General features: G+C 45.7%; 3 protein-coding genes across 22 annotated transcripts in view; 2 read left to right on the forward strand and 1 right to left on the reverse strand.

Moving 5' to 3' along the window:
• Nucleotides 1-16772: 16772 nt before the first annotated feature.
• CDCA4 (cell division cycle associated 4) lies at nucleotides 16773-32652 on the forward strand. Of its 7 annotated transcripts, XM_053284204.1 has the most exons (5): nucleotides 16773-16904; nucleotides 18247-18373; nucleotides 23657-23741; nucleotides 24173-24348; nucleotides 29622-32652. In XM_053284204.1, exons 4-5 carry the CDS (start codon nucleotides 24334-24336, stop codon nucleotides 30369-30371), a joined length of 765 nt encoding a protein of 254 aa, XP_053140179.1. In that variant the 5' UTR covers nucleotides 16773-16904; nucleotides 18247-18373; nucleotides 23657-23741; nucleotides 24173-24333; the 3' UTR covers nucleotides 30372-32652. The 7 variants fall into 7 exon arrangements, with proteins under 7 accessions (XP_053140179.1, XP_053140175.1, XP_053140177.1 ...); XM_053284200.1 differs by lacking the exon at nucleotides 24173-24348; XM_053284202.1 differs by lacking the exon at nucleotides 24173-24348 and having other exon boundaries at nucleotides 23661-23741.
• Nucleotides 32653-45921: 13269 nt separating this feature from the next.
• On the forward strand, nucleotides 45922-66433 carry LOC128340296 (SERTA domain-containing protein 2-like). Of its 9 annotated transcripts, XM_053285266.1 has the most exons (4): nucleotides 48125-49492; nucleotides 56917-57023; nucleotides 60190-60272; nucleotides 63176-66433. In XM_053285266.1, the coding sequence occupies exon 4, from the start codon at nucleotides 63180-63182 to the stop codon at nucleotides 64032-64034; it is 855 nt and encodes a 284-aa protein (XP_053141241.1). In that variant the 5' UTR covers nucleotides 48125-49492; nucleotides 56917-57023; nucleotides 60190-60272; nucleotides 63176-63179; the 3' UTR covers nucleotides 64035-66433. The 9 variants fall into 9 exon arrangements, with proteins under 9 accessions (XP_053141240.1, XP_053141244.1, XP_053141243.1 ...); XM_053285263.1 differs by lacking the exons at nucleotides 48125-49492; nucleotides 60190-60272 and adding an exon at nucleotides 46986-47300; XM_053285262.1 differs by lacking the exon at nucleotides 60190-60272.
• Nucleotides 66434-68577: 2144 nt separating this feature from the next.
• CLBA1 (clathrin binding box of aftiphilin containing 1) overlaps nucleotides 68578-70840 on the reverse strand; it is a 44461-nt gene continuing 42198 nt past the window's right edge. For all 6 annotated transcript variants that reach the window (XM_053282849.1, XM_053282846.1, XM_053282843.1 and 3 more), the window contains one exon: nucleotides 68578-70840. This exon is cut by the window's right edge and continues 590 nt beyond it. The gene's annotated coding sequence lies outside the window, so the exon portion shown is untranslated.

Here is a 70840-nt window from a genome sequence, read left to right on the forward strand (position 1 = left end):
CCTCCCTGGCTTCTCCAAGATAGGGCTGAAAGAGATTCCTGCCTGCAACCTTGGAGAAGTCGCTGCCAGTCTGTGAAGACAATACTGGGCTAGATGGACCAAGGGTCTGACTCCGTATATGGCAGCTTCCTGTATTTCTGTGTTCCTATGCTTTGCATGACAAAGTTACCAGGTTCAATCCCAACATCTCCAGGTAGGACTGGGAAAGACTCCTACCTGAAACCCTGGAGAACCACTGCAAGTCAACATCCATCAGCAGTTTCCAACAGAGGGTACTAATACCCCTAGGGGTACTTGAAGGGCACCCAGGGGGTTCTCAAAGCCCTCCAGACTCACCACGCTGTGGCTGCACTATTTGTTCCCCATCCAAGAACTCCTTGCTTGAAGCCGGCACATCCTCAGTGATGTGTCCTCTGCAGAAGGGGAGATGAAGATCCTTTTCCTCTACTCCCGATTGGCTAGCTATGTGCTGAAGCTCAGTGATCATTCAGTAACCCTTTTCAAGGTCAGTCACTGCCAGCTCAAACTCCACCAGTCTATATGTGAAGTTTGGATTTCTCGCCCCAATGTCCATCCCTTTACACTTAATACACTGAACTGCATCTCCATTTTAAAGCCCATTCACTTAAGTAGGAGAGATCCTTTTGGAGCTCTTTGCAATCTTTTTGTTTTGTTTTGTCCGCACCCTGAATAATTTGGTGTCATCAGGAAACTTGGCCACCTCACTGCTCATACCTAACTCCAGATCAGTTATGAACAAGCTTAAGAGGACTGGTCCCAATGCAGATCCTTGGGGTACCCCACTTTGCACATCCCTCCACTAAGAAAATTTTCCATTTATTCCTTCTAGGGATGTGCGAACAGGTTCGACATCGAAACTGTTTGGTTCGAAGGTTCAGGGTCAAACCGAATCATCCCCTGTTCAGTCCAACCCCGGCCTGAACATCCCCCGACTGTTCAGGGGTTCACAGACATTTTTTGTTTTATTTTTGTGTTTTAGAAGGAAAAAAATTTTTTTACCTTATCCCCCTCGGGCAAGTGCTTGGAGGTGGCAGCGGGGAGGGGGTCCACGGAGGTTCCCCCCTCCCCCCGCTGGCTCTCTTTATGCCCCCCTCCAGCCGGTTCGGCTGCTCTTTGGCTGGTTTTCTGCCTTCTCCCCTCAGCGCAGTGGCTGTTTTGGAGTCTGTGCACCTGCTCAATTGTCCTCTGCATGGCCCAGGCCATGCAGAGGCCAATTGCGCAGGCACGCAGCCTGGAAAATGGCCACCGTGCCAAGGGGAGAAAGCGGAAAACCAGCTGAAGAGCTGGCCAAACCAGCCGGGAGAGGGGCATAAAGAGATCCGGTGGGGGGAGGGGGATCTTCTCTGAGGGGGATAAGGTAAAAAAAAAAATTTCCCTTAAAAAAAAGGGTTTGCAACCTCCCACCCCAGACCGGACTGAGCCGGGGCGGGTTTGAGGGGGTGCCAGACCGAACTGGCCCGGTCGGGTTCGGGTCCAATTTGGACTCTAACCAAACCAGCCGGTTCCATGCACATCCCTAATTCCTACTCTCTGCATCCTGTTCTTTAACCATTTCCAATTAATAAGAAGATCTGTCCTCTTATTGCTGTTAATGTCTGTAAAGTTTGCTCAGAAGCCTTTGGTGAGGGACTTTGTCAAAAGCTTTTTGAAAGTTCCAGTACACAACAAAGGTATTTACATGCGCAGCCTAACCCAGGCCAGGACAGTGCAGTCCTGTGGTTCACTTAACCTCCGCCGGCAATCATCTGGGCAATCACCTATGGGTTAAACGGCTCTCCCCTGGCCAGCTGCCATTTCTGGGGGTGGGGAGTGGCCACACCAAGTGCAATGTCTGGTCTAACAAGAGCAGCTACCGCTAGGGTGTCCAACTGTCCCTCACTACACAGGACGCCCCTCATTTCAGGGATGAAATGTCGGTCCCTATAGGGACAGCATTTGTCCCTCATTTTGGTGGCGGGCCCAGCAGCTTCTCATTTTGAGAAGTTTTTGGGTGGAAAGTGGAATAATTTGAAAATGTTCTAAATAATAACAATGCTGATATTATTCAATAGCATAGAATTCAATGACATAGACGTCAATGATACTCAGGCTCTTGATTACCACTGCATACACCTCCCCCCCCACAGCCAGCCCCCCTCTAGCCAGCGCCCCCAAACTTGTGTCCCTCATTCTGGCAATGAAATGTTGGCAACCCTAGCTACCACACTCATGCGCTGGGGGACCCTGGGATGCAGGAGGGGGGGAGTCCTCCCAGTGTCCCCCTTTGCTGCACAGCCGGTCATGTGAGCACACAATGCAGCAAGGGAAGGACAGTGGCTGCTCATCTGTCGGGAAAGGCACTCAAGCTCCTGCATCCTCTGCAGCCCACCTACCCTCCCTCGCGAGGTCATGTGCGCTGACTCAGTAACAATCGCATCACCGCTAGCTGTATGCTTGTTGACATACAGGACATGCCTTCCATGCATTTATCAACTGGATGACCTGCCAGCAGATTGCGCAAGTACCTCTGAATAGAATAAGGAACTAGGAAGGGGGTTCGTTTCAACCTTGTGGAGAAGTCCCCAAGAGAGTCATCATGGACTTCTAGTGAAGCCTGAATCAGGAACTAAGAACTGGGAGACCTTCATGGGGAAATCCATACTGGAGAGACTTAGCAGTGTGCAAGACCAGATGATGTCAGCTTACAGACAGTGCCAGATCTATAAAAACACTTATAATACTAACAATTCCAGGAGTTGAAAGATTTGGGGGTGGGTATGGGTGGGTGGGTGTGCGCGCGCACACACACACGCGCACACACGCATGCGTATGTGCACATGCGTATTCCTGCAGCTCTCCATGAGGCTGAAACTCACCTTATTTTGAGGGCCTGGTGTTGTGAACCAAGCCTGATTTGTATACTAGATATGCTCAGGAGCTAGCATATGAAATTAGGCTGGCTTCACCAGTGTCACAAAATGACCATTTCTTTTATACGGTGACCATTTATAGTCTGGTTGCAAAGTTAGAAAGAAGATCAAAAACACTCCCAAATTATTCAATTACTCAATTCAATTACTCAATTTATTGAGTATAATTCAATTACACAATTTATTGAGTATAAAAGAATAACAGCATCAATCTGAGCAGAAAACAGACTACTAACAATATTTCAATCATAGCTAGCAACAATATTCACCCAGTGTTCCTAACGATCATATGTGTATGTATTAAATCTTCCTAAAGCCTAACATAATTCAGATATAGATGGAAGAGGAGGGGGAAGGTAAGGAAGGTACAGGAGTGGTGTGGCTGGCATCAAGGGTTAGTAGGGGGGAGAGGGAGGGAGAGTAGGAAAGAGGGAGCCAAGGCTTGTGGAAGCAGCATATTACCAGGGTCAGAGGCTTGAGAGTGGTGAGGCTTCAGCTGAAGAAGAGGCTCTGGAGCTGGAGAGCAGGAACTGGAGCGATGCAGACTTCAGATGGAGGAGAAACGTGGGTGCTGGAGAACAGGAGCCTGGGGTGCAAGCTTCAAGCAGGCTGGTGGTAGTTTGCTCAGAGCGAGGCAGAGAGTGAGAGCACCATGGCTGGGGGAGTCTTTGTTGGAAGTGAAGGACTATGCGCTGTCTCTTGTCTCAATGACATAGGAGGACAGAATAGTGAGTCAGAGGGCTAGAGGGTCAAGACATTGGTCATCCCTTCTCTACTGCTCTGACACTATCCCTTTGATATGTAGATTGCTAATCTTGGGGACTTCCTGCCTGCCTGCTTGCCACTTCCTCTTCCCTTCTTCTTCCCTTCCTTCTGCCTTGCAACATGCAAGCTCCTCTCCCCTGCACCATGTGTGCAGAGATACAGAATCCATCCGCATCCAGCTAGATAGAGAGATTCGAGATTCTATCTCCTCACTTTCCTATCTAGAATGGAGTTCTCTAATAAATACTCCTTATATTGATTTGAAACTATGAACTGGCTCCAAGTTACTTTACTCTCAGCATACACGCATGCCTAACTAAATTCTACTGTGTTGTGCCTCTGTGCACTCTGCTATAATGAAAAAGGGTTTCTCTTACCAGAGAGAATTCCCAACAGTCTTGACCTCTCACTACGCCCTGGTGGCGCAGTGGTAAAACTGCCACCCTGTAACCAGTAGGTTACAAGTTCGATCCTGACCAGGGGCTCAAGGTTGACTCAGCCTTCCATCCTTCCGAGGTCGGTAAAATGAGTACCCAGAATGTTGGGGGCAATATGCTAAAAATCATTGTAAACCGCTTAGAGAGCTCCGGCTATAGAGCGGTATATAAATGTAAGTGCTATTGCTATTGCTATTGCTATTGCTACGCAGCACAGGTCACCAACAGTTCCTGTCCATGGACAGAGTTCCTGCTTTTAGCCCCGTGGCTTTAGCAGCAAACTCTGGGATGGCTCTTGAGCAAAGATCTGGTTGTTAGGCAAAGCTTGCTAGGAATGCCATGGCTGGGGAGTCTTGACTTCTCACTGCACAGCAGAAGTCACACACAGTCCCGTCTCCCTGGAAAGAGTTCCTGCCTTAGCTCCGCGGCTTTGAGCAGCAAACTCTGGGATCGCTCATGAGCAAGTATTGCTTGTAGGCAAAGATTGCTAATTTGCCATGTCCAGAGACTCCTTCTTACAATGGTTTCATCCTTTGATGTCCATTGAGTCTCCTGGATCACAAAAAGGTGTCCATTCCTGTTATCCTCTGGATATTGTCTTTTAATTATCGATATTAGTTCAGGGGATTAGCTCAGTCCAGGATCTGAGTTAGCAGAGTATTCTTCTATTGTTATTTCCAAAGTAAATTTGCCTCTCTTGGTCCCAAAATGTTAAAAGTCAGAGGAGTTAGTGAAAGAATCAGATCTATATGTGTGAGACAGCAATTACATTACTTCTGGTGAACATCTATCTAGTGTGTAATTATAACAAAAGAATGTTTAAAGTAACATCAAAAAGGGGTGCATGGTTTGAGGCAAGTTAATCAATACATTTGACTAAGGCAGAAGCATCCTGTCAGCAAGGTAAGGGGATTACCTGAGAGCAAGTTAATTTTAGCAGTGTGAGACTGGTAATCAAGCAAGACCCACTGTGTCTCTTGTGAGTTTCACAAGCACTGAGACACAATGTTAGATTACCCCTGCCTTCACAAATCATTTACCAAGCAGTCGTGAAGTCTGGGTGTCATGCCCTGGTCAGTTCATCTGAATTCAGGCGTTAATTGATTCCTTAATAAAATGGAATTCAGACACAGGCCTGAATTCTTCACAATTCTGGGTATATTTATTTATTTTCTTTATTTTTTACATTTTATATCCCGCTCTTCCTCCAAGGAGCCCAGAGCGGTGCACTACATACTTAAGTTTCTCCTCACAACAACCCTGTGAAGTAGGTTAGGCTGAGAGAGAAGTGACTGGCCCAGAGTCACCCTGCAAGTATCATGGCTGAATGGGATTTGAACTTGGGTCTTCCCAGTCCTAGTCCAGCACTCTAACCACCACACCATGCTGGGTGGGTAATTCTGGGTTTAATGTTGGGGTCAGGGGGGGCCCAACACTGGATGGACATACCTAGCTTACCAACCCAGCGTGGTGTGGTGGTTAGAGTGCTGGACTAGGACCAGGAAGACCCGAGTTCAAATCCCCGTTCAGCCATGATACTTGCAGGGTGACTCTGACCCTGAGCCTTTTGGAAGGGCGGTATAAAAGTTTTAATAAATTAATAATGATGATGATGATGATGATGATGATGATGATAATAATTCAGAGGTTCTCAGCCTTGGGTCCCCAGATGAGGTTGGAATACAACTCCCATCATCCCCAGCCACAATGGCCTTTAACCATTGTGGCACAGGGGATGGGATCTGTACTCCAACCGCATCAAGGGACCCCAAGGTCAAGAACCCTCGCCTAAAATGGAAGCTGAACAACTTCGGCCCTCCAATTGGTTTTGGACCACAACTCCCATAATTCCCTGCTCCGGTGGCCAATTGTCAGGGATTATGGGAGTTACAGGCCAACATCTGCAGGAGGGAGAAGCTATGCAGTCCTGCTGCCCTAAATTATAAATCATTTGTATCCTTTTTTTTTAATCACATGTGAAGGAAGGATCACTCTTAGCTCAGGGAATGGAGCACCTGGAGAACAATGCTGGAATGAATTGCTCTGGAACTTCTTGGAGTTCCTGGGTGAGATGTTTTGAGACTCTGGCTACTGAGAGTGCAGGCTGAGGTCCCCATGACTTGGGCTACCCAGGTTCCTGCCCAGTGCCCAGAGGTGTATCTAGGGAAAATAGCGTCCCCTATCCAAACATCTGACACCCATCTTTCAGATAACTTTACCATATCAGCTGAAAAATACAAGTCAAGATCATTAATCATTTAATATTTCAAAAACTATTGAGCAGTGGACGTAGCCAGACCAAAATATGCTGGAAAACTACAAATTTCAGTATGCCGGGGCTCATGAAATACCCAAATACTATGTGGAGGTGTACTTGGAAAACTAATCAGAAGTGCCTGTCTAGTTCTCTATTATGCATTGTAGCATCACTATTACATAAGTTTTAAAAATAAATGGAGAATTTGACTTTCCCCAGATACTCTGAAAATAATTAAAGGATATGCAGACTTAACTGTGTCACTGCTTGGAAAATAGTCTAGTATTTCAGAAAGACAGTTAAAATGAGAGAAAGAGAGCAAGAAACTCCCAGTGGCCTTAATACCTAAGGATTTCACACTGATTCAAAGACAAACTCACCATTAATAGCCATATTATTAAGATATCACATTTAACTCACTTATCACAAAGCAAAGTAAGAGCAAATGAATGCAATCCTAGCTCATAAGCTTCAACTCAGTATTCACAAGCCCTGATTCTCTGTACATAGTGCCAATCTGAATATGTGTACAGTGACTTATATTATATTAAATTTAAAAAAATTACCTGTAGCCCTTTCGGGGGGCTTTCTAAAGGCCGGGGGGGTTACAAAGGTTCCCCCTCCCCCCGCTGGCCTCTAGGGCCTCGCAGGGACCATTTGAGCATGTGCGGTGGCCATTTTAAAAAATAATTTTTTAAAAAAAAATGGCCGCTGAAAACAAAATGGCCACTAAGCATGCTCAAATGGCCTCTGTGAGGCCTGGCATGGCTTAGGGCCTCACAGAGGCCATTTGAGCATGTGTGGTGGCCATTTTATTTTTGGCGGCCATTTTTAATTTTAAAAAATGGCGCCTCATTCAAGTGGCACCCAGGGTACGTGTCCTGCCTGCCTCACCCTAGATACGCTTCTGCTAGTGCCGGCAGACCTACATGCTAATGAATTGGAGCAGAGAGCTGGTCTTGTGGTAGCAAGCATGGTCTACGCTAAGCAGGGTCCACCCTGGTTGCATATGAATGGGAGACTAGAAGTGTGAGCACTGTAAGATATTCCCCTCAGGGGATGCAGCCGCTGTGGGAAGAGCAGAAGGTTTCAAGTTCCCTCCCTGGCAGCATCTCTAAGATAGGGCTGAGAGAGATTTCTGCCTGCAACCTTGGAGAAGTCGCTGCCAGTCTGTGAAGACAATACTAAGCTAGTATTGTCTAGATAGGCCAATGGTCTGACTCAGTACTATATGGCAGCTTCCTTCCTATGTTCCTAATTCATCGAGGGAAATCCAGACAAGATTCTAGTCTCCCATTCAAATGCAAACCAGGGCAGACCCTGCTTAGCAAAGGGGACCATTCATACTTGCTACCACAAGACCAGCTTGCCTCACTTAGAGGAAAAACACTTTGGGGGAACAGAAAATACGTTTTGGGCGGTGATGTAGTTGCAAATTCAGAAGTACAGAAGGCACTCTCCATGACCATGCCCACCCCAACAGCCAGAGAAGCCAAGAAGTACCTGTGCGTCTCCCCTCCACTACACCCCTGGTTGGGGGGACTGAAGATATGGAATTCGGGGGGGGGGTAAAGAGGGGGAACTCCATACATAGTTACAGGGGGATCTGCACCCCTGAACAGAACTAAGTCTAAAATTTGTCAGAGTAACTGATCCGTTCTCTTGGGACCAGGGGCAATGGCAGGTACTTAAATGATCCAGGCCCCAGGCACACAACTCTCTTTTTGATAATTAGAATCAGCCATGCCCTCCCCACAGAATAATAATGTCTGATTCCTCCGCAGTGGGCAACTGGATGAAGCAAGTGCTGCACTGGGGTCTAAAGGGTCTGTTCTGTCCCCAGCACAGCAACTCCACAGGAGGAGACAGAGATGAGAAGTAATCATTGCTGCTGGAGCAGAAACAGCAGAGGCAACCCCACCCCCACCCAGCAATCGAGAAAGAGGCGACTGATGAGATTCGGTGCTCTGAGCCATTCATTGGGGTCCTGAGCCCCATGGGACACCCCTGAATGTCACCCCTGCTTAGGAATGTGGATGAATTTTGTGGATCAGTTGATCCAAGGGTCCAGTCCTCACTCTGCACTTGTTGGGCCCTGTCTTCTGAGCATTGCTGTTTGTTTCTAGCTTTTGTTCAAAGCTAAGAACATATAAGAACAGTCGGGCTGGGGGCGGGGGCTATCTAGTCCAGCATCCCATTTCCCACAGTGGCCCATCAGATGCCTCTGAGAAGCCCACAGGCAAGAGGTGAGGGCATGCCCGCTCTCTTGCTGTTGTTCCCCTGCAATGGTCTTTTAACGCATCTTGCTTCCAAGGATGGAGGTGGCTTATAGCCACTAGACAAGTAGCCAAATTGATAGACCTGTCCTCCATGCATTTGTCTGAGCCCGCCTTCAAGCCATCCGAGCTAGCGGCCATCACCCTATCCCGTGGCAGAGAATTCCATAGGTCAATTGAGTGCTGTGTGAAAAAGGACTTCCTTTTGTGGGCCCTGGATTTTCCCAGCCTTCAGTTCCGTGGGATGACCCCTGGTTCTAGTGTTGTGAGAGAGGGAGAAAAATGCCTCCCTATCCATTCAAAGCTGACACAGGGTAGTCAACCAATTAACACATCACCCAGTAATGTATGTTTTCCCTGCACTCATTATCCCCTCTTTCTCCTAATAATGAGCACCTTTATCCCTGGGTCTCATCCCCCACAGCTCAGGAATCCCTGGCTGTTTCTTTGGCTCCCTCTCTGATCCCCGCCTTGACTTCTCCTACCTCCCCCCTACCCGCCCCGGGGCTTCCCTCCCTCAAGATCTTCAAGCCGCTTCCTCCCTACTGCTGCCTTTCACTCCTCTGCCTTGTCGCCTGGAGCAAACCTGCCTCCTCCCCCCTCCCCCTCCCCCCCCCAGGCCAGCCAGCCAGCCAGCCCCACCATCACCACCACGCAGCACCCAAAGCTTTTCGCAGAGCTCAGCACAAGGAGCAGCTGGGGAATTGGCCGTGGTGCAAGAACAGGCTCGGCAAGCTGGAAAGGAGACAAAACAAACAGTTACGGCAGCAGGAATATCTGGATAATGTTTGCCAGAAGCGTCTCACTCCAAAGAATGGCTCTTTGCAAAACAGCCCTATGGAACATTCATGGGCTTTCAGCACAGAGAAGTCCCAGGGAGACAGGAACGGTGCCTTAAACTGAGAGAGACCGTTGGCCAATCTAGCTTAGGGCTGTCCATCCATCCTCATTTCCTCCTGGCATGTCCTCACTGCCGTGAAAGAGAGGAATGTCCTTGAGAAAAGGCAATATGTCCTGTATGGGGGGTGTGCACAAACCGAGGTGCGTGCACTGGTTTGGTGTTGAACCGGTTTGGACAAGGGAGGGGAGCGGTGAGCGGGATCTTTTAAAAAGAGGAGACCAGGTCCTTACCTGCTCTCCGCTACCCCAATCAGCTTCCTGCTGTGACGGCGCTGTCCCCAAGAAGCCAAGCACGGCACTGACACGCACATGGATGTTGTCTGCGCATGCAAGGAGCATGTAAGGACCTGCTCTCCTCTTTTTTTCAAGATCCCGCTTGCTGCTCCCCTCCCCAGGGCATCGAACCAATGCACAAACCGGCCTCGGTTCGTGCACATCCTCCCTATCTGCCCACCCCCAAAGGTGAGTCCTTTTGAGGCAGTGTGGCCGGTCTACCAGCTCCCAGAGCAGGGGCTTTGCTAGGTACTGGGGCTCAGACCCACAGCCCTCCTTTTCATAATTAAGCTCAATCATACTCCTCTCCCCAAGAAGAATTACGGGTGGTTTTTTTTAAAAGTCTCTAATATTATAATACAGCACCTATGAGATGGAGGTGGAGGCCCTGCAGAGGGCTAGGTAAGGCCAGCAGCTCCCTCCCAGGCTCCGTGCAGGTAGGGCTGAGAGAGATCCCTGCCTGCAACTTTGGAGAAGCCGCTGCCAGTCTGCGTAGACCAGGATTACTGGTCTACCCCAATAACCCAGTGGGCCAGAACCACCCAGGACTTAGTCTGTGAGGGCCAAGGACAATGTTCAGCACATTAAGGATTATATTAACATTAAGAATTAATGGTTCTTATGGTTTAATTAATGGTTTAAGGATATAAAGGAAAGCACTGAAAATACTAATGAACGGAATTATTGGTTACCCACAGCATGAGAGAAGAGGAGACTGCTAGCAACCCTCCTTCCTTCCTTCCTTCCTTCCTTCCCTTCCTTCCTTCCAGCCTTCCGTGTACTTTCAAAGTTTGCAAAGGTTAATTTGGAAGGGGGGTCACCCCCACCAGGGCCACGAGGCAAGGTAGCATTTTGCACCTCACCTCGGTCACCACAAAATTTGGGGCCACCCCTGGGGCCAGAAAAAAAGTCCCCGCGGGCCAGATCTGGGCTCCGGGCCTTACGTTTTGCAGTCCTGGTGTAGACAATACTGAGCTAGATGGACCAAGGTTCTGACTCAGTATATGGCAGCTTCCTATGTTCCTATGGTTTCCACTGCTGCACCCTTTCCGGAAGAGGTCATGGAGGAAGGTGGTGGCTGATGAGACTGGGGGCTCTGAGCCATTCATTGGGGCCCTGGGGCCCCATGGGACACCCCCTAATGAGGCCCCTGCCCAGAGGCCAGAGCTACTCCTCCAAGAACTTAAGCCAACAATTAGACCGAGCTGCCTGTGCTCCCAGGAGGCCAGGGCTGCCACCTCACATGCAGGGGCCCCTGCATAGACCTGGCCTTTATCGCTCCAGCTGCCAGGTACACTGGGCAGGGTGGGTAGCACCTCTCTGCCCAAAGTGAAGGTGTGGATCTGGCCACCCAGTGTCCTTGAGGCCAGGTCTACAGCCACCACTGGCCCACTCAAGTTGGTTGATAGATCTGGCCTTTGTTCCACCAGTGGGTGGGGACAACAGCCCCATTCAAGTCAATTGGTAGGCTTTGTCCCTTACTTTTTATTTTATTTTTTTAATTTAAAGATGGTGGAAGAGTATTTAAGAGAACATCTTCTTCATTATGAGCCCCACCGCCCATTGAGGTCGTCTGGAGAGGTCCGTCTCCAGGTGCCGCCAGCTCAGCTGATGGTCACACAGGGACACGGGCCTTCTCAGTTGGCGCCCCAAGATTGTGGAATGCGCTCCCTACTGAAATGCGATCCTCTCCATCTCTGACCATTTTTAAAAAGCATTTGAAAACCCACCTCTTCACCCAAGCTTTTCCCGCTTTTTAAAATTTGAGGTTTTAATCTGTTTTTGACTTTTAAATTGTTTACATTGTTTTAAGTTTTGTGTATGTTTTTAATTTGTTTTATGTTATTGTTAACTGCCCAGAGACTAAAGTTTGGGGCAGAGTACACATCCGATAGATAGATAGATAGATAGATAGATAGATAGATAGATAGATAGATAGATAGATAGGAGTGTCCTCATTTTTCAAGCTGAAAATATGGTAGCCCTAACCTAGCTCAGTATTATTTGCACTGACTGGCATCCGTAAACTGAAGGAAGGCATGCTGTCCTCCGCTGGGTATCCATCATGGTGAAAGTGCACATGTAATATTGCCAAACACAATTATCTACATGCAGGTTTTGCAGTTCTGCTCTCTCTTGCTTCTCTTTCTTCCTCTGTAACAGACCTGAACAACATAAGGTTGGAGAGCTGGATCCGGCCCATGGGGACATATTTTTGCGGGCCCACATGCAAAAATATCCTGTAGCAACCACAGGAACCAGGAAGAGTTCTTGACCTGTCCTACTGACAAGCAAGAAAGGTTCAGGGCAGTTAGTCGCTTGAGACTGGATGCCCCCTGCTTGCCTTGCTGACCCCAACTCTAGGCCAGAGCCCTCTGACACCATCCCTCATCCTGGAAACTGAGCTTTACCCTCGTACATCAATACATGGTTGGTTCCAGTCCACCATGGCATCTGAGTTGTACACCTCTGCTTTATTCATGTACACATACGCATGCATGCTGCCTTTCCTCTGGAAAAAAAAAAAAGGAAGCCAAAAGGGAACCCAAGATCTGAGCCCTCTGCAGACATTATTAGCAGAGATGCTGTCTGTACTTGAATACAGGAATCCCAGCCACCTGTCAATCAATCCCACCAACTCACCTGTCAATCGATCCATCACTCATGATTACAGCAGTGTTTGTCCACAGAGGTGCACGCTGGAAGCAAGAAGGCTGCGGGTCCTGCAATCAGCCGTCTCAGGTGCCAATCGCAAAAACGGCAGCCATCACACAGTTACAGCGTGCCCTCTGCAGACAAGCACCGCTGTAACCATGAGTGGATTGCTGCCAGGATGGATTGACAGGTGGGTGGGATTGATTGACAGTGTTATGTGGGGTTGGGGTTTTCCACGCCACTAGAGATTTAGAGGGAGGAAGATACTGGAGACCAATAATCTTGATATTAATGTATAGAACTGTATAATGTATAGAACTGTATAAATAGAATAATATTAAGGCAAGGGTTGCACAAAGGTAAACATATTCAGCACTGGCAGCAGTGACAAATAATAATGATGATGGCAAAAATCATAGTAGCCGCAACAAAGACAATCCACAGTTCAATAACAGGACTTAATGATGTATCTCAACAAAGGAAACTGCTTTCTGTCTAGCTGCCATCTAGCTCAGTATTGTCTACACAGATTGGCAGCGGCTTCTCCAAGGTTGCAGGCAGGAGTCTCTCTCAGCCGTGTCTGGAGGGGTCAGGGAGGGAACTTGGAACCTTCTGCATGCAAGCACATAGATGCTGTTTCCCAAAGTGGCCCCATCTCCTAAGGGGAATATCTTACAGAGCTCATATATACTGTTTTTAGATTGTTAAACTGTTTTAACCTTTTATATTTGGTTTAATTGTTTTTATGTCATTGTTAACTGCTCAGAGATGAAAGTTTGGGCGGTATATAAGTTAAATAAATAAATAAATGTAGTCTCCCATTCAAATGCAAACCAAGGTGGACCCTGCTTAGCAATGGGGCAATTCGTGCTTGCTGCTAAAAGACCGGCTTTCCTCGTTCATGCAAACATTCATACTTATTCTAAATAACTTAGGAGCTGGACTCCAAGAATTAGTTGGTGCTTGGGCTTGGTCAGGACAGAGAAGCATGGTGTGTGTACGTTCTGGTTCCAGATGGAGGCTTCTCCACTTTTGCTCTCCCAAAGGCATCTTCCTGGCATATTTTTCTCCAGATCACCCCACCCCTGGAGATTGGGGGCAAAAAGACCTGCTTACTCAACATGATGGAAAGTCCTCAAGGTTTCATTTAGGTTGGGTTGGTCCCATGAGGCCAGACTTTGCCTACCTGCCATCTCAGGAGTCTCTTAGGACATGTATTTTTCCTTCCCTTGCTTCTTTGGGGTGCAGATCTGTGGTGTTCTATCTTCAGCCAGTAACCTGCTTGTATCGGATTACCATCCTTTGTCTCAGAGCAAACCCACGTGGGAGGAAGAAAAATGCTGAATCATCCCCTCCATCCAAAGGTTTATTCCCAAACCTTCCTGTAATGTTGGTAGTTTTAAGGCTGCCACCACCACCCACTTATCGGCAGAGCTTAAATCTCATCCCCTCCCCCCCGCACATTGGGCTTGGGTGGAATCCCAGGGAAACTCTCCTTCTTCTGCTGGGGAGAAAACTAACAGCTGCCGAGCACCTGAGGCGTGTGTGTGCACCAGAGTGAGACCCCCTTCCAGCCCACTTTCTTGTGAGTCAAAAATCCACTCAGAGAGGCTTTTAAAATGCAAAGAACAAAAAGAAGGGAAAAAAGCTTTATACAGACAGCTTCCGTTTGTGGCTCCCTCAGCTTTTAGCTACAGGTAAACAAAAGCAATACTCAGTGGTTGCCAGAATACTTCAAAAAGCACCCCAGATCATATTGGGGTAGCACACTTTAAAAATCATGGTTACCCAGTTACATGGATGTAAAAAAAATATAAAAAAACTTTAAAAGCTTGCAGAGTCTGTTGCAATGCCCTGGATGGATGGGCAAAGTCTAGTGTTTCTTGCTGAGCTAACATAAGAACATAAGAATATAAGAACAGCCCTGCTGGATCAGGCCCAAGGCCCATCTAGTCCAGCATCCTGTTCCATACAGTGGCCCACCAGATGCTGCTGGAAGCCTACAGGCAGGAGTTGAGGGCATGTCCTCTCTCCTGCTGTTACTCTCCTGCAACTGGTACTCAGAGGCATCCTGCCTTTGAGGCTGGAGGTGGCCCACAGCCCTCCAAAAGGTAACAGGTAAACAATCCTAGAACTGTTTCAGAGATGTACAAAACACATGAAAGAAACTGAAGTCTAATGCAAAGTCTGACTAAACAAACTTTCCCTAGAACATTCTCCCCTGGCTTCCTTTATCTTGAACTCACCAAATCCTGGATAAGAATTCCAGTTTCCTGCCCTCCTGTCTTTTAAGGAGCTGCAGAGGTCCTTCCATGAGAGAAATCTCAAGGCCAGCATTGGACCAAGAGGAAGCAAAACTCCATTGCTCCCCACTAAGCCTTTCTGCCCATGCTTCCCTCACCTCCAGCCTAGCTGCTTCTAACAAAGGAACCTTCTCTTCCTCCTCGAGGCTCTCTAGGTCTCACCCACCTGGTGTGCTGGTTGGCTGAACCCTGCAGTTCACCAGCCTGTCAGTCAGGGCAGGGTTCACTTCTGGTCAACTCCTTAGGGGAGAATTGCTGGTCAGTGGCTGATCACTATACTATTTTCCTGACTATGTCATCTTTACTCTTTACACACACACACACACACACACACACTATGGATCATAAGCCAAAGTAAACATTCAACTACTATGATCTAAGTTGAACTGTATCATACTTGAGCAAACAGTTGATTTCAGCAAAACTCATACCTCTGATTTTTGAAGCCTAAAGCAAATCATTTCCATGACTATTATTGCAGTACAGATTTTCTAACTGCACTCTATTCATAACAACAGGTGGCTGGAACTTTTGGACCCGTTTTGAGATACTGTACTAAGTACAGCATCTCTGGTAATAATGTCTGAAGAAGGCTCTGATCTTGCACTAATTCACTCAGAAACTGAGCCCTATTCAGATATTATGTTGTATGTGCATACTAGTGTCTGTTAACACATATTATTGTGTGAATGGCTGTACATGTATCAGTTTTAAAAGTGAACCTGGGTACAGATCCCCTCAAATTTATATTACTGTTGCTGTTATTAATTATTATTATTATTTATTCGATTTCAATACCACCTTTCCAAAAATAGGTCAGGGCGGTTTACACAGAGAAACAACAAATACCACTGTACATCTGTTGAGTTGAGCTTAATGTGTGAATGGCTTGTGTTCAAGTCTGTACATTTTTACATTGTACACAGATTGTATATCTGTGGTATTTAATGGGTGACTAGGACTTCAGTCCAGGGGTGTCACTCTGATTGAACAAGGCGGGGCAAATGTCCCTGGGCCCCTGAGGGAAATGAGGCCTGCCAGCTGAGTGACAGCTTGCACTTCACTCTTCCGCTCTTGCTTGTCCAAAGAAGACAGAGACGGGGGGCGGGTGTCAGGGACACATCTTCATTTTTTTGTCCCAGGGCCCACTCCTGGAGAGCTGGTCATGTGGTAGCAAGCATGAATTACCCCTTTGCTAAGCAGGGTCCTCCCTAGTTTGCATTTGAATGGGAGACTACAAGGGTGAGCACTGTAAGATATTCCCCTTAGGTGACAGGGCCGGTCTGGGAAGAGCACCCACATGCTTGCACGAAGGAAGTTCCCAATTCCCTCCCTGGCATCTCTAAGATAGGGCTGACTGAGAGAGATTCCTGCCTGCAACTCTGGAGAAGCTGCTGCCAGTCTGTGTAGACAATGCTGAGCTAGGATACCAAAGGTCCGACTCCATATATGGCAGCTTCGTATGTTCCACTCCAACCTCGCTACTCCTCCCTTGCTTCAGTCCCATGAGGTGTATCCACTTGGTACTACCCTGGCTTGCAGCCGGTTCTCAGCATCTTTGCTCAGAAGTCAACCCCGCTGAGTTCCATTAGGTTCACTCCTACGTCGCCCTGCGCAGCACTGCACAGAATCTGGGCCAGGCTTCGGCAAGCGTTTGAAACTTGGCTTGTCTCCTGGTCAGCCATTCACAACTGAGGGGCGGGGCTCAGCTCCAAGGTTGGCTCCCTACACCAATAGCAGCCCTGGTATGAAAGGAACACTCCGAGGAGCCGGCGGGATGGGCGGGACTGAGCTCCATAGCAACCCTCCAGCTAATGGAACATTTGATCTCCGAGAAAAATGCCTCCTTCTCCTGCCTACCAATGGGAAGCGAAGGTTGTAGAGGGCGGGGCCAGAGCCGCTCAGATGTCCCCTCTGCCCCAATAGCCAGTGGGGAAGGGAGGGGGCGTGGCACTAGTTTCTTTGTGGGAGTTTGACAATAAGCTAGCAGGGGGTGGGGGAAAGGGGAGGAGCCTCCCGAGCCGTTGGCCCCGCCTCCTTTCTCTCAGGCGCGGAGAGCGCTGAGGCGGGAGCGGGGTTGTTCCGGGCCAGGCGGCGCTGGCCAGCTGGTAAGCAGGGCCGTAGGGACCCGGCGGGTGGGGAGTCCCCAGGCTGGAAGCCCAAGCGGGACACAGAGAGCGAGGGGAAGCGGGGCTGCGCCGAGGAAGAGGACGAGGCGGGCGGAGAGGAGCCGCGGGGCCAGCGAGCCGCGGCTCCAAAATGGCGGCCGCGGAGGAGGAGGAGGCGACCTTCTCCCTCAGCCCGCGCCTGGCGCCCCACAGCAACCCCCTAAGAAGGAGGGCTAGCCGTTCCCCGTTCCGCGCCTCCTGCCGCGACGAGCCTCCTGTCCTACCCACACGCTGCCCCCTCTCCTTATCTGCCCCCCACCCCGTTTCTTCCCCACCGCTTTAACGGTGCCCCCCACGCCACGTCCTCTCTAGTCCCCCTTCTCGCCCCCCCCGACAAATCAGACTCCCACCCCGCGCTTGGTCTCCATTTTGCTCTCCTGCTCGCTTCCACGTTGCTTTTTCCTCCCTGCCCCTATCCCCAATTCTTAAATAATGCCCCCCTCTACCACCCCCACACACGTGTTTTGCACAAGTGGCTGCTCAGGCCTCGGATGGTGTAAACGGGGTCTAGAAGGGGGTCAGTGGCTTTGCTTCTAGTGCTGGGCTCCCCCACCACCACAGCTTTTAGAAAGCTCCGTGATTTCACTAAAACTGGAGTTCAGGCTTGCCAGGGTCTCCCCCCCCCCAATAATTTCAACACTGCTGAGTCTTTTCTCTCCCTTTTTGGCCTCTTACCTCTTCTTAAAGACTTTTTATCTATTTATCATGTTTATATGTCGCCTGATGTGTGTGACTGTAGGCAGTGCACAACAACTTAGAACAACAAATATAAAACAGTGAGAAACAAAACAATTTCACAGAATAAAAGTTTTAAAAGTTTCCCCCTCTTCTTTGGCCTCCTTGACTTGCATTGCAGCTGTTCTTTGTTTCCCTCCTGCTCCAACCCCCCAAATCTGGCACATCCTTTCCCCTATCTTGGCCAAATTATAATATCATTACTTATCCCAATGTACCACCTAATGGCGCAGCAGGGAAATGACTTGATTAGCAAGCCAGAGGTTGCTGGTTCGAATCTCCACTGGTATGTTTCCCAGACTATGGGAAACACCAATATCGGGCAGCAGCGATATAGGAAGATGCTGAAAGGCATCATCTCCTACTGCGTGGGAGGAGGCAGTGGTAACTCCCTCCTGTATTCTAACAAAGACAACCACAGGGCTCTATGGTCGCCAGGAGTCGACATCGACTTGACAGCACACTTATCCCAATAGTTTCAGTTTCTCTTAGTTTCCCTTTACAAACGGGCAAAACTGCTAACATGGTGCATTTATTCTCTTCTCAGACTCCCTCCCTCCTTTGATAATGTGACCGCTTCAGAGAGTAACCTAGTAAGGTGCAGGGAGTGTTGGGGGCCGGGCGGTGTTTGTCCCCTGTGCATTGGGCTTTTCAAATCTGTAGAGAACACAAAGGTGAGTGGTGTGAAAGTTTGTGTCAGTGGCTTCCTCTACTGTAGGGCTGCACAACTTTGGCCCTCTACCTCTTGGTGGACTACAGGTCCCAGCCACAGTGACCAATAATCAGGGATGGTGGAAGTTATAGTCCAACAATAGCTGGAGGGCTGAAGTTGTGCAGTAGCCCTGTGAAGTAGGTTAGGCTGAGAGAGAAGTGACTGGCCCAGAGTCACCCAGCAAGTTTCATGGCTGAATGGGGATTTGAACTTGGGTCTCCCTGGTCCTAGTCCAGCACTCTAACCACTACACCATGCTGGCTCTCTAGTGTTTCCTACAACTGCCTGGTCATCCCTGTGTGTTGCACCTCTAGATCCTTCTCATCTGTACCTCTTCCCTCCTTTCTGATTAGTCTGTCACTCATAAGTTCTCCACATTAAACTCATTCCTTGTGTCTGTCCCTTGGTAAAGGTAAAGTGTGACATTGAGTTGGTGTCTACTCCTGACGACCACAGAGCCCTGTGGTTGTCTTTGGTAGAATACAGGAGGGGTTTACCATTGCCATCTCCTGCGCAGTATGAGATGATGCCTTTCAGCATCTTCCTATATTGCTGCTGCCCGATATTAGTGTTTTCCATAGTCTGGGAAACATAACAGTGGAGATTTGAAACAGCAACCTCTGGCTTGCTAGTCAAGTCGTTTCCCCACTGCACTATTAGGTGGCTCTGTCCCTTTGTACCATATATTTAAACTTTTTCACTGCCTGACATCCTGGTCTCACTCTAACGTACCTGCATTATGCTGCCCTTTTACAGAAATGCTTTGCAGGACCTTCCTAAATATAGTTGGAAGTCATTCCCATAAGTACAATGGGGCATACTCCCTTGTAGTGTGCTTGAGAGTGCTACCTTAGTTAAGAACATAAGAACAGCCCTGCTGGATCAGGCCCACGGCCCATCTAGTCCAGCATCCTGTTTCACACAGTGGCCCACCAGTTGATTAGAATAAGTACTTCAGCTAATACTGCTGCATTTTTGTATATCTCACTTCAGTTCAAAAAACGTAAACTAGGTCAGTACTATCTGAGTACTGAGGGGCTGAAACTGACTAACTGCTTGCGGATGTTCACTGAGGTGAGGTTTCCAGTGAAGTCTTTCTGACTCTGTAAGGCACAAGCTCTTGTTGGCCAGAAGAACCTAATTCATGCATAAGAGCTTAGCTGGATTAGACCAAAGACCTATCAAGTTCAACGTCCAGTTTCCCACAGTGGCCAGTCAAATGCTTCTAGCAAGCCCACAAGCAAGGCTTGAAGCCAGTAGCCTTTCCCTATTGTTTCCTCCCACCAACTGGTACTTAGATGCATGCTGCATATGAACATGGAGACTCCATTTAGTCATCATGGTTGATAGCCCTGAATTTTAAAGCCCTTTCTAGTGGCCATTGTATCTGGTGGCAGAGAATTCCTCAGATTTTCTGATGTGTGAATTGTTTCTTGTCTTTGCTGCATCTACAATCCATCAGTTTCACTGGGTGGCCTTCTAGTATTATGTGGAAGAAAGAAGACGAAAACTATCCACTTTCATCATATCATGAGTTATGTCACTCGTTAGTGATCTTTTTTCCTAAATAAAAACTAGCCTGATGTAGTCCTCTGCACTTATTTCTGAAAAGCTTCACCAAGGCACCCTCTCCATAATATATTTTCTGTCTTGTTTGTCTTATAGTTTAACCAGGGCTAGAAAAGAAATTCTAGGCATCTGGTTGCCCTGGCACCCAGAAATGTGATGCTGGCAGCCCTGTGCGGAGTTTGTGCTTAACTTCATGTGGGCTTTTAAGAATTTTAAATGCTTTTCAAGATGGCACAGCCAATGCCACGTCAGCTCTGCAACTGTACTGTCCTCACATGATAGATAACCCAGTAATTTCTTAGTCTCTAGTTTAATCCTGCAATCCTTCCCTTTTCTCTTTCTTGCACACATATGCCAAAGCTGCTTTATCATCCCGTATCCCTTCATTTCTTCACACCAGTTCCATCCCCCCTTTTTATCACTTGTAAATGGCTCTTGCTGACATTTCTCCTGATCTTTTGTTTTAGCTCCTTGAATCTTTACAATTCATAAAGCTTGACAGTTGCCAGGTATCAACTTAGGGATGTACACGAACCAGTTCAGCGTTCTATTCCTAGAACGCTGAACCGGTTCAAAAACCCCGCGTTCGCACTGGTTCAAATGTGGGAGTGTTGCCCTTACCTCCCCCGCCCTTCACTTCCGGTTTTGACTGAGGCGGCAAAAGGGTACGCAGCCACCCCACGCTAGCAGTTTTTGAAGCAACACCGGAGGGGAGGTATGGCAGGCTCCCAGGTGTGCACAGAACCAGTTCCATGCACATCCCTAATCAACTCACCGTGGTGCCTGGAAATTTATGTGTGACCCCTGAGGCAAGGGATGGACCAATGTGACCAGGAGAAGTGAGCAAGCAAAGTAGAGACAGGTTAGTCCCTCCTCCTGGCCATAGCGATCCATCGTCTGCCTGAGGCAGACAGGGTGAGGGGGTGGGAAGTGAGCAAGCAAGGTGGGCATTCTGTCCCCTCCCCCCATGACCCTTGCAGACATATTTTGGTGAAGCAGAGTGGGCTTCAGAGGGAAGGGGAGGTCGGCAAAAATCACCCCTTCCCCCTCTCAATGGTAGTTTGGAACTCAGTGTTGCACGTGTGCAGTGATGGTATGGATGTCCAGCATAGTTTCATAGAATTCATTAGCAACAATGAATAGATGCCAGTGCAACATTAGGCAAGTTCAGCAATTTCACAGTTGTACTTAACATTTTCCAGATGATTATCTCCAGGAAGTGTGTGAGAGGGTACATGTTCTTTAAGTATTCCAATAAACAAATTTCTTTCCACATAAAGCTTTGAATTTGCTGCAGTATAGCAAAGTACATGAAGTGTCTTATTAATTCATGCACATCCCACAATCAAATATTACAATTCAACTACTTGAAAAATTTTCTAGATGCAGTGTGGGAAATTAATATGGTGACAGTGGTTAGTTTTTGAGACAAAGTAGTGCAAATTTTATGCAAATGAGAGAGATACATGAGGATTTTTTCTGAAAAACCCACATCTCTGCTAGCTTCTCTAACTCTTACAGATATGTGCTGATGGTGCCTTTTCTTTTAGAGGCTATAGTTGTCCAGGTCCCTTACATAGTATTGTTGGCTGCTTTAGGTACCATAATACTTACTGGTATTCATTTTGTGTTACTTGGATCAGGTCCACAACCATAGGATTTTATGTGGCAGGTTCATTAAAATAACTGGACAGTTGGAGAAATGAAAATGAATAAAAGGACAAAAATATCTTGGCACTTAAGGAAGTACAATAATTCAGATTTTTATTGTACTTCAGGGCAGAGTAACTTGGCTCATATCCCAGGTGCTAGTAGTCTATGAGCTACATTACATCGACACTAGCTGAAGGGATTGACTTTTTGCAACTTCCTAGTAGTTTTCCATTCCCTCCCCAGTCCCCAGCCATCCCTGATGAGAGAGGTTACTAGAAATTATCAAGAAGAATTTATCACATTCAAGTGCCAGCAATACAACTAGAACTTGGGGTAATTCAATGAAATTGATCACTATATCGATTCAGGGTAGAAAAAGGAAATATTTTGCACAACTCACAGAGTAGTATCCAGACTAACATTCCATTCTCACAAGGTGCCGGGGAAGTGCAGTTTTTGACAGTTCCCTTGTTTGTCTGCAGCCCAGCTCCAAAATGTGTCACTGGGGGACCCTGAAGCTATTTTTGGAGGGAGGATGCATTGGGATCAGCAGGGAGAAAAGGAGATTAGCAAAAATCACACCCTCTGCACAAGCAGAATGTTAATCTGGATGCTGCGAATTCATGGCCACAAAATATGGTAATGGCTACTAGCTTAGGTGGGTCAAAAGGCCTTCCAAGTTCAGAGCAGAGGCAGTATACCTTTGAATATTAGCTGTGGGAAAGGCTATTATCTTTGTGCTCTGCTTGTGACTTCCCTGGAGACATCTGGGTGGCCACTTTTGGAAATGGGATGCTGCTGTAGGTGAACCTCTTGCTCTGGCCCAGCACAGCTCTGGAGTAGTACACAGCTTTTTATCATGCAGATTATTAATACTTTGTGTTCATGTGTTCTAACGGGATGGTACAGACTCAAAATATTTGTACTTGGGTACAAATCTTTTAAAAGTGCTAATAGTAACTCATAGTGTCACTCTGTGCCCTCATGTTACACTGCTGGAGTTTGTAGGATCGGATATAAGGTTCCCAACTCTGTTGTAGGGAATCAACTAGTGAGCAGCATCATTAGGATATGAAGGAAGCTACCTCGTATGTAGGCTCGTATAAGGCAGTTGTGCCATGCTTAGCCTGCCTTAAATGGCAAGGCCTGTTTCATATTGCTATATTTTGCATCAATCCTTGACAGATTTTCTTTGGATTTAGGAGCCAGACCCAAAATTTAGGACCAAGCAGTGGACACTTGACAAAATTGCTGGATTTAGTGACAGACATTGTGAAGGGGGAGGGTAAATAGACTTCTCTTCATGCCCTTTACAAGTCTCATATGTAGAACATACAGGGCTGCCTGGGACAAATAAAGATTTTAAGTAACTTTGCCTCTGAATAGCCTAGCTTAGTCTAGGCGCCATGGCTCCCTAGCACCTGGGTTTCATCAAGCTCTGCTCTGCATCTATGAAAAGATCAGGATGTCTGGTTTTGCTGTGCTCTGTCGTTTGCATTAAATACTTCTGTGCTAGCTGCTGACTCCTCCTTGTAACTTGCAAGACAAACTTAAATATATTGACAGTTTCTGTTTTAAAAGCCATTTTCAGTTGTCACAATCAATTTGTTGCATACATGTCTTCTAAGTCCAGCTTTAGAACAGTGTGAAGAGACTGAGCTACGACTGGAAATTTACTAGGTGGCCTTAGGGAAGCCATTCTCCTTCAGTCGCCTCTCTTCTCTCATCTGCAACATGGGGATAATACTTGCCAACCTTACAGGATAGCTGTCAGGATTTCAGCAATATAAGGCACATGAAATGTTAAGTGTATAAATCTCAAGTATTAGTAGTATCTCTCTGATTTGGAGATTTTGTTAAATGTGTTTTTCTCCGTATGTTTTCCTTGTTTTATAAAATGGGAGAGGAATTGTGTAGAAGAAATGAGAAATTGTTTGCTTAGAGAATGTTTCCTACGTAAATCATAATAATTTACTTGTTTGAATGATTGAAGATGCATTTATTTCTTATCTATTGCTCTCAGGTAGGTTGTGCTAGAACACTTGCTGTATGGAATCTTGTTCTGTAATATGGGGGAAGAGGAAGGATTGCATCAGACACAACTATTGGTAAGTAATTTGCAACTTGCAACCCCTGAGAGGCACCTTTTAATGTGGTGTTTCTCTTTATTTAGCAGGGGGAGAGTAACTGGCCCAATCCACCCCCAGCACAGGGCCTCCAGTGACTGTTGCTGGTGTCTGTTTTATGTTTCTTTTTAGATTGTGAGCCCTTCAGGGACAGGGTTCCATCTTATTTGTTGGTTATTTCTCTGTGTAAACTGCCCTGAGCCATTTTTGGAAGGGCGGTATAGAAATCAAATAAATAATAAACTTACATGGGCTAAATTTTGTCTGGTAAGTATTGTCAAAATAAGTGTTCAGCAGGTAAAGGAACTCAAAGAGCCAGGAGGAAAAAAGGGTTAAATAGTGACTTGTATTCATCTCTGCCAATCTTGCTTTTATTCCTTCCCAACTAACCTGTGACTTCTGACTTGTCCTAGATCCTGTCTTCTGTTCTATGCAATCCTCTCAAAAGTGAAGCTGCTTTCTTTGTTCTTCTGTATCATATGGAAAATAAAGGAAGTTGCCAGTGAGGAAGTGCTGCAGGGAGGAAACAAGTTACCTGGAATAGCGCAATTGGGGAACACACAAATTGGAATCAATGTTTCCTAGTGAAGTTGAGTAGTGGAAGTTTGCCCTCATTGCCAGCAATAAAATTGTAACCTGTAGTTGAAAATGAGAAAGAAAGAGTGGGCAGTAGCGAGACTAAGACTTAGTGGATTCTTCCATATGAGAGGGGAGGGTGCCTTTTGCTGATCTGCCCTCTGCGAACCTCTGTGCCTGCTGTGAATATGTCCCAAAGCTTCAGGGGAAAGTGGGGGATCAGCAAAATATCATCACTCCCCTTCTATGCGTAAGAGGAAGAATTCTGCTCATGAAGTCTTAATCTGGATGTTGCCCAGGAATTGCCTTTTTTCACTTGCAGCTCATGTGTAGCAGCCAAACCAATATTTGTTATGAGAATTTAATAGGCTGCTCGTCAGCTCTAAGGCTCAGTTTGCACAATTTCAGCAGCTTATACAATTTCAACAGCAAAAATATTCTGCTGCTAGTAAAATTATAATATAAAACCACCATCAACAAAGCCTACATTGAAAAAGATCAGATTTGGCTCGTCCAACTCCCTCCCTGACTTCCTGGTTTTACTTTAATTTGCCTTTTGCAGAAGTAATGAGGATCTGGAACATGCAAGAGGAGTGTAGGGGACTACATGCAACTCTGAGTCTTGGGCATGAACAGCTAAGCTATTTTTTGAAGTATTGGAAGTGCTGTGTCTCAATTGGCCCTACATCGCTAAGTTCATATTTGGATATATATGAGCACTTGTAACATATTTAACTGGCCTTTCATTGTATAGCTATACCCCCCAATCCATGGGTATAGGCAGAGAAATGCACCTAATCTCTGACTGAGCAGCTTCATATATAATGACGGCAAGGAAGGAAGAGCAACTGGACATGCAGCAGCTGATCTTACGATGTCTGAAGCTACCAGTGTTGAATGGAGGGTGTTGATTACTAACCTCAGTCTGACATTATCGAGCAAACTTGAAATGCCTGATTCTGAATGTCAGGCTGAGGTTGGTAACTGACATTCTCCACCCAACACTGGCAGCTTCAGACGTCACAAAAACGGCAGTTGGACACATGCCTAGCAGGCTCTTCCTTTCTTACTTGCCACATTACTTGTGAAGATGCCCAATGAGAATATTGTGGTGGCACGGTGATGGGAGGGATTTTCTCTTATAGATTACTGCTGGAAGGCAGCTGCCACCAGGAACAACTTCAAGTGACCTGAGACAAGGCCAAGGTGAACACTTTACTGATGGCAACAAACATCTATTTTAGCTGGCAGCAGGCATATGAAATAAAGGAGAAGAACATCAGATGTTCCCCAGTGTATTCTTAGCTCTTTGATGGATGAGAGTGCTGGGGCATCTTGCACTTGTCATGGATATGCTGCTTTTGATTGGGAAATATATGTGCCTGCCGAGAACGTATACTTTATCTCACCTTAGGATTTTCCTCTCCGAGTAAAATGAATGCCTGTGGTATTAGGCTAGGCTAATCCAAGGACAGTTCAGACAAGTAAAAAAGATGGAATTCATTTCTCCTCGTGTCTCTTTACTTGCCAATTAATAACAGAATAAGTACTGGCATTAGGCCAAGGCACATTACTTAAAGAAAAGTAAAAAAGCAAAACTCAAGCATTGATGTGCTGTTAAGGTACAAAACTTAAAGAAGAGGTTTTCAAATTCAAAAAGGCAGTGGCAGTAGCAAATATCAAAAGATCCCAAAATCAATCTTCAGAATAAAAATATATTTCTCTCTTTCTGTTTCTTGGAGGGCTTGCTAAAGAAAAAGCTTTTGAGGTTGACCTCCATTCCGGATGCTTCAGTATCCACTCAAGATTTTCCCCTTATCTGCCCCAAAACACTGTTGCAAGCCTTAGTTAAAGGATTTCTCATTCTCTTCCCTCCCAGTTCACAACAAAGTCAGGTGCAGATAATATAATTGTTTTGACTAGGGGAGCACAAATGAAGGCCATGCACAGAGTGCAAACCAAGAATTGCTGCTCTCAGCAAAAATTGGGACTCTTGCATAAAGAATACATAAGATGGCTTCTCCTAGTTTTCCTTCGAACTTTTCATCTTTTGAAAGCAAACACCAACCAAATACACTTGAAAAATGGACATATGTGACACTTTTCTTCCTGTGTTAGTTTCATTGCAATTAGCAGGAGGGAGAAAGTGTTCATACTAGTGTGTTTCCTCCTGACTGGGAGAGGAACAGGAACATGTGGCTATGTTTTTGTTGAAATTCTCACAGAAATGGGACTAAGAGTGAGACAGCTGGCATCTCTGACAAAACTCTCACACTCTGTGCCCAACATGTCGCATGAATGTGGTTGGTAAGAGCTATAGTTATCATCTACTACTACTTATATACCGCTTTTTAATAAAAGTTCTCAAAGCAATTTACATAGAAAAATAAATAATGATGGTTCCCTGTCAAAACACAAGGTAGACACCAGCAACAGCCACTGGAAGGATGTTGTGCTGGGACTGGATAGGGACAGTTGCTCTGCCCCTGCTTAATATAAGGGATCCACCACTTTGCTCAGCTAGGAGGAATATCTAACCTCAGTTAGCAGGAGTATCTAACCGCTATCATACTCTGGCAAAAACTCAGCATGCTTGTTTGTGCCTACAATGTCCTAAATTGTGTACAGGATACTTCTGAGAGCAGTTTTTCTTCTCTGTTAGATATTTGCATATGGTACCCTCTTCTGTAGGCCATGACACTCAGAAGTTGGGTATATAGTTTTATGGCACGTGACTTTCTCTGTGCAGCCTCTCTGTAGGGAGACTCATAGAGCTCCATTGCTGCTAATTCCTAGGGATCTGTTGATAACATGACTATCGTCATGGGTTACTACAGATACATTGAATTATTTCCTTACTCCAAAGATGGAGCACATAATTAGCCTGTGTTAGCTACCCCCTAATCTCAGTTGAGTGCAAAGATGCTCTCAACTGGTGCCATGATGTCTGAATGCACCTTGTCACTGAATAATTCAGAATGGATTCACTGGTCCCAAGGCAGTTGGGTGGAAAGGAGTGACTGCACAAAACTAAACCCATTAGAATAGTAGCTATTCTGTATTGATCAAGTGTTGTGTGTTCAGATATTGTATTGCATTTGAAAGTGACCTAGTTCAAGTGTTTAATAGGCATCTGTAAAATTATTAACCTGTGAAAAACTAATTGCTTTAATTTTAGATGCCTCTAATTTTTATTGTAAAAGTTTATATCCTACCCTTTTACATTAGAACCTATCCAGGGTTTTTAATCAAAAGGCTCACAAACACATACTACGTTAAAAACACAACAGTAAAGACAAAGTAAGTACAGCAACTAGTGATCTCAAAGCATTGAGCCACAGCTTAATTATTGGTTGGCATCCAAATTAACATTGTGCATGCTGAAAAAAGTTGCACACATGCAATGGGGAAGGAGTGCGGTTTTTTAATAATCTCCTCTTCCCTCTGCAGCCCACTGTGCCTGCTGAAAAATATATCCCTAAAAGTTGAAGACAGGGTTGATAAAGATGGTGCCTTTTAAAAGAGACTTTTACATTTTAAATCATTTTTAAAAAAATAAAATACTAAATTTCCAGTTCTCATGTGAAAAATGGTTAAATTTAAATCTCATCACAGATATGCTACCCCAACACCTAACAAGTTGTTCTAGTAAGAACTAATCTGCCTACTTTCCTTTTAACTATCCGTACAGCTGGACTAAGTTTGGTTCAGATCAGTTAGGTGGTCCACAAGTTAGACCTCTTGCGCCTCAAATGTTCATGCATCTGCTATCTTGGATCAGAGTGGTTGACATTATCACAAACTACACCATTGACGTGTCCCCATTGCTACAGCTGTAGCAAATTTGGTTCAAATTGGTTAGGCGGTTCACAACTTAGCCCATTTGCACCTAAAATGTTTGCGTGTCCTTATCTTGAATCGGGGTGGATGACATCATCAGAAACTACACCGTTGAGGTGTCCCTGTGTGTCACTCACTACAACTGTGCCTAATTTGGTTCAAATCAGTTAGATAGTCCACAAGTTAACGCACTTGCGCTTCAAATTTTTACACATCCGCCATCTTGAATTGAGGTGGATGACATCATCGGAAACTACACCGTTGAGGTGTCCCTATATGTCCCTACAGCTGTACCCAATTTGGTTCATATTGGTCCAGGGGTTGCGAAGTTGATGTGGGGTGGGGGAGAAGGAACACACTGAATGCCAGGTGATCTCAAAAGCCTACTGGAAAGTAAGCTGAAAATGGACTGTCTACCACACACATTGTGTTACCTACCAATCAAAATGTGGGCATTCATTTCAGTTTTATCTCATGAAAATGGCTCTAGTCTGCCCAGTAGCGCCCGGCAACTACCAGCTCTTGCTTTGGAAATTTCTGGGCTTTCATTTTCTTTTTCTAAGCCTGTTTTCTGTGTGCAAAGACACAGCCTGGATAGTAGGGTGGCAGATTTGTGGTGGGGCAGGGCCAAGGCAGAGGAGTAAAAGAGAGACACGGTATAGGAAAGGAGGTAAAGTAGAAAAATAGTGTGGGGCAGGAGGAGGGGAGGCATTCATTACATCGCTTCCTCTATTGCCCCACACTTTGCCACTGAAAACTGTCATAGCTTCTGGATGTAGGCGACACCCTATCTGGGAATGCTTCAAAGAAATGCCTTTCCTGGGTTAAAAGGAATATGTGTCTAGTGTAAACAGTGCAAAAAAGGAGATGCAAGGCAGCTTGACACAGGTAATGAGTAAAGGTATCCATTATATTAAAAACCAGCTGTGCATGCTATTTCCTATATTAGTAAAAATCAAATTATATTTTAAAAGTACATGAAATATACCCTCCCAAATGTAAATGCTCTGTTGAGTTGCAAATCAGCATGCTGTAGTGATCAGATTTGCACCATTGTTTAAGAAATATGTGAAGTACCACCAGTGGGAAACTTGATTTAATCAGTGGTTTAAATTTTGTTTTTTTTTTCTTGGTGATTTAAATCAAGTGATTGGCCTTGATTTAAATTGGTCCAACCTGGTTGCAGGATCCTCAACATATTTTGGTAGGTACAGTGGACTGCAGAGGGGCGGGGAGATAACCAGCTTCCTGATTGCATATGCAGAATGTTAGTTTTGGTGTTGGACTTTCTTTTTTGTGGCAAATATTATCTTTACTTCCAGAGCAAGGACTAGGACCTGTTAATCTCAATTTTACTATAACCAAGCTTTGATTTAGAATCTTATGAAGCTTTTTATTAGACAATTCATGAATGTATCTAATAGCCTCTTATTCTGTTTTCAACAGGACACAATGTTTGTACGTGGATTGAAGAGGAAATGTATTGATGGAGAAGAAGATATTGAAGGAACTTTAGCTGGTTTTAAAGCTATTCCTTCTTATAACCTTCAGCGCCAGTCACTGCTGGACATGTCTTTGGTTAAACTTCAACTATGCCACATGCTTGTTGAACCTAATCTCTATCGTTCAGTGCTTATAGCCAATACCGTACGGCAGATCCAAGCAGAAATGACCCAAGACGGAACTTGGCAAATGATAAATGCACAGAGTACAGGATCAGCCTCTCTAGACCGCCTGGTTTCAACAGATATCCTCTGTCGTTCCTCCAAGGAACAAGCTGAAGAAAAGCTTGTTCAAGGTTACAGTGGCTTCTCAAAAGACTTTGAGGACTCTCAGTCACAGGAGAGTTCAGAAATCTTAAGACCTGCTCCACTACCCGCTCCCAGAAACCTGCAGAGTAGCGGGTGGGAAATGGAGAACCCTCCAGAAAACAGAGGAAACTTCCATAAGTCATTAGATCAAATATTTGAAACTTTAGAAACGAAAACTCCCGACTCTGTAGAAGATCTCTTTTCAGAGGTTGATAGTTCCTACTATAATCTTGATACAGTATTAACGGGAATGATGGGCAGTACAAAAATGGGACACTGTGATGTACTTGAAACATTTCCTCAAGCAACTGCAAATTCTAACTCTAACTGTAAATCTGACCTTAATGAGCTTGATCATTTTGTGGAAATTCTGGTTGAATCCTGAGATAAAGGGTGAAGGAGATATCCTTTGAGGAAGCCAGATCTTGAGTAGTAAAACTTCCAAATAACTTGTCCTCTCAAAGCTGCACATGATCTTCCCCCCCCCCAAAAAAAAAAAAGCACTTCATTTTGCAAAGTTGTGTTAATGTATAAAGTTAACCTGCAATTTGTAGTGTCCGGAATGTGAGTACAGATTTTCAGTGCCCACAACTCAGAGAGGTATTCTAGGCACACCTAAGAGTTGGCTTGTGCCCAGCAGACTTCTAATTTTATTTTATTTTATTCCTTGAACATGACCACCCCATACCATGTCATGAACTGCTTTGGAAATGTTCTGATGTTTCAGCATCAGAAACATGTAAAAAGACACACGGGTGTGCAGGGTTAATCATGTACTCCTCTGTACCTCTGTATTGTACCCACATCCCGCCCCCCAGCCTTGGGGGCCCAACATTTTAGAAAAAGATTACTTTGCTAATTCCTTTTAGCTTTTTAGAAGGGACTTTCAATGCTGTAGCAGGATTTCTCCCTTGACCATCATCTCCCCCTTCAAGGTGGAAGTGCTACAGGGATTTCAGTCCTCAGCATACAAAGGGTGACTGTAAAGTTCTCAGTTAAAGGCCAAATCCAACTCTGTTTATGGCTGAGAACTCTTCAGCAACCCCTTGTCTTTGCCCCTGCTGTTATGGGTTGACTTGAGTGGGACAACCTTTGCAGTAATTTGATTTGAGGACCAAAGGGTTGGTTTCTCTCTCCTTCATTCCAGGGAAATACTTCACTAATGTGTGATGTCTGCATTTATTTGCCACAGAGCTCTTAAAGAGCCTTAAGCAGCAGCGCCTGTTATCCTAGCTAGCTTTTTCTGTCATTCTTGTTTTCTGTTTTTAAATATAGTTATAGTTTTTAAAGGTGTTTTTATCAGTGTTCAGAATTTTTCAGCTATTTTCTGAGGATATATTTTTGCTACAAATCTTCCCATCAACTGCCTATTTAGTATCCTGAAATATTTGCAGTTGTATTTTTTTAATCGCTTCATAGAAGGGATTTTTTTTCTTACCACGGGCCTCCTTTATGTAGCTCAGTAACAGTGCATAAATATACAGCTTTAAGGTAGGAGTAGCTGTCAGTATTCTTCTTTAGAGAGTACTTATGAATAGACAAGTTACTCTTGATCAGACTCATGTGAACATCGGCAGATGAGCTCTTGCCAAGCTGCAGAAGCTCTTGATGCAATTACACTTCAGTTCAAGCCATGTCTTTTTGTTACCGTCAAACATAAATTATGTGGGTTTTATTTATAAATATTTATATGTGTATGTCATCAAGTGAATTGTTTGGCTGAAGTCTACCATCATACTTCTGTGTTTTGGGGCAGGGGGGACCCCTACCTTGCACTAACTCCTACAAGACTGTTACAGAGGCCTTTCAAGAGTGTTCTCCACGCTTCGTTTACTCCACTTATGCCAAGGTGTGACTATGCATTTGGCTGAGTCCTGATGAACAGAAATTATAGTAGCAGGTTAGTATTCAAGGAAAATATGCCCTCGCTCCGGAGTGTGTGTGAATTGTCTTAACTCCTAAAAGCGGTTTCTGGTGAGAGGGTGCATCAGATGTGGTAACACTTGCAATAAAGTTACCTACTGTTTGCCTTGGTGAACTGGTGATACAGGAAATATAACTGCATGGTGGGAAAAGGAAAAGAACAGTGATTACTTTGAAGTTGATGAAAAAGTTTGTGTTCTTGATTAACTTACTATGTTACATCAAATTGCAATGGTCAGAAGGGGAAATGTTGCTTTTTAAAAAAGCTCATTCTGATTTGTGATGGTGTACTGAACACAAATTTCCAAGTACTGGAAGCCTTTCTCCCAGCAGAGGTCATAGATGCTCCAGGATATCCTTGTACAAAGGAACTAACTGTAGCCCTAGGGCAGTACCCACCCTGTGCAGCCAAAACACCTCTTCAGAGCATAAGGATCCTTGTCTTGTGTATGTATAGCTAAATGTCTTAGTTTAGGTTGCAGCCTGAAACCACTTTGCATGACTAGCCCCTCCAGAGGTTAATAGGGCTGCTTACAAGCAAGTGGTTTCATGATTGTGGCCTTAATAATTTAAGTGCTTTTGAAGCAGCTGATCTGAAAATGGCACTGTGTTTTCCAGTTATGGCAGAGATGCCTATTTCTGTAACTCAGTTTTGTGCCAGACCATGCAGTTTATTCGGGGTCCTTCTCAATGCATTTGAAAATAATTAATGTGTTTTTATATTAAAGTTGAATATGAAGTGACTTGTTTGCTTTGAAGCTGTTTGTATTGATTGCTAGCTTTTATTCAAAGAACTTGGCCCATGAAATGCTGTTAAAAACTTATGCACAGTTGAATAGCCAGCATTAACATCTCTTTTCTGGATGCTAAGGCCTACAGTTTTAAGTGTGCTTGTTGGCACTTAAGCTACACTGAATGTATTTTTATTACAATAGAGTGATCCTGTTCAGGATTGGTCAGTAAATTGCTTGATTTTGGCTTGAGACTTAAACTGGTGTTCGCTTATACAGGAGTCCCCTTAATTCCATTGGGGTTGACCCAAATGTGAGTGGTCTGTGAATTACTGTCATGGGATGCGGTGTTACTGGAACTGGCTTCAGGGGAGAATTTGCTAGAATTTGACTGCCTTCTATTAAATAGTTTGCACTCATCCTAGATCTCTTTTCCTTGAAAGTTCCAAATGATGTTTGAGTTTCTACAACAATTGATTTTGGCTCTGTTAAGATGCTTTTCAAATTGAGCATCAAAAGCCTGCCATGTTGGACTGTCCTGCTTCAGGTCGGGGCAGGAAACCATGCAATTCCTCTGCATCATAGGATCTAGAGTCAGTCTCCATAGTCTGAAGTTATAGGCAGTAGTCAGCATGCCAGCCTTGCATTATGGTTTTACTAGGTGGTCTAGACTAGATAGTCAACCCTACTCTTTTTTGCAAATTAATGCAAACTACTCAGTGGCTCCCTCTATTCCCCTTCTACTATATCATGATGGTATGGTTGTCAAAAGACTTGTCCTTCTTGGGTACATACGATACCATGACAGTGGTTCCCTTCATGTCTGTGGTTGCAACTCGCAGGGTACATTTGACTTGTCTCATGGGGCCTGCATAGGTCAAGTCCTTGCTCAGAAGAGCCTCTAGCAGTTGTATGCTGGTAAAAAAAGTTCTCTCTCACCGAATTCCTTCAAGGGTTGTTCCATGGCTGCACAAGTTGCTGCACATCATTCATGCCTACTCGATGTGGTGGTCCTCCAGCTTGCTTCCCAAGGTAAACCTTTCTTGTCGGGTAGGATGTTTCTACATCCCAAATGACTTAACATGGGGCTGGGATAGAAACTAACCCAACAGAGAATGTCCATGCATTATTGGGTTGTTTTCATCTGAATTTGCTTAATGTGAGGCTGGGATAGTTTGGGGTGGCTTTCTACCCCATATTTGTTTATTTGTTTGTTTAATTTATATAAAAACAAAATAAATGGCTATTAAAGCAACAGCTTAAAAAAATTATAACATTCAAAGATTACTAAAATCCTGGCATTAAAAAATGAGTCTTAAGGGCTCTTTTAAATGCTGGTAAAGATGTTGAACCATGAATGTATATAGGGAGTGCATTCCACAGCCCAGGTGCTACTACAGAGAAGGCTCACTCCCCAGTTGCTGCCATATCATTTTTATTAATAACAAAAATATAACTTGAGTGGCCATACTTGGTATTGGATATATTGTGTATCAGGTGCGGGTAACAATGACATCATTGAGAGTGCAGTGCTTTGCATACTTATGCACCCAGCGTCTGAATATAACCCATGACTCGGGATGAGGTTTAACAAAATAAAACCCATGCCAACTATATCTTGCATGCATGAACTATGACGGCAGTTGCTCAGCCACATGTATGTTTGTTTGTTTGTTTGTTTGTTTGTTTGTTTGTTTGTTTGTTTCCTGCTCTTTCCTCCAAGGAGCCCAGAGCGGTGTACTACATACTTGAGTTTATCTTTCACAACAACCCTGTGAAGTAGGTTAGGTTGAGAGAGAAGTGACTGGCCCAGAGTCACCCAGCTAGTTTCATGGCTGAATGGGGATTTGAACTCGGGTCTTCCCGGTCCTAGTCCAGCACTCTAACCACTACACCTCTGGCTATGCTTTTACTAAGATTGGAGAAATTGGTTTTTAGAGCTAATTTTGGAAGAGTGCATAACGAGATCACAATGTTGACACAAACAAATAGGATAGTGGGAACTATAGTCCAATAACATTTGGGCACCCTTGACTCACCAGATAAGCAGGTTCTCCTTAAATGTTGTCTCCAAGGCCATTTTCTGTGAGATCTTGACACATCTTGAAGGAACTCTTCTACAAAAATATAGGCTAAACAAAACTCCCACCACTGTGGTAGGTGGGTTGACAAAAGGTAACCTAGTTTGGCCCAGGGTGAGTCATTGCTAAGTAAAAGTGTCTGCTTTTTGATCAGCAGTAGGTTTGAATGTAGGCAGCCAAGTAAGCCCCAAAGAATTAGTAATGGCCAAGGACGACCTGAAAGCCCCATTCCCCTTCATATCCACATACTGAGTGAATGTGAGGGGGAGCCAATTATACCCATGGGACCCCAACCTGCATGCACTAAATGGAAGGTAAGAAGTGTGTGTAATTTCGGGTCCCTGATGTTCCAGGTTTCCCATTCATGTGTACATGCATAGAGCCCATTCTTGCCTGCTGAATGCATAGTGGGTAAGGGTGGGGCCCATGGATGTAACTCTGTTGTGGTAGCAAGCATGAATTGTCCCCTTTGCTAAGCAGGGTCTGCCCTGGTCTGCATTTGAATGGGAGATATGTGAGGATTGTAAGATATTCTCCTCCGGGGATGCAGCCACTCTGAGAAGAGCATCTGCATGCTTGCAGGAAGAAGATTCCAAGTTCCTTCCTTGGCACCTCCCAGATAGGGCTGAGAGAGACTGCTGCCTGCAGCCTTGGAGAAGCCGCTGCTAGTCTGTATAGAGACAATGCTGAGCTAGATGGACCAATGGTCTGACTCGGTATAAGGTAGCTTCCTATGTTCCCCTCTATGCTTTCACTCAAGTCCTATTAAGACATTACATATATGTCTGTATAAGTGTGTGTGTGTGTGTATGTCTGTACACACGTTTATGTGAATGAATATGTACAAGTTCTTCAAAGTGAAGCAGAGTACAGCCTCCTTAAATGCAGGGTGCAGAAAAAGGAAGGGCTGGTTTGGACCACACTTGGTCTGCTGACCAAACTGCACACAATAAGGATGTGTGCCTCGCCTCGCCCCACCCCACCCCTCTTCCCTGTGCTACTGATTGCTAATGGCATGGAGGAGATCTTGTCTGAACCACACAAGCTACAAGTACAAGTTTAAACTAGTATCTGCTGCATGTGGGCAGGAGCAGCATGGGTGAACTTCAACCCTACGCAATTAGGGGAAGGCGCTCTATCACCAGGAGGCAGAGCACACATGCTCACAGTGCATATGTCAGGTTGGCAGGCAAAGTGTTGTCCGAACCAGGCCCATGTGTGGCATGTACAGATCTCTGCGCATGCACACAGATTGTGTGTTGAACATGAATATGAATAGTGCTTCAGTATGTGGATGTGAAGATAGATGAGAACAGAGCTAATTGTGGGCCACTTAGTTTTTTGTTTGGGGTGTTAGCATGTAGCATATAGTTAGGCCCTTCGCACCAATTTATATAGTCAGCAGAATTAAGTAATGAAACATTTCCTGGAATGTACCATGTCAGACCAAAGTAAGGATGCTGCATGTTTGAATGGTTGCATACCTCCAAGAAGAACTCTCCCTGTGCAAAGAGGAAGATTTGGGAAGGAGTGCATTCTCTCAATCTCTCTCTCTCTCTCTCTCTCTCTCACACACACACACTCACACTCACACTGTGAAGTGATACTGCCCAGGAAAAAGTTTACAACTTTACTTGCACCAATTGCATACCCTGGCTCTTACATTAAAACTCAGTTAAAAAAAAACACATTTTTGCCCTTTTTTGGTAAATACAAAACTTAATCTTGAGCAGTTCCCCACAAGTACATAAAACCAGAACGTCTGTTGCTTAGCAGTGATTTACTTGGGTGAGTCATAGCATTGTTTAATTATTGACTCAAATTGCTGTCCACAGATAATTTCAAAAGAGCACATGTTCGTTTGCCTGGCATAGTCCTTTGTGCCAACGTCATTCGATTGCACAAGTGTTGAAGGAAGGCGAACACAAGAAGAGCAAGAAAATGGCCATGCAGATTGGGGGGGGGGGGTGTAAAGAGAAGTCACCCGTGCATTTGTGCATTACTGGTCCAAATACATTTTTTGTGTTTGCATTACAGGGTATCCTCTCTCTCTTTGTTTTTTCACAGAAGGAGTTTACTTCCTCTCTCCCAAATTAAATGCTGGGCTCAAATATATTGATATGAATATAGATTAAAACTATATATGTGTTGTCCTGTGTGACAGCGTGCCTTGCTAATATGCACAGGCAGCAGAACTAAGTGGTGAAGAGAGCCAGTGGGGTGTAGTGGTTGGAGTGTTGGACTAGGAGTGTGGGAAGACTCAAACTCAAGTTTCATTCAGCCATGAAACTCACTTGGTGATTCTTTGCCAGTCACATATCTCTCAGTCTAGCCTACCTCACAGGGTTGATGTGAGGGTAAATATAACCATGTGCACTACTCTGGGCTCCTTGGAGGAAGAGCAGGATATAAATGTAGAAATAAAGTTTCTCCTTTAGCACTTCAGCTTGAATGGATGTGGAGTGGGGGAGAGGGTTGCATGATTTCTGAATGCTTCCCCATAAGGGAAAACACACACCCCTATCTCTACATTTAAAAATGGCATATGTCGAGCACTAGTCTGAACATGTCTTCCCAAACATGCTAGTTTCATTTGTTCAGAGGTTCAAATGTCTTAGAGCACCTTCCTTCTATGGTAAGGCTAAAACGTCTGGGGCTTTTACGTTTCGAACAAAAGATGGCTTAGGGGAGACATGATAGAAGTCTATACAATTATGCGTGGAGTGGAGTGGAGAGGGTGGATAGAAAGAAATTTTTCTCAGCCACCTAATGGCACAGCGGGGAGATGATTTGACTAACAAGCAGAAGGTTGCCAGTTCGAATCCCTGCTGGTATGTTTATAACGGGCAGCAGCGAAATAGGAAGATGCTGAAAGGCATCGTCTCATATTGCATGGAAGGAGGCAAAGGTAAACCCCTCCTGTATTCTACCAAAGACAACCACAGGGCTCTGTGGTCGCCAGGAGTCAACACCGATTTGACAGCACACTTTACTAGAACCAGGGATAATCCCATGAAACTAATTGCCAGGAATTATCTGCCACAGGATGTGGTGATGGTCGCCATCTTGCATGGCTTTAAGTGGGCCTGGCTGGCTGGTTTTATTTATTTATGATATTTTTATGCCGCTTGATATATACATCACTAGGCAGTGTACAAAATTTAAAAAAAAATTAAAAATCAACACAGATTAAAATACACAAAACAATAAAAACAGTAGCATAAAACAATTATTAAAACAAATTATTAAAATTAATTCTAATTAAAAGCCTGCAAGATCAGGTGAGTCTTGAGAGTCTTCCTGAAAACAGAGAAGGAGATGCTCTTATTTCAGTCGGGGGCATATTCCAAAGCCCTGGGGCAGCCACAGAAAAAGCCCTGTCTTGGGTCGCCACCAGATGAGCCAGTGGCATCCATAACCGGACCTCTCCAGAAGATCGTAACAGGTGGCAGGGTTTATGACAAAGGAGGCACTCTCTTAAATAGCCTGGACCTAAGCCGTTAAGGGCTTTACAGGTAATAACCCCCACTTTGTATTTCACCCAGAAACATATCAGCAGCCAGTGCAGTTCTCTTAAAACCGGTGTTATAGGATCCCTAGAGACCAATCTGGCTGCCGCATTCTGTACCAATTGTAATTTTGGGACTATGTACAGAGACAGCCTCATACAGAGTGCATTACAGCAGTCAAGCCTGGAGGTTACCAGCATATGTTCCCAGGGGCATAGCTAATGGAGAGGGGGCCCATGTTCGCCCCTCTCCCCAGCGGCCCCTCAGAGTGAGGGAGATAATGAAGAAAATAGGGAGGGGTGGAGCTGGGGGGCCCTCGGGAGCTGGAGAGACTGGGTCCTTGGAACCCCTCCGCTCAATTATAGTTACACCCCTGTAGCATGTACCACTCTTTTAAGGTCATTTACCTCCAGAAATGGGCACCGCTGATATATCAGCCCAAGCTGATAAAAAGCGCTCCTGGCCACTGCCTCAACCTGAGAAACCAGGGAGAGCTTTGGGTCCAGGAGCATTCCCCAGCTACGTACCTGATCTGGCTCAGACAAATTCATGGAGGACTTTCCATGGCTACTAGTCTTGGTGACTCTAGGCTACCTCCACGTTCAGAGGCAGGATGCCTCCAAATACCTATTGCAGGGGAGCAACAGCCTCCATCTCCTGGTTGTGGGCTTCCCAAGTTCCCAGAGGCATCTGGTGGGCCACTGTGGGCAACAAGATACAAGACAAGACAGGCTGTGGGCCTGATCCAGCATGGCTTTCTGTATGTTCATATGAGGCTGTGGGGGTGGCAGGGAGCTCATTTGAATATACATCCTCCATCTGCATGCTGAGGTGGTATATAGTGTGTGTATGTGTGTGTGGGTTATATACTGAGATGGGATGGGGCCCGTAGCTCAGAGGTAGAACATCTGGTTCTCATGCAGATGCAGAAGGCTCCAGGTTCAATCCCTGGCATCTCTAGGTAGGGCTGGGAAATATCTACCTGAAACCTTGAGGGGTTGCTGCCAGTCAGTGTAGACAATACTGAGTTAGATAGACCAATGGTTTGACTCAGTGTAAGGCAGCTTCCTATGTTGTTCCAATGTAAGGTGTGAACCAAGGATGTCCTGATTTTGGAAGGAAAGCTGGTCTTGTGGTTCCAAGCATGAATTGTCCCACTTGCTAAGCAGGGTCTGCCCTGGTTTTCATTTGGATGGGAGACTACATGTCAGCACTGTAAGATATTGCCCTCAGGGGATGGGGCCATTCTGGGAACAGCACCTGCATGCTTGCATGTAGAATGTCCGAGTTTCCCTCCCTGGCATCTCCAAGATGGGGCTGAGAGAGTCTCCTGCCTGCAACCTTGGAGAGGTTGGAGACGCTGCCAGTCTGTGTAGACAATACTGAGCTAGATGGAGCAGTGCTCTGACTTGGTAGAAATCAGCTTCCTATGTTCCTAGTCCATTCAAAGCAACTGCCACTCACTTCTACTGAATGAAAAAACTACCCCAACCCTCAGGTGCAGACAATACATTAACATGTGATGGCCACAGAATTTATTTCTTTTTGCCTTTGTTGATGCTTGCATTAAACGTCTACAAAATATCACTTGACGGTTGTACTAGTGGACTAGCTGTCTTAAAATCTTTAATCTGTCCCGAGCCCTAAAAATTGCACTTACAGCTGTATGACTGATATATTGTGATTTCCAGTCTTTATATCTACCTTTCTGCAACCTATTTGGAGGGTGCATATAAATGTCTGCAGCCACTACTTATTTGGAAGTTATAGAAATGGAGAGTAGGGAGTATCCTGTGGGGATCACCACCTAGGATAGTATTTAACTTTGTGCTGCTGTTGGTCAGATATTGTTGCTCAACTTCAGCCCTTCTGCAAATGTTGGCCTCCAACTCCCATAACCCCTGGCTATTGGCCACTGTGGCTGCAGGTTATGGGAGCTGTAGTCCAAAAACAGCTGGAGCGGGGCCTAAGTTGAGCAAGCCTGTTAGATCAAGGCTGAAATCCTGTAAATCCAGACTCTGGAATGTTCTCCCAGTGGCTATTCGCTCCTCTGTCTCCATCACGGCTTTTAGAAAGCATCTGAAAACTTTGGTTTTTTACCCAGGCTTTTATGTGATTGTCTCCTCTGCTGCTTCTTTGACTTTTGTATGGTTATTTTATGCATGCATTTTAAAATCTTTTTGGTTAGATCTCTGGTTTGTTTGTTTTGTTTTTTAGCTTAATATTTTAATTGTGTAATTTTCATAGTCTTCTTTTAATTTTTCTATGTGAACCCCCTTGGGATTGTTTTAATGAAAGGCAGTATGCAAATTTAACAATAAACAAACAAACAAACAAACGTGCTTACCTGAAAGGTAACATTTACTGAACGCAGTGGAACCGCTGTCAAAATATTCACAGAATATGGTTACACAAAGCAAAATATCTTGCCTTAACTTCACCTGATTCTACCGGTCCTAATTCAGGTAGCTGAAATTTCTGGGGTTTTAACATTTAGACAATTATTTGAGGGTTCCAAATGTAGGTCCCCAGATGTTAGACTACAAAGCCCACAATCCCCAGTCACAATGGCCAGCCATTGTGGGGATGATGGGAATTGCAGTCCAACAGCATCTGGGGACCCAAGACTGAGAACCTCCCAGTTAATGGGTTGGATTAACAAATTAGAAATTAAAATATTTTGAAGTCTTCCCTCTGATTAATTGTGCAGCAGCTTTTTGAAATAGTTATATATTTTTTAACACTAAAGCTATGGATGGCAGACACTATCTTTAAAGAGGCATCCCACCTCACTCACAAGGGAATGCCTCCTCTTTGGTACCTGGAGGCTTTACACACAGAGCTTTTACTTCGAATCTCCTCCAGAATGGAGTGGGATATTAGCTGCATTTACCCCAAAGTAGCTGTGGATTATCAGGCACCAGAACACACAGCAGGCGTGGTGCCAGCCGAGCAGTGGCCTGTGTCCAGCTCCGTTTGGCGGCCCCCTCCAATATGCCTGTGCGCACAGGGGCGTGGCTCGGGCTCCATAGGAGCCCAGAGCGAACTCCCCCCTCCCACGCCTGGGCCTCCAAGAGCCCAGGCGAACTCTTTGCCAATTATTTCAGGCAGCTCTGACTGCCCGATAGAAAGTTTTCCCCTTCCTCTCCCTCTCTGGAGGGAGAGGAAGGGGAAAACGTCCTATCAGGCAGCCGACACTGCCTGAAATGACGAGCTGAGAGCTTGTTCAGGCTCTTGGAAGCCCAGGCCATGCCCCCATGTCACGTGACCAAGGGGCATGGTCTGGGCTGCCGAGAGCCCAAATGAGCTCTCAGCTCGTCATTTCAGGCAGTGTCAGCTGCCTGATAGGATGTTTCCCCCCTTCTCTCCCTCCAGAGGGAGAGGAAGGGGGAAACGTTCTATCGGGCAGTCGGAGCTGCCTGAAATAATTGGCAAAGCGTTCGCCAGGGCTCTCGGCGGCCCAGGAGTGGGAGTGGGGAGTTTGCTCTGGGCTCCTATGGAGCCTGAGCCATGGGGCGGAGCTCTCTTGGCGGCCTTTCCCCATTAGCAGCCTGGGTTCTTTGAACCCTTTTGCCCAATGGTGGCTCCGCCCCTGACAGACAGGACTCTGTTTTCCCTCGAATCGAGTCTGCGCATTCTGGCTTAGCCCGAAGTAAGTCCGGCTTACAAAAATCCTCTAATTTCAGCAGCTTGGGTGGGGGGGGAATCGCAGGCTTCTGTTATGCCCTGCTGCTTCCCCCTTGATGTGTGGAGTGACCATGCCAGTAATTCGGCTTTTCAAAACTCAATGAAGGGGAGTTTTCTTTAGATATGCAGAATGGATGTAACCTGAGCCCTTTTGTCTGTGCTGATTCCATTAGCCTGCAATTTTCTCCATGACAGAGAGAAAGCTCTGTTTTCTTCTTTAAATTTCCCTGCCTCTTAAATCATCTGGGGTGTGTGTGGGGGGGGTGGGGGACATGAGATGATGGAGGCAGTCACTCACAAAGGCAAGGGTTAAGTATTCTGCTGTTTGATCCCGCTTTTAGCAACTTTTGTCATGTGAGTCTTCTGCTCCTCCATAGCTGTCAAACAGTAACAAATAAGCTCTCTTGCTCTCCTCCTCTCTGATGTGATTTGTGATTGGTTGGAGGAAAAACCTGGAGCAAGTAAGTGGGAATGCACAGGAAAAAGATCTGCCAGGGATTGAGGAGAGGAGCTGACCCTATGTGAACTGTCCATTTAATCCCCCCAAATAAACATCTTCAGATACCCCATGAAGGCATATGTGAATAACTCCCTGCTGCACTATTTGCATGCATCACTAAAATCCCACAATAATGCTCTTTTTCCATCGGAGGCATTGTTTTATCCATATGTTAATCTATGCAGATTGAACTGATTGATTGACCAACTCCCATGTTTGATCAACTACGATTTCTAAAACTGGGTAACAGCTCTAGACATTTCCTTTGCAGGGGTTCTCCTAACTGCAGATATAGGATTAGTTTAGTTCACATAAATATAAGGATCTAGGCCCTCTTATTCTAATTTCTGCAGACATGTGGCTTATAAGAGCCACTGCTGAGGTAGAATCATAGAGCACTGCTGCTGAAAAGCAAAAGATTAACTGATGTACTTACAATGTTTACCTTTCGGTGGCTTTTCTGGCACATGAAGGTTCTAGATAAATGGAGGCCAGAAACTCTGGATTGCTTTTTTTTGGTCACCTTTGCTCTAAAAGGTTTGGGGAGGGAATCTTAAGAGGGGCAAGGCAGAGTTGCAAAGTTTCTAGCATACTGAGGACACATCTGCCTGGCTGGTAGTGCTCCAGAACTAGGTGATTGCAAAACGAACGAAGCTTGTACAATTGGCACCATAGAAATTGCACTGTAGTTGTATAACCTATTTTATCCCGGGTTGCCAGATCTTTTCTGGTAGAGCTCCTGTGCTTCTACTGCTGTATGATAAGAACAGTCGTGCTGGATCAGGCCCAAGAAGGCCCATCTAGTCCAGCATCCTGTTTCACACAGTGGCCCACCAGAAGCCTCTGGGGAGCCCACAGGCAAGAGGTGAAGGCATGCCCTCTCTCCTGCGGTTGCTCCCCTGAAACTGGTAGTTAGAAGCATCCTACCTCTGAACCTGGTGGCATGTAACCATCAAGACTAGTAGCCATTGATAGCCCTGTCCTCCATGAGTTTGTCTAAGCCCCCTTTAAAGCCATCCAGGCTAGTGGCCATCACTACATCTTGTTGCAAAGAATTCCATAGATTAATTGATAGAGTAGTTGGAGCGAAGAGCTGGTCTTGTGGTAGCAAGCATGACGTGTCCCCTTAGCTAAGCAGGGTCCACATTGGTTGCATATGAAAGGGAGACTAGAAGTGTGGGCACTGTAAGATATTCCCCTCAGGGGATGGAGCCGCTCTTGGAAGAGAAGATTACAAGTTCCCTCCCTGGCAGCATCTCCAAGAGAGGGCCAAGAGAGATTCCTGCCTGCAACCTTGGAGAAGCCACTGGCAGTCTGTGTAGACAATATTGAGCTAGATAGACCAATGGTCTGACTCAGTATACGGCAGCTTCCTACATTCCTAATTATGCGCTGTGTGAAAAAGTACTTCCTTTTGTTGGCCCTAAATTACCTGGCAGTCAATTTTATGGGATGACCCCTGGTTCTAATGTTGTGAGAGAGGGAGAAAAACTTTCTCCCAGTTAAGTAGAAGTTAGGCAGATGCATCTTTACCTGGTAATGTAGATAAAGCAAAAGGCAAAGCTTATAAACAATTTAATTCGTGCTATTGGAAGCAGAGGTGCCTTGCCAGAAAAAGATGGCCAATCCTAGTTTTGTCTGCTTCGTATGCTGTAAGAGTACAGGGACCGCCTATGAGAAAATGATGTATTTTCCCCAAAGCAACAACATAACTGCACAGCCTCTGCAGTTGTCTCCAAGAGTTATAGGGATCAGACAAGGTGAGGGGCCCAGTAAAGTCCTCTGCAGTTCTGGACTGTAGGGAGGAATGATTTGAGTGCATTCTACCCACAACCAAAATTTAGATATATTCTGCTTTCCTTGATTGGAGTATTTCTGGTTTCCTGTGTGAGACACTTAGAAACACATCTAAAGTAGGAATGTTGTGAGGATAAACATAACTGTGTGTGTTTCTTTGAGCTCCTTGGAGGAAGAACAGGATATAAATGTAAAAATAAATGACAGCTGCCAGGATGGGCTAAAGGCACATAATTGAAAAGAGGGTGCTTTAATATATGTGTTGCAAAGGTTCTTGTCTCTTCAAGGATAGTAAATAATACATTTTATTAAGACCAACCAAAAATCATAATGTAGTCTGCAAGCTTTCAGATTAACTAGAACTCTTCCTGAGCCTGCATTCCTTAATCCAGGCCAGGTTTTGAATTGGGGTTTAGTACTTAAAGTCACTTACTTTAGTCCTGGGTAGAGGTGGGGCTAACAAACAGCCAGCAGCAAGAGCACTGGAAAGCAGTCTGCACTTGCCTCTCTGTACATACTATCTATTTCATTAAACCATTAATATTCCTGATTCAGCTCCACGGCCTTGTCCTTGCATACCACCACTCTTTCCCTTGGATTCGACAGATTGATGGAAGAAAAGAAATCAGGGGCAGGTTTTGGGAGGAAAAAGGTGTTGCTGCCAGGGGTGCAGCAAAATTAGGGACTTGGAGCAAAAATGGAAGATTCCCCCCCGCCAACCCTTTGCTGCAGAAGAATTGCTAAGACATGGTGAAAAACTAAACATTCTTGGGCCCCCCTTTCTCTCTCCCTCTTTCTAGATATCACACATTTCCCAAGCATGCAGTCGCTTTAACTCACACACTTGCATACACATTTTTTAAACACACACACCTACTACATATTTTCATACATCATCATTAATGTTACAATCCTTCTTATTTACCCACACCCCTGGTTGCTGGACATGAGGAAATTTCTAGTCCACAGTTTGCACAAGAGTTTCTTGCATGCCCTGCTGGTGTCTTGGGTTTACTCAGAGAAGTCCCACCGTATCTGACACAAGTTATTCCTGCCTTTCTCTGCAGCCTTACTCTGGGATGTTTGTTTTTGTGAATGTAGTTAGCTTGAGCATATACACAACCCATGGAGCTTAGGCAGTGGATGTTCAAAAAGGTGAACTAGGGGGAAAATTCTACTACTTTCAACAAATATTTATATACTGTTCTTCAACCAAAGTTCTCAAAGTGGTTTACATAGAAAAATAAGTAAGAGATTAATAAGATGGTCCCCTGTCCCCAAAGGGCTCACAATCTAAAAAGAAACCTAAGGCAGATACCAGCAACAGCCACTGGTGGGATGGGGCTAGTTGCTCTCCCCCTGCTAAATATAAGAGAATCGCCACTTTAAAAGGTATCTCTTTGCTCAGTTAACGGGGAAAAAAATCACCTTTAAGATGCAAGACTAAAAATACTTCCATTGAAGGTGGGCTTGCTACCTTCAAGCAAACCTACCACAAAACCGGCTCAACTGTGCTAGAAATTAAACTCAAGTCCCATTCTGACCAATGGCGTTTACTCCCAGGTATTTCTGCAGCCTTCTGATTCTGCAGCACTAAGCCCTTCCTAAGGGAAAGCCTTATTCTGGGTGCACGAAGGCTGCAATCCTATGTACACAAAGCTTGCAGTGAGTCACGCTGAACTCAGTGGGGCTTGCTTCTGAGCAGGATCGGCCGGCTGTAGGAGTTGCAGCCATCCTGCCTTAGCCGCCACGCGTGCAGTGTTGACGTACCAGCCCAGCGCCTGCCGGGGTGAGGAGTGGACGGATGCGTGGCTTGCTAGCTGGCGCCGCATTTGCAGGTAAGGCGGCGGTCCAATTTAAACGCTGCAGGACTTGAGTTCGCCTTGCTTACTAGGCATCTTCGTGACTTCCAACCGGGACCCGGAAAACGGCTCCCTAGTCCCAGCCAGTGTTGTGGCTCAAGCCTACTTTTGGAATGTTTGAGCGCTTGGAAATAAGTCCCACTGCAACCAGAGGCAATTATTTCTCGGCAAGCGTGCCCGCGAGATCCCCCTGCAGCAGTACTAGGCAGGGTTACTTACACGGAAGGAAGAAGGCATCGACTGCAAGGGGGGGGGGCTCGCCTCTGCGTAAGCAGATGCGCACAAGGGAGACAACTGCAATCCTAAGCATGCTGACTACTGGGGAAGGAGCAAATCCCATGGCGCTCGGGGGAGCTTACTCCTGAGTAAGCAGGCCTGCTGCAGCGCCCTCCATGCCTTCCAAACAGGAGCGGCACCAGGAAAAAACAGCTGAGCGCATTTATTGGGTAGGCGGCAGCTCAGCTGTGTCCCACATATTCGATTTCGAAAACAGGAATGGGAGGCGGGTGGGGGGAAGCCAGTTTTTCGGAAGGAGTGTGTGTCTTGCTCCCTCCCATCCGCCCGCCGCCCCTGAAAACCGGCAAGGGGCCATCCGGCCATCCTAGCCCTTGACAGCCAGGAAAGATCCTTTCTGGAAGCGGCGCCGGCGCCCGCAGAGCGAGGAAAGGAGGAGGGAGCAAGAGAAAGTAGCGGGGGAGCACCCCATTGGACAGCAGCCCCACGAGACGCTCCGCCCCCCTTCGCCTGGGGCTGCTTTCTTATTGGCGAGCGGGACGAAGCGGTCCCCGCGAGTCGCGCGGCCAGTAAGAATTCGGTTGCTGGGCAGGGTGGGGCACGGCTGACCAATAACGAGCGGAGGCTGGTGGAGGGGGGCGCGGCGGTCAGGCGCGCGCACGGGGGGCCCCGCTCGGCCTGTGGCAACCGTCACGCGTGCGAAGGGGGGGGGAGGAGAAGGAAAGAGGGGGAGGAGCCACGGCCCCTGTTGTCGTCGCCGGGATCCGGCGGCGCTGGACGGGTGGGTGGTGCTCGCTTGCCCGCCCGCCCGCGCGCTCGCTCTCCTCCCCCGCAGCACGCAGGCAGCTGTCCGTCCCAGCCCCTCCAAGGGAGCCTGGCTGGCTGGGTTGGGAGCCGGCGCCGCGGAGCCTCGCGCGGGAGAGCGGCCAGGGGAGCGGGGACCCGGCGGCAGCAGCGGGGTCCTCGCCTCTCTCCTCTGGAGCCCCAGCAGGTGTGTGTGTGTGTGTGTGTGTGTGTGTGTGAGAGAGAGAGAGAGAGAGAGAGAGAGAGAGAGGCGGCGGCGGCGGCGAAGTGAAGCGGCGGCCGGAGGGAGCTGGGCAGGGGGGGTCGCGCTGAAGCGGCTGGACTCGCGGCGCTCTGGCGTCGGCTGGCTCCGGGGTCTGGGTGGGGCTGCTGATGTGGGGCGAGGGGGGGCTGGGGAGATCCTGAGGGGAAGAGGGGAGTTTGCTGGCGCGGGGGGGGGGCTGAGCTGGCCAGGGGGGCAGATGAAGGTTTGTGTGTGTCTGTGTCTCTCTCTGTGTGTGTGTGTGTGTGTGTGTGTGTGTGTATGTATGTGTTATACAGTTGGAGCAATTGTCTGGCAGGGACTGGGGGAGGGTGCAAGAGTTCAAGTGGGGAGCTGAGGTGGGTGGTTAAGCGGGGGTGGGGCAGGCTTGGCATGGCTGGGTCATGCTGGAGGAGGAATCTGGGGGGTGCCAGTGGTGGTAGCATCGGAAAACAATTGAAGGGGGGGCAAAGTCCATTTGTGGGTGGACAAGCTGTGTCCCACATAGTAGATTTCTAGAACTGAAATGGGGGTGGGGAAGTGGCGTTTGCCCCACCCCCCATGCCCGTCCCCTGGAGCCACCCTTGTGGGGTCTGGGCTACTAGTAGTGGGTGTGGGTCTGGGATACTAGCTGGCTGGGTGAGGGTATAGGTTGATGCGGGGTGGGGGGCTAGATTGTTTAGGGCATGGGGGCATATGGGTGTTGTGAATGAGGCGGATGTGGGTGAGGAGGATCTGAGTTGGGGGTGTGGGTGGCTGGAAGGGATTGCTGGTTGGGTAGGCATGGCTGAGAATTGGGAGGGGAGGTTTTGGGTATGGGGGTGTGAGAGGGAGATGGTAAAAAAGGGGTTAAACTGAGGGCTCAAGGAAGCATCTGCATGTGGGAGGCTGGGCAGGGATTTGGGGTGAAATACCGGCTGGATGTGGGATGAGGGGAGACTGGGCTTGGGCTGCAGTCCTTTGCACTTGGGAATTAGCTGTATTTAATACTAGAGAGACTTGTTCCTGTGTAAATAGGCATGGGATGGGGCTGTTGGTGTCCTAGGCTTGTAAGATACTGCAGGGAAGGGGCTGCAGGGCATGGGGAGTTGGTGTTGCTTGAGAGGCCTGTTGAGGTCTGGTATTGGGATTGGAAGATGGCTCATTGTTGAGATGCTTAGGAGAGGTTCTGGGGTGTGTGTGTGGCTGATACGGATGGTATCTGGTAGAGGCTTTACAGGTCATGCACAGGATAAATATTCAAAGGGTGTTGGGAGGGGTGGGTGAGTAGTGCCAGAGTAAGGGGTTATAGTGGAAGAGGCTGCCTTTGGGTCAAGCAGCAGAAGTTGAGAAGCTTTCTGAATGAAGCTTGAGTGTGGGTTTTCTGTATGCAGACTCTTTTCAGAGCTTCCATGTTAGGATAGCTGAATAAGATACTAGGTGTGGGCTGAGGATCTATGGGAAATTGTCAGAGAAAAGGTGGGGCTTGGGTAGTGTTGGGAGAGGAGTAGTTGGCGAAGGTAGGTGGCTTAAAGAATAAAGATGCAGCAGCGTGTGGAAAGGCAGAGGTTGGCTGGTTTGGTAGAGGGGGCTAAGAATTTGAGAAGTTGCATAGGTAGTAATTGGGAGTTGGGACTCAGTGGTACATGGATATTGGACAGGCAGATCAGAGGTAGTTTTGTGAAAATGGGGTGAATGCTGTGAGTGTTTGCATTTAGACAGGATCCTGCTTTGAAATAGCTATCTGGCTGTGGAAGGTAGTGAACATGGAGTTGGTTATAAGAGTTTGGGAGAGGTGGTTTTGACTGGGCTATAGTAGATTTTGTGGGATTATCAAAACTGGTTAGGAAGAACTGACTAGATTAGGAAGGGAGTTGGAGATGAGGGGAAAACAAATGGTTTGAAAGGGAGAAATTTCAAACAATTTTTTGTGGGGATGCTGGTGGGGTGGGGGAGTGGAACCTGTGTGGTGAAGTTAAGCTGACAGAGGATGAAGGGGTGTATTGCGGAGAGGGGTAGAGTATGAAGAGAAGCAACTGGAACCTGGTTGAAGTTATTTGATATGTCTAATGGAAGTAGGAAGAAGAAGAAAGTATGAGACCTGCCAGGAGCAAGTCTGGTGAAGAAGGGTCTGAAGGAATGTAGGCCTGATCATTAGGGTAAAAAAAACAAAATTACTACAATGAAGAATGGCCTGGTCAATTTTTGTCTGATGTGGAGGGAAGAGTTACCTGACTTACCTAGGAGGAGGGAGGATAGAGGCTGGGTTGGGCTCTAATAGGACAGACTAAGCCCAGTGAGTATATTCTGTGGCAGGGTTTTAGGGGCTAGTGTAAGGAGTGTGCATGATGTGATGGAGGAGTATGAAATGCATGTGAGAGGGTGGTCAGAAGCTGCAGTTAGAGCTGCGAGCTAAATGCGGTGGAGAGATTGACTAGTAAGATCCTAGGTACCTGACCATTTAGACACCTAGGGAATCTTAATGTTTTTACCATTCTGATGAGCTGATTATGCAAGGATTAGAGATGGGGTACTGTTTGGTTATGGGCAGCTGGTTGAGGGAAAGGTGACAAGATCTGGCTCAGGGTGGAGGGGAGAGATGTGGAGACAAGAAGGTAGGTATTTTTATAGGGTGTGAGTGAGAGAGCTGTGGTCTACAGGAGAGAAAACACTGGCAATCTGGTGTTGAGGCAGGAGCTAGATATAGACAGAAAGATTAAGTCTGGGTGGGGCTTGAAAGAAACACAACTTTGTGTATGTGGTGGGAGGAGATCTAGGAACAGAACAGAAACTGGTTGATTAGAAAAGAAGAATAAAACTGATTCAGCTTGAGGTTTGAAGAGTGGCTGCATATGAGACAGCTTAGGAAGGAGCATCATTTGAAAGATCACTTGAGGAAGGAATAAACCTGGCAGTGAGAATACTGGCTTGTTATGAGGCGATGGCCAATGAAAGAGAGAAGGAGAGGGAGAGGTGCTTGCTCGGATTTAAGAAGGAGAAAATGGGTTCATATTAGCTGTGGGTTCGCATTAGGTACGAGGAGAGTACTATGAGGAGTGCAGGATGGCACTGGGATAGCCACTTGGAGTGAGGGAGATAATGAAGAAAATAGAGAGGGGTGGAGCTGGGGGTCCAGGTTCTTTGAACCCATCCGCTCAGTTATAGCTACACTCCTGTATAGACCCATTTGGAAGTGGAGGCATGATATGTGCAGGGAAAATAGGAGCATTATTGTGGGGTGGAAACTGAGTACATGGGACACTCAAGGCAGGGCATGAGAACCAGATTTGTAGGGAGGCAGCTGATGTTTGTAGGACCTCAGCATTTACCAAAAGCTGACTTGTGATTAGGGATGTGCACAGAACCACACCGGGTGGCTCAATGACAGCAGGGGGTTGCACTTTAAGGGTGGGAGAGGATGCACTTACCCCTCCCCCGCTTCTCCCCGCAGGCGCCCGGTATTTCTCAAGTCCTACCAGCCGGGGGGGGGAGGTAGGGGTAAGTGCACCCTCGCCCACCTTTAAAGTGCACCCCCCGCACCTTCGAAGTGCCCAGTTCTCAAACCTTTTTGAAGTCTCGTAAAAGGGCTTCTGAACAGTTATGTGCACATCCCTACTTGAGAGTCATTAAAGTGATTTTAATGTGTTATGTTGGGGTAGGCTTTGATATATAGTAGCTAGGTACTGGAGTAAAACCTCATTGTGTTACTATAGTGTGGATGAGAGGTTTGGCGAGAAACTTAATGTAAATCGAGTTTGAACTATGTTAGCTTCATTTTGGAGTACTACTTTTGTTCTTATAAGTACTCTTTCACACTGTACATAATTTATGGCATTCTTTGCCATGGGATGTGGTGATGGCCACTAGCTTAGATGGCTTTAAAAAGGGCTTAGACAGATTCATGGAGGACAGGTGGGTCTTTCAGTGGCTACTAGTCTGGTGGCTATAAGCCACCTCCAGTCTCAGAAGCAAGATGCCTCTAAATAGCAGTAGCAGTGGAGCAACAGCAAGAGAGTGGGCATGCCCTCAGCTCTTGCCTGTGGGCTTCTCAGAGGCATCTGATGAGCCAGTGCCACTGTGTGAAACAGGATGCTGGACTGGATGGGCCTTGGGCCTGATCCAGCAGGGCTGTTGTGTTTTTTATGAGAGTTGTGACAGAGGATAATAAATATGTGGAGGTGTTCATTTGGGTACATGTAAGAAGTATGAGGTAAATTGCAGTATTGGTCTTGAGAGACTGGTTGGCAGGTTGTAGCAAAATGAGGTCTGTTTTGTTATAAATAGTTGCTGCCAGGAGAAGAGTAACTTTTCACTGTCCAGAGAGAGAGAATGTTTTTGCAAGCTTCCGTCTTGCTACTGTGGGAGGTGCAGGCTGCAGCTTCCAGGAAGTTCTGTCTGGTTTCTTTTTGTGCAGGCTGTATGGGAGGGTGGCTCCCTTGAGTTTCACTCTTATTGGAATTGAAACTCAGAGGGAGGAGAATCTCACTAGTCTGGTACCAAATTATAAATGTATGAACACTTAGGAACATTAATTTTCCCTTTAAAAGTATACACAAACTGCAGCTAACTCTGAAGTGCTTTATATATGTTCTGTGTGTCTCAAGATTTCCCAAAGAGCTAGGCTTTGATCTGATCTAAATAATTTATCGCTCACCAACTTGTTAATCTTAGACATGATCAGTAATGTCTATTCACAAGAGTTCTTGTCTATAGGCCTTGCTTGTTTTCCTTCTAGAAGCTAAGGAAAATAGAAATAAAACTAAAGATGCATAATCAAGGATAGCTCATGGAAGCAGCAAGAATGAATTGGCCAGCTTTGCCCTCAATCAGGGGTAGGCAGTGTGTGGCTCTCCAGAGTTGTTGAACTACAACTCCCATTGCTTCCAGCCACAATTTATCACAGTTGGGGATGATGGAGGTTGTAGTTCAACAACATCTGGAGAGCCATGCATTGCCTACCCCGGTACTGCACTGACATCTAAAACACATAGGGCATTTTTTGAACAACTGATCTACTACTAGGGATGTGCATGGAACTGGGTGGGGGAGGCTCAAAGGTGGGGCGGGGTGCTGCTTTAAGGGGTGCACTTAGCCCTCCCACCCCTCTTCCCTCACTGGCACTCGGTTTTTAGTAAGTCCATGGGGCGCCAGTGTACCTCCCTGCCGCCCCGTTTGCCCCCATTTACCGGATATACCTGGAAGTATCTGATACGCCTGCGTGCGCCCACACTTGTCACTTGTGCAGCCAAACGTGATGTGTGCATGCCTGCGCCAGCGTGCACAAGCGTGTCAGATACTTGTGGGTACATCTGGTAAACGGGGCAGCTGGGAGGCAGCAGGCTTCCTCCGACGAGCTCAGAGCAGTGTACATGGTTATTTTTGTCCTCACAACAACCTTGTGAGGTAGGTTAGGCTGAGAGATACATGACTGGCCCACAGTCACCCAGTGAGTTTCATGGTTGAATGGGGATTCCAACTCGGGTCTTCCCAGTCCTAGTTCAACACTCTAACCACTATGCTATGCTGGCTCTTGTGCAACAGGGTAGCCTCTCCCCAGAACTTCAACTGCCTTTATCCACGTGCCTGTTGACACTCTCAAAGAACTCCAAAAGGCAAGACTTTCTCTTGCAGAAGCCATGCTGGTTCTCCTTCAACAAGGCCTGTACTTCTGTATGCTTAACAATTTTTTCCTTAAATATGCTTTCCATCTATTTACCCGGCACCAAAGTTAAGATGACTGGCCTGTAATTTCCTAGATCCCCCCTGGATCCCTTCTTGAAAATTGGAGTCACATTGGCTACTTTCCAGTTCTCTGGTACATAGTCTGATTGTAGGGACAAGTTATATATTTTTGCTAGGAGATCGGCAATTTCACATTTGAGTTGCTTCAGAACTCTTGGACGGATGCCATCTGGCCCTGGTGATTTGTTAAATTTTTAGCTTTTCAAGACAGTTTAGAACATCTTCCCTTGTCACCTCAAATTCACTCAGTTCCTCAACTGCTAAACCTGAAAAACTCAATTCTGGAGAGGGTATATGGTCAGTATCCTCCACCGAGAAGACAGATGCAAAGAACTCATTCAGCTTCTCTGCAATCTCCTTATCCTTCTTAATAATCTCTTCCACACCCTCATCATCTAAGGGTCCATCCACCTCCCTGGCAGGTTTTCTACCTCTGATATGTTTTTGTTATTCCCCTTGACACTTCTAGCTGTATGCTCCTCAAACTCTCTCTTTGCATCCCTTATTGTGTCCTTGCATTTCTTTTGCCAGAGTTTATGTTCTTTCCTGTTCTCTTCATTTGGGCAGGACTTCCATTTTCTGAAGGAAGTCGTCTTTCCTTTTATAGCTTCCCTGACTCTACTTGTTAGCCACTCTGGCATCCTCCTGAGCTTGGTGGTACCTTTCCTCCTTGGTATACATTCCAACTGTGTTTCTAGTACTGTGGTTTTAAATAAGTCCCATGCTTTCTGGAGTGATTTGACCCTCCTGACTTTCCATTTCAACTTCTCTCTTACCAGTCCCCTCATTTTTGAGAAGTTTCCTCTTCTGAAGTCCAATGCATCTGTGTTGGACTTCCTTGACAATTCTCCACTTGCATATAAGCTGAATTGGATCACACTATTGTCACTACTATCCAATGGTTCAGCAACTCTGACATCTCGTACCAGGTCCTGGGCACCACACAGGATTAAATCCAAAGTTGCCATCTCTCTGGTTGGTTCCGTGACTAACTGTTCTAAGGCACAGTCATTTAGCACATCTAGAAATTTGGACTCTCTGTCATTACCTGAATGTGAATTTACCCAGTCTTTGTGTGAGTAGTTGAAGTCACTCTTTATTACTGCCCTGTCTCTCTTTGACGCCTCTCTTCTTTGTTTCTCCAACTCCAGGTCACTCTCAGCACTTTGATCTGGAAGGTGATAGCACAACCCTAGTAACACATTTCTTTTCAGTCCTCGTACTGTTACCCATAATGATTCTGTGGAGGACTCTGGTCCACCTAGGTTTTCTAGCTTATTGGAATCTATCCCTTCTTTGATATATAGCGCCACTCCTCCCCTCCCTGTCCCTTCTATAGAGTTTATATCCAGGAATAATTGTGTCCCACTGGTTCTCACCATTCCACCAGGTTTCTGTTGCACTCACTATATCTATGTTTTCATTAGTAACCAAGTACTCCAGCTCACCCATCTTGGCTCGGAGGCTTCTGGCATTGGTATTCAGACACCTATTTGCTGGGTCCCTCACCTGGTATTGGCATGTGCTATCCCCCTTACCATCATTTGACCTATTTGGCAAGCTGTCCTGTGTTTCCTTTTGCTCAACTTCTGGCTCTACTCTTCCCCTTCAGGTTTATCCAAAACATATTCACTCTCACACCTTAGGGGATTTTGCTGGCCGAAGCAGATACCACCCTGTTCCCGCTGGAAATCCCCCAAGCATCATTTTGAAAGCTGCTCAGCAACCTTCTTGATTTTTAGCGCCAGCAGTCTGGTTCCATTTTGGTTCAAGTGGAGTCCGTCCCTTTTGTACAGGCTTCGCTTCCCCCAAAATGCATCCCAATGGCTAACGAGTCTAAACCCCTCCTCCCAGCACCACCGTCTCATCCACATATTTGGACCCCTCAGCTCTGCCTGTCTCGTTGTCCCTGCGCGTGGAACAGGTAGCACTTCAGAGAATGTGCTTAGAAATCTCTAAGTATGGAGATCCCTCAAGGCTGTGTGCACCTGTGGGCTGTGTGCCCCGCCTCCCTGGATGGAGCTGCTCTCCAAGCGAGCAGGGAGGGGGAATCTTCCCTGCCACCATAGCAGCATGCCTTGAGGCCTCACCGTGGGGTGCCCAGATCTCTGGGAAGGAAGTCTCCCATCCATACTGCCTTTTCTTGGTAAGGGTTAAATGAATTAAAGATTGAGGAGTGGGGGTTGGAAGTGGGGGGAGGAAGAGGTGGCAATGGCTCCCCGGTGGGGTGTGGGGAGGAAGAGGTTGCAGTTGGCAAAACCCTCATCTCACCAGTGGCAGAGGTAGTCATGGAGGGAAAGGAAACAGAGAACAGGGAGGGATGGCTAGCTTTGCTGGTGCACCTTGGGATAAAGAGTTTCTACTCCATTGAAATCTGCATCCTTGGAGGGCAAGGCATAGCAAAGAGTCATCTTAGCTTTTGTGTTGGCCGGGAGGGAGGCTGCTGGAAGTCAAGGTGGGCTCTCTGGCCTGAGTGTCCCCACTCCATTCTCCAAGGGGCTGGAACTTGGCAAGGATTCTGGAGGTGTGTGAGTTTGAGTAGGACCTGCCCACCAGGCCCTGGCTGTTGTTGGGAGGACCCATCCTGCTGCAGCTGTGATGAGGGAAACAGACCCTGAGAGGACTATTCTGAACAATTCTGTCTCCTCTCCCCCATCGCTGCATGGCACAAAAAGGAGCTGCAAGATGCCATCTCTCAGCGGGATGAGATTTTGGAGCAGCTTGATTACCAGGCAGAAAATGTGGTATAAAGTGGTGGAGGGAGATGGCAGGAGTTTGACCCTTGGCATTTATTTTTGAAGCCAGGGTAGAGCTCTGCAAGCATGGAAAGAGGTGGGAGACCCTTGGGCACGTTGAGCCCACCATCCAGGTATCTGGCTTGGTGAAATCTTCCTTGTTGGGAAGATGGGGCAGGACAGTGACCTCCAAGCACACCTGAGCCCTGGCACCTGTCTGATGCTCCTGTGGGCACTGCCCAGGTGAAGGCAAGCTGGGCTACCTGCTCCTTCATGTGTTTTCCTGTCCTTTTCAGCATAGTGGATGCAGACACATCACAGGGAGGGATGTTGCACTGCCTTTTGGGGGCTGTGCCGGGAGGCACCCCAGGAATCAATAGCTGGGACTGGAGGAAGGTCGGGACTTTGGGGGATTTGCTGCTGCCTGCACACACACAAAGCAAGAAGATGTCTCATGTGGTTTCCTATGTTTCAGTCTCAGTGTGCCCACACACACTCTCTCTCTCTCTGTCTCTCTCTCTCTTCAATTCTGCTTGCTTTTGCTTGCTTTTTCCTGGACCTCAGAAGGAGAAAGGCAGAAGAACTTGGTTGCCTTGCCAGGCTTGCCTGCTCTTCCTTCCTGAGACTTGAGGTCCAGTCTGGCATCGTGGTGAAATCTCTGTCTGCTGTTGATTTTTAGTGTGAGATTTTCTGCATGACATGTGTCTGTCCTTGCAGTAACACAGCTGCTGTGGTCTGGTGGCCTGACTGTGCATTCTGCATTCTAGATGACCTACACTCAAGAATCCGGGGCACCTGTGGGCCACTGGGTGAAACGAGATGCTGGACTAGATAGGCCTTGGGTCTGATCTAGCAGGGCTGTTCTTATGTTTGAGCTTCCCTGCTTGCTTGGGGACAATAACACAAGTTTTCAGTTATTTTTGAAAAGAACATGAAAAGGTTATTCATATGCATAAAGAGACCTTGTGAAAAATGTTGCCTAGTGTGGGGGCTGATCTCTTGATGTGTCAAAGCATTGCGGTTTAATGCTTGTGAGCCAGCAGAGAGTGTATGTCGGAGGTGGATGGACTTCAGGCTTGCAGTATCTACTTTTCTTTTTTTACTAGAATGCTGAGGTCCACTAACTGGAGCCAGGTGTAGAATACTGCTGGAGGTGGGGAGCCAGAGGCACATTGGTGGCTAAGGGGAAGGAGCCAGTCACCTGCTTAACCTTGTGAGTCATCTACTTAGATACCCCACATATATACCTACAACTGAGTTGCTGTGGATCAGGGACTTGAATGCAAAGATCTACAGCTGGCCAGCAGAGCTACACCAAGACTTGGTCAAAGGCAACAACTTAATATATGTAACTTAATGTCATGTATGTAACTTAATGTAAAGGCAACAACTTAATTCCAGTTTAACCTTGGAAAGCAGCTGCCAGCTTAGTGTAGACAGTACTAGCTAGATGGACCAATAGTCTGACTTGGTATAGGGCAGCTTCCTTTGTTTCTGTGATGGTTCTGCTCTGCCACAAGGGCATCATGGGTTTAGAATGCATGCAGACTAGGGAGTTGTGTTGTGTATTGGCCTTTAAGTAATACTGTGTACTCTTCTTGCTGTGTAGGTTAGCCACAAGCATATGTAGTTGTCTAAAGCTTTAGTCTATATACCATTGAATTGCTCAGGAATACCAGGTTATGTAAACAGGAATTCACCTGGAGCTTTCCCACACAGAGCTTCCAACTCTTGGGGTATATGATGAGCAAAGCCACTTCGAATTACTGCAAATTTGTATTTTGTAGGTGAGGAATTCTGAGGATGAGTTACTAGCCCAAAGCCAGTCATGCCAGAGAGTGGCTTTTAACTAGCAGTGTCACTGGTTATTGTCAAATACTGCAAGTGAGAAACCCTTGCCAATCGACTGTAAATCACCCAGCTAACTCCCAGTAGATCCTAAGGTACATATTGTACAGTTAAAAGTTAAGCATATATATCCATTGTTTCTTGGTGCTTCTTAGGGTGAATTCATCAAGTCATTGTAAGTTAAGTTTCACCTCTTAACTGACTAATAAGATGCAGGAACAGTGGAGCTTCCACCACCATGCCAAACTAACCAGACTCTTCATTCCAGTTTCGATGTAAAGTTCAGATAGGCAACTGAAGCTGATTGTGTTCCATCCCCCCTTTGTCGGGGCCTTCAGAAAGGCAACTTGATTAAATTTCAAATTAACATCTTGCCAGAATTAAGTTGTGGCAACCTCCGTTTTGTCCTGAAAATGGTGCAATGAAGTTGTTGCGAGCGTAACGTTATTCGTTCTTTGCAAAGGACGTCATGAAAGCCAAGGAGCAAACAGACCCTAAACGAAAGCAATGGGAGTCTTTTGCTTAAGTGCTTTCTTCTGCATGAATACTCTTCTGAGTCCTCATTGAGGGTGCGTTGCAGAGGCAGCAGCTTCTGTGCAACATTAGTTCTATTGACAGATGGAACAGGTGACTTGCTCAGGGATTGCATTGCATTACTACCACGCGGAGGTGGGCTTTAAGGTTTACGCTTCTGGCAGTTTGAAGCATTGGTGGCTGACAGCTATAATTGGGACTCTATTTAACTTTAGCTGGGCAACCTTGTGGGATCTAGAAGATGAGAGCTCTGGCCTGGGGTATGCGTGTGTACTGGGCCAGCAAGTGCGCAGTGGCAATCCTATGTGTATTGTGCATTAAACATAATCCAGATTCTGTTCCTAGAAACACAGTATTCTGTGATTTATGCAGATTTCCCTGCATTATCTATCTATCTATCTATCTATCTATCTATTTTATTTTAAAATTTTTTGCTAGGCATGATGAGGGGCAAGCAACAGCAAAGGCTAGTGCACCATTCAGCCTCGGAACAATCCTGGGTTCTTTTGCTTGGAATCTTTGCCTTGCTCCAATCTGCAGCATGGAGCTGGCACCTGGTAACAGTCAGCTGAGCAGCTGCTGGCTGAAGTCGCTAGTGCTGAAATGAAAGAGAAGTTGGGGGGCCCTTTACAACAAAGCAGGGTCTGCATTCTTAAGATCTGACTGGAATCTGCCTCTTGGTCTCGAATGTGTGCATCCCTTTATTATTCATTCATTCGTTAATTCATTCGATTTCTATACTGCTCTTCCAAAAATGGCTCAGGGCAGTTTACACAGAGAAATAATAAATAAATCAGATGGCTCCCTGTAACAGTCACTGGAGGTCCTGTGCTGGGGGTGGATAGGGCCAGTTACTCTCCCCCTGCTAAATAAAGAGAATCGCCACATTAAAAGGTGCCTCTTTGCCAAGTTATGTGTTGAAATAGCTGAAGAAACTCTGAACAGTTGCCCACCGAACTCCTAGATTTCACCAGCCTCTTCAACAGCATAGCTTTCCCAGCACCAATGTAGGGCATTGTCTTCATTAGGACCAGCCAAAAAAATCAAAGCTATGAAGAGCAAGCTTTCAGCTTCTCCAGAACCCTTATCAGGCTAGATGTAACAAACAGCAACAGGGGAGGGGGAGAGTGGGTATGATGAAAAGTCTGCAGTTTTCAAAGTCTTAAAATGGAATTGACATGTTTATAAGCAGACTTAATTCATTTAGCCACTTTTAAGTGTGAGACAATATGGTTTTGCACAAAAGGATGCTGGGACAAAGAGACCAATGGCTATTCCCTTTCTGCCCTGTTTTGAAAACATAAAGCCTGGCAGTATGCTCAGTTTAGTTTCCAGCACTAAACAGAGCACACCAAGTCCCATGCAAAGCAGAGGGTGGGGGGAGAGAAACATTATTTTTAATGGAAGAGCCCTTGGTGGTTTCTCTGCCTCAGTGGCCTTCTGCATAAATTGACAGTTGTGTCTCACCTAGAAGTGGCCAATCAAGTCTGCTTAATTTCTGTTCTCCTGCACTCCATCTTAAGACTTTACAAACTGCAGACTGCTGGGCCTTTCTATCATGCCCACTCCCCTCCTCCCCTGTTGCTATTTGCTCTACATCCAGCCTGATAAAGGGCTCTGGATAACCTAAAAGCCTGCTGCTCACTACTTTGTGCCTTTTTTGGTTGGTCCCAATAAAGGTATTGCCCTACCCTGGGGCGTGGAATTCTGACCGCCCACTACTTTTGTATAGCTTTCCAAATAAATCTTAACCACTTTGTTTTGGTTTGGTCACCCTGCATTCTCTCTGCTCCATTTCTGCCAAACTTGGAAAGGTCTTCCTCTTAAGGGCAAAACTACACATTGTGTAAAGCATGTGACTAGTCCTTATGAGCTTGTCTCATCCACCCACTGCAGAGCACCTTGAGGGGGTATCAGGATTGCAATGTAGGGTGCTCTAACCCTTGTCCTATCAATCTGTCTCACACTCCTGCCCCTTTGATTGTTCTTTGTCCCAGAAGGGAAGCTTCCATTGGCACCAGTGGACCCAGATTGGAATTCCGTGTGTATATCCATGCTGTCATGTAAACCGTCCAGAGACGTGAGTTTTGGATGGTATAGAAATTTGTTAAATGAATGAACCATGTAAGCTAGTCCTGTGGCACTTTATAAGATGTAACAGGTCTTTTGTGACAACAGGCTTCTTTGGGTTAGAGTTCTAGTCCACAAAAGCTTTCATCACAGTAAATGTTAATCTTTTAAGGTGCCACAAGATAATTTGAGTTTACAGCAGTATACTACTGTGACTATTTATTGATTACATTTATATACCACACCATCCAAATGGCTTTGGGCAGTGCACAACAATAAAAATAAAACCCCAAAATCAGTCACATTATAGACAGTCTTAGCGACCAAAAGCTTTGCTTTGCTTTGCATACCCAGCTTAAGAGATCCCAGGCTCAGTTTCCAGTGGTTCCAAATATCCGCAGCTATTGATATCAGATAGAATTGTACCAGCCATTTTTAAAGGTCTTTAGAAATTGTTACTGACTACAAAAGGGCAATCTACAATGGCCTAGCCCTATTCTGTATACATTAGGTTTCATAAAACCATACAGAAGCACTCCCTTGAAAGCTCCTTCAAGAATGCTTCTATAATACTAAGCTAAACCCTTCTCTGTGACCATTACCAGCCCCTTTGCTCCTTGTCAGCACAATTGACATCTTCGTGTGCTGGAAAACAATAGCTAAATGTGTACCTGTATGATCATGGCATACAGTGATCTGCATGCAGGTTGTAGGGTTTCTTAAAAAAATACAGAAGTGATTTTCACATTGAGAGTCCTGATTAAGCACTGTTCCAGAAGAGAGACTGTAGCAGTACGTAAGGTTTTCCAATCAAGGTTCAGTCAAAATTGGGAATCATATTCTTGGTTTGTCCTTGAAGTACAAATTAAATGCTACCGTATTTATCTGAATCCAAGCCTATTCTTTCCCCCCACCCCCAGGTTCTTTGATTTTAGAAATCAAGAGCTCATCTTAAATTTATCCCACAAGAGTCACCACCTTATGGGATAAATAGAGGCATAACCTGTATTTTTTTTAAGTGGGGGCTGTAGCCCTCTTCACCAGCTACCTGCCCAGAGATTGGGAATCAAACATGAGAATCTCAAACATCTAAAACTCAAAATTCTGGGAGGATCTGTTGGAGGGTGAAATTTTTTCAAAGGAGTGTAGTTTCAGAGGTCAGTGGTGCTGGATTGTGGACTCTGATCAGCCACTGTTGCAAGAACTGTAGTCCCTTCCCTGCTTGACTTTGGGAAGCTTTGGCAAAATCACTCCTCCAAATCTCTCCCCCATTCAGCTTCCTCATTCAGAGAACTTTTTTCTTATTGTTGGTGTGCTAACCGTCCTGTAAAAATTCTCATCAAAGCACCTCAGAATATCTGGAATTTTGTGCAGAAACACTGCTGCTGCAAAATATTTTTGTGCTGTTTTTTAATCTTTATGGAAACACTTTCACTTAAAACAGAATTTGTAACCAGAGTGTAGTAGCAACCTCTTAACAGCTTCTTTGAGAGCTATGGTATGTGTGTGCCAAGACTCAAAGTCCACCTTTTAAGTTGGGTGGGGGAGTGTTGTCAACATAAAAGCATTCTTTGAACAGTGCAGCCCCTTCAACACTCAAGGCACCTTTTAGGTTAAACAGCAAGAAGCGCATATGGAGACTTCAGTCTGAAAGCTGTACCTTTAGATGGGGGAGAATTCTCACAGTCGGAATATTGGCATTGAAATAAAATTACGCCTACAGCAGGGCTTGACAAATCCCAGGCGCCAGGGAACCATGGTATCTAGGAGTGTAACTGTGATGCCTCAACTAGGATATTCAGAGGTAGAGTTATTTAATAAAATCTTTTTGTCTTGGACGGCTCTGTTTCTGTTCAAAGTTCATTGCTTGTAAAGGGGTAAAGAGAAGCCCACTTACACTCTAGCTTCACAACGGCCGTCACAAAGTCCAGTACTTTTGTCTAGTGTTTATTGTCTGGAAATGTACAATTCTATCCTACATAGAATTGATGCCTAGATCCAAAGGAAATTTGTCAAGGCCAGGCTTACAAGCTCTGATCAATGGCAGAATACAGTGTTTTGGTGAAGAAGAGCCCTTGTTGATGGTGATTTACATAGTGCCATTTGCGCACTACCTTGCTGAATCTTCCATGTCATGGGGATCCTGCATGCATAATTCTTCTATCAGACTGATGCTGCCTGCCCCTTCCCCTAGCCTACATCCAAACACTAGGGTGCTGCAAATGAGAAATTCAAAGGTGCCATGCCATAGCACTTGCAGAATTGACTTGATGAATCATGTGTGCCAATCCATGAACTATAGGGTGTGTATCTTGCACATTGAAAACCAAAATTCTGTGACCTGTATAAATTAGGCACATTTCATAATTAGGCATGATTTATTTGCCTAATTTTGCAATAATGTGTTCACTCTGCTACTCACAGAGGAGCAAATAATTATACAGGGCACCAAAGAAGCCCTGTCCTGTGACCAGTGGAAATCTTACTTGGTAACTTGGGCTTCTGAGATTTCATTTGACATTGCCCACACACTTCTAATTTTATCTTGGCAACCAAGTGTTTTGGAAGACTGTTTTTAAAAGAGAGACTCTTGGGAAGCTTGAATTTGGCAGTTTTCCTGTAATCCTTATGGAATTGCAGCATATTCAGAACCTTGACTGCTCTTGCAGCTACATAGGCATAGTTTCATCTGGAATTTGTAACCCAGTTTAAAACCTGCTGTGAAGGCACTTAATGCAGCCCACTTTGCTGAAGCTAAACAAGCTGGGATCTGGTTTATGCCCAGATGAGAGACCACCTGGGAACCAAATTTTAAGTTCCATAATACAAGAAATGTGGGCTAGGAATATCATTAAGTACTGTTCTGATTGTATATATTATGCAGGTCAGTCACTGGCTTCTTTTCTATTCCAGGTTCATGTTGGGAAGGGGTCTGAAACGCAAGCTGAGTGATTATGAAGAGAACATGGCTGGTATGTCAAGTGCCTTTGATTCCAGTCGAAATATGCCGTATCCACTCAAGAGGCAGTTGGTGCTCAATGTGTGCCTCAACAAATTACAGACATACAAGATGCTGGTAGAACCAAATTTGCACCGTTCTGTCCTTATAGCCAACACAGTCAGGCAAATCCAGGAGGAAATGAGACAAGAAACAAGCCAGCAGCTTATAAATATGTGCACTGGCCTTGGTGCCAGCCCATCCAGTTGCACAGGCTTAGATTTGTCTGGAATGCCTTCACAATTTTTTCCAGGTTTTAATCAGCAGGAATCAAACAGTTATGAACTACGTCCTGTGGAATGCCCAATGGAAAATGGCTTACTGATGGTTTCGGATAATGACATGTCATCTGCCATTTCCTCTATGCTGAAAGACCTAGACTTCATGGAGGATGTGAGCCCGCCTACCTACCTTGCTGGATCTGGAGATGATCAATTCAAGGCTCCTGAGACTCCAGGTCTTCGGCCAGATGATGATAGACAAGACTTGAAGGGAGTAGAATGTGCATTTGGTTCCTTTGAAATTTCAAACTCAACTAGTTACTTGAAAGACTTGGCTATCGATGACATCTTTGAAGATATTGACACTTCAATGTATGATTCAGATTTTGACTGTCCCTCACTAGCTCCTCCAAGACCATCGCCTGTGGCTCCCACAGAAGAGATTTTGAAAACCTTCCCTTCTTGCAATTCTTCCTCTGCAACTAACATCCCAATATGTAGAAGTGATCTGAGTGAATTGGACCATATCATGGAGATTCTTGTTGGGTCCTGACACTTTAAAAAATAAATCAGTAAATCCAAAGATGCTTTTCCCCCTGTGCTAATGCTGGTTTGGAGCAAAACCCACAAAGAAGGGAGTGAGCTGCAAAGTGTTAAGTCAAACTGGCAACTAGAAGCACTGTCCTTGAGCAGCCCTCAATCTCTCCAAAACTCATTTATATAAACCAAAAAAGAAAAGTGGCAGGCTGTTCTATCAAATGAAGTATTTATTAAACCAATTGTGCAATCTTTGCCCCCCATTTTGGGGTCCTTCTAGGGTATGTGCGAGGAATGTCTCTTGCACATTCCACTTTTACCCTTATTCCAACAGAACTAACTTTTTATGTGCAATTTTATAATCTGAAGAATTTGCAAAACAGCAATGAATTTTCATAAGAGGGGAAAGTATCTTCTGAAGTTTGAAGATTCTATTTTTAATATCGAAATACATGCTGGGTTGGCATTCACTGTTGCTGCATACTTGAACATGCAGCCTCAGAAAATACAACTATATTTTAAAAATAGAGACAGCTGATCTCTCTTCCCTTTTGTTGAAGGAGCCTCAAGGTGCTCAGCAGCAAAATACCTTGCATTTTGTAAAGCATTCGCAACTATTTATTTTTGTAAATTTTATAGTCTTTCTACATTTTACTACATGGTTTCATCATAGATTATGAACTTTCTGATTGGATGTGGCTGGCACTACCTCTTTAAACAGAAATACTTTATAACTCTTTCCAGTGCTTTGTCTAACACTGCAGAACATTTCGTTTTCTTCGATGGTATTTGTGGTGGCATAAGCAACTTCATCAGCAACTTGGCTGGCTGGTGAAATTTAATGGTATTTAAGTGTACACATTTACAAATGTAATTTATATGTAGATTGTCCAATTTTAAACTTCGTCAGTATTATGTGCATCAATTTTGGGGTAATTTGGTATTTTTTAAACTGGTATTTACTGTACAGGTAGAACTATTTTAATTCTTTGGAGAATATTGTGTTTGCAACCATTTTTTAGATTTTTATGTGCAATATATCACTTAAATTGAACTTTTTTTGCACACCCTGTATTATAAGGAAATGCATTGAATCCATATGACAGGTAAAAAAATTCAAGGTATCGCCCAATAGCCAGTCACTGAAACGTCCCCTGCACAGAGTCTGGGTAAGCCCTGTAGGAGTGGAGTGAGCTGTGCCCATCTCTGTTCATGCACCTTCCCCTTTCCTTGTTTGGGGAGCTCTACTTTTAGGTAATTAAGTTCACCATGGCTTATACTCCTCTGTGGCTGTTTAATTCTTTCCTCACATGGCAGTGTAATAATCAAGGTCACTCCATCAGAGGTTTAGGATACAGAGGGCAGGAATCACTTAGTGCATGACAAAAGCTGCACAATTTAGAAAGAGCTAAGTGGTATTGTGGAGAATAGCAGAAATTGTGCCCCCATGTCTTCAGTTTTAGATGCTGCCTCTTCTGTCCATACTGCCAAGGATCCCCACATCAGTTTATACTTCTGCTCTAACTGCACTTGAGTTAGATTAACCATTTCTCTCACTTTCTTCCAACACCAGTGGTGGTGATATGACAGTGGATATATCGTTGCAGTGGGCAATGTGGTATGATTCCTTCATATGTTATCGAATGTTATCCCAGCATTCCCTAGAGGTGATGTAAACTTTTTCCTGGGGACAGACTGGCTCAATAGCAATGCATTTTCAGATGAAATATTGCGTCCTAGACAAGGAAGCTCGTTACCACCAGCAGAGCAACCAATACATTACAATATGTTTCTGACACTGAAGAGGTGATTCTATCGATCATATGACTTAGATTGAGAAAACTGTTCATACATATGTGGCTTTGGTAGTAATCTTGCTATTGCATGTTATCACCTGTCTCACTTTTAGAAGTTTGTCACTCTTTCCTTTAATATTTTCATTTTACTGGTAAGAGAAATCAGCCAAATTTCACTAGAATTTCAAAAATGAAACACACACCTATTTGTTCCATCCCTAAAGAAATTAAATATTCACAGTTCTGAACCTGAGACAGTGTTAATTTGTTTAGTGCTGATTCTCTGCCACCACTAATGTCTGAGCCAGGTGCCAGAACTAATGCAAAAAGCAGTTCCATTCTGTTGACCCAATGCCTAGTTTGGCAACTGAAAAGTATATACCCGCAGTGTGCAAATGGATCTAAATCCTAGTAGCAGCTCTCCTGTGGGCAAAACAGTGTCCATCTTGGGTTTAAAGGGATTAGGTAGGAGATGCTTGTGTCTCAGAATGTACACAAATTGTGCATAAATGCTTCTCTGTATGTAAAAATGGGAAGGGCCTTCTGCACTGTGATGAAGCAGAACTGTGGTTAAAGAAGTATTTTTAAAATTTCTCTGATAATAAATATTTCAGTCTAATCTCTTGTTCTTATAGCTGTGGTTCTGGGTTGGGCTGCAGGGATCTTTGTGTACCCCAAATGTTTATAACAGCATTCCTATCTTGCCCTCGGCATTCTATTAGCACAATGCAGGGTTGGCAAACCTTTTGAGCTTCAGGGGTTCTTCCTGATCAAACTGCTGCAGGGCTGGATCATTCCTTGGCTGTGATAGTTGTAGACACACACACAACATTTGGCCAGGGAGAGCTGGGCCTCTATTTTGGCTCAAGAAGTTAATCAGGAAGGGCTCCTGCAAAGTAAGAAGTGGGCTTTAGAAGGTGGGGGGAGTCATATTTTGCTCTGAAGGAGAGGGCCCCGTGCAACCGCTCATTTCCCAGAGCATCTTTGTTTAAAGTAGCATGGGGCTGTAGAGCTTGCCACTTTTAGCCAAGTCAACACAGGCTTGTGAGGAAGCTTTGGTGCCTATAACGCAAGAATATTGCACAGCTGAGGTCCCAACAGCCTTTGTGTCTTATTGCAAATGTGAAGTCCATGCTGCTGCATAGGTTGCGATATCCTTGGGCATGGGCAACTAAAGAGGAGCCTGCTAGGCAGTAAGCAAGCCTGTGTTTTGACTTGCACTCCCAGTCTTATACATGGGGTGTGTGCGTACTTGCGTGTGCACACACGCTCTGAAAGAAGCCAGGAGCTGGCTGTGACTACCCTGTGACTAACAGTTGGCTAACCCAGCAATAAGCTGATACCAAAATTGTGTAACAAATGCATTCTGTGGCTTTTTTCCACCTGCCAGCTAAAATTTAAAGCTTAATGATTTCAACAACAAAAATTGTTACTGATTACTTTGGTAATTCCCCATTAATGGTATTGGGGTATTGAAGGGGTTGCCCTCATGCGCTTGGAAAACAGAGCTGGTATCTTCATACTGTTCCACCTTTCCTCCCTGTGAGCACTTAGTACATGGAAGGCAGCCATCATGTAAACAACACTGCTAAGGACATGGAGCAGGGAAAGTGATAATCTCAGGGATGCTTGCCCTCTGCACTGGGAAGGTGGACAACTTGCTCCTGGATGCTATTTTTAGTAACATGCCAGCAGCAAGAACCACCTGTATGCCAATCCCTGGTGGGTAAGTGTTCCATCTGTCACCCTAGGAGGAAAAGTTTGCAAAAGCTTGCAAAACATTTTAAAGCCAAAGTTTTGTTATGGGGCCTTAAAACTCCCAAGTTGTTATTTTGCACTATAAAATACACCTTTTTCTTTTTGCTTCTATTATTTAATTCTATAAATGCCTCTAATGCCTTGGAATCCTCTTTTCTAAACAGCCTTGAATGGTTTAGTTGCCTTTTCACGTGAGGTGTTCCTGCTCCCTGATCATCCCATCACGCAGGCCCTAAACACAGGAGTACTTTGCTGTAGTGCAGCTGAGGCTTGGCCAGAGCTCCAGGAAGCAGGCAACTCAGCAGGTGCCTGCCCGGAGGATGCAATATGACTGATTAACAGAGGGGGGAACCAGAGGGCAGGGCAAGAGAGGGGATGCAGTGTTGAGAAAGGGGAAGAGAGGGGAAACAGACAGTTGCCTGTATTACCTTGAAATAACAAACCAAGATTGACTTACCATGTGCACAGTAAGTTGCTGCCCCAAAGGATCTATCCCTACCGAGGAGTGCATCATCACACTAGTAAGGGCGCTCCTTTGGAAGCAGTACAGGTGGGGTGTACAGTGACAGGGGAAGCAGTGAGCCTGCCTTGCCCTTGGTGCAATGGCTTGTTCTGCAGAATGTAAGCTAAAGTTAGGGGCTGGTTTTTGGTATAAAACCATGTAGCAGTGGAGGAAGGGGCTAAGCCGGGGCTAGGCCCTAATCCCACACAGCAACTGCTTGCACAGCCATGCTCTAGGGCAGGAGTCCCCAACCTGTGCTACTCCAGATGTTGCTTAACGACAACTCCCATCCCAGCACAACAAATTGTAGCAGGGGATGACGTAGTTCAGCAACATCAGCGGTACCACAGGTTGGGAACTCCTGCTCTAGGGTAACTACTGGGTTAAATCTGTCCCATAAGCACTCTTGACAGTTTCCACCGAAGCCTGTAACGGGTAGATCTGGAAGTGTAGTGAATGGGGTAGCTGCTGCAGTTTCAATAGGAAACATTTACAAGCAAACATCCATTACTGTGAACATTTTATTAAAGGCAGTGTTACAAAAAAATATCAGTGCAGATTGGTTAGTTCTATGTCAACCGTCCTGTCAAAGGTCTGAGTTTTTCCAGCTCCAGCTTGACCAATGCTCCCACAAGGATGGCAGCATACCTGCACAATAGTATGGGCTCCCCCACCTCACTGCAGGCACTTTGGTCCACCCATTCTTAAGGAGTTACTATGCAGAGGAAGCTGGCAGTTGAATGGAACTATTGCAATGGGGGAAAACAAGTACATTGCTGCTTCTAGTAATGATTATAGTGCTACACTAGTTTTACTCCAAAACAGAGAATACAACCCACACAGCTCTTAAGCACACTTGGGAATTGGGCTTTCACACTGGCATTGGTTGCAGGATTGGGCCAACTTGCTAGGCCCTTCTGTCCCTTTGACTGGCAGGCATGAGAAAGACCAGTGCCAGCCACAATGTGTGTGCACCCACAGGAGATAAGGATGAGAAGGCTTCATCAAAGCATTTGAAGGTGGCCTCAAAGCAACTTCAGAATGTAAATGGTTAGTAAAGTTATAAAACACAATCAAATGAATCCACTTTGTATTTGGAGTGGGGAGTAGCAAGCAGTCCTACCATGCTCCATCTTATTTGGTAATAAAAGCAAGGCTCAGTGCTTCTAAAGTGGCAGTGCTTGAATAAAGGAGTAGTTACTCTTGACCTACTGCAGAAGTTTTAGGGGCAGGCTATAGATGTGGCATGAGAAGGCTGAGTGGAGAGAAGCAGAGGCAGATGAAACCGTCTCAGAACAGCATCCTGGCGGACATTCACAAAGACCTGTTAGAAGAAAGCAAGGCAACCATTCCACTATGTTTAAGCAATACTTTCTAATTTAGAGGGATTCTGTTTTTCTAGAAGAGCAGTGCTCAGATTGGGATTGCTCAGCAAGATGACCAATAATGTCAGGCAAACTTCACTGAAAAACAGCCCAGGAATATTGGGTGAATTTTTAGGTTGGCTGGTTCAAGGCCACTAATATGTCCTACCTCAACTCAGCATGCACCCTCAAACATGCCTGAGTTTGCTGCACAAGAGGACTCCCCAGCAAACAAAGAGTTGCTAGAAGATGGTAAGCTTGAACTCATCATGTGCACTGACTGGCAGTGGCTCTGCAGCACACACTTGCAACTGCACAAGTGCTCCATTCCGCTCCACAGCAGATCAACCATCAGTCTTTGAGGAAAGCCATAGCCGTTTTAAAATAGGTGAAGGGGTAGCCAATTGCTCTTTCAGACATGTAAATGTGGTCTCCATGCCCCCCCCTCCCCTTGTGCAATGCTGAGACATTGCAAAGCAGCTGATTTCTCCTCCTCTTCTCCATGGGCAGCACCTGAGGAGACCACGCAAGAGACTACAAAACCAGACTCCCAAGACACCAACAATCAGCATGCCTCTTCTTCCTTCATATTGTCGGCCTCCTCCACGGATCTCTGAATGGAATTTCTCCCCACCAAGCAGCACATCTCTTTTCCCTACACAGAGGCACATGTATGAGAAATAGCCAGTGCCACAAGGCTGTGCATTCAAGTCCTGTTGCAAAAAAAAAAAACAAAAAATCTGTGCTAGCCACAAGAGGAAAAGACTGCATAGGGTGGGGAGTTTCCCTCTCCCTTCCCTGTTGTGCTATTTTTTTCTTATTATGCTAAAAAAGAAACCCTGCTAATTTGAAAAAAGAGCTGGCCAAACCCATACTGTGCTAAGGTTGCATTATTATTGCAGAAAGTATTGTAATTTACATCCACAACCTCTGAAATAGTGCATTATTACATAGTACTGATTTGTATTTACAAAATCTTGAGTTGCCTAAACATGTAGTACTTTGCCACTGTTCATTCTAGTTTCTTTTGGAAAAGTAAAGCAGATATTTGGAGAAGGGTCAAGACATAAGGATAGTATAGGAACATAGGAAGCTGCCATATACTGAGTCAGACCATTGGTCTATCTAGCTCAGTATTGTCTTCACAGACTGGCAGCGGCTTCTCCAAGGTTGCAGGCAGGAATCTCTCTCATCCCTATCTTGGAGAAGCCAGGGAGTTAACTTGGAACCTCTTGTAGTAGGAAGGGAACTTCTGTAGTAGTTGAATGATAGACTCTCTGAAGACCCTGGTAGGTACTTACAGTTGTGAAAAAGACATAAGCCACTGTAAACTCAATAGGAATAAGCTAATGAAACCAAGCAGGATTATCTGTTTGCTGTGAGTGGGGGGGGGGGGGGGGAG

Source organism: Hemicordylus capensis, chromosome 1 (genome assembly GCF_027244095.1).
Source record: "Hemicordylus capensis ecotype Gifberg chromosome 1, rHemCap1.1.pri, whole genome shotgun sequence".
NCBI lineage: Eukaryota > Metazoa > Chordata > Lepidosauria > Squamata > Cordylidae > Hemicordylus > Hemicordylus capensis.

Excerpts from the sequence above, each read along its gene's own strand:
- CDCA4 (XM_053284200.1), top strand. The coding sequence starts at position 23,703 with ATGGGGGAAGAGGAAGGATTGCATCAGACACAACTATTG. Across the intron at positions 23,742-29,621 it reads TGCATCAGACACAACTATTG|GACACAATGTTTGTACGTGG; the intron begins GTAAGTAATTTG and ends TGTTTTCAACAG.
- LOC128340296 (XM_053285265.1), top strand. The coding sequence starts at position 63,180 with ATGTTGGGAAGGGGTCTGAAACGCAAGCTGAGTGATTATGAAGAGAAC.